Here is a 71,085-nt window from a genome sequence, read left to right as displayed (position 1 = left end):
AAAGTATTTATTAACTAGTATGGTTATATTAGTATTTACTCCAATAATTCAAGACAAAAATTCCATTTTTTTAATATGTACAATTTTGTGTAAATGGACAACTAAAGAAAACGAAGGGAGTATCTAAATGTAAAAAATTTACTTATCCTAAGTTAAAAATTATGAAAATAATTTTTTAAAATGACACTAAAATAAAAAAATAATAATATTTTTTATGTTTTCTTTTAGATATTTTTTAGTTTTTATATTAAAATAATTATCAATGTCAAATTTCATTCAAAAAAAAAACTTTTTTCCTCTCCCCTCTCTCTCAAATAGAAAACCCTAGCCGTCAAGCATTTCTCCTTTGTTTTTCGCTTCGGCTGCCGTCAATGGTTTATTTTTGCCGTTGGCGGTAGCCATTTCTTTTTTATTGCTTTAGAATAAAATAAATGACCGACTCCTTTTCATTTTTTTCATTTTGCTTGGTAAATCTATCGACGAAGCGCATCAATTTCAATAGATATACAAATAAAAATCACAGATGGATCAAGCCCTTTTAAGATTGAAGATGAAATCGTTATAGGTTATATTAGGATTTTATTTATAATTATTTTACAGCGATTGTCTTTTTTTTTTTGAAAGTTTTGCTGTTCTTTCTATATGAAAGATTTGTTGTTTTTTATGAAGAGTTTGTGAGTCTTCTGTTAGACAGAAAAATATTGAATCTTATTGTGTTAGAGCAGTTATGTAATTTTAATTTTGTTTTGTAAGGCGATATGCGAATCAAGGTTTATATTTTGTTCCATGTCAGGTCATTGAAAACGGTTATACCTTTTCTGAATTCTTACACCCGCAACTGCTCTTTATTATTAATAAAAGATTATTCGATCGCCAAGACATATCAACACACTCTCGAAAGCTAGGCTCTATGAAGTCAAGGCGAGCCAGATTCTGAGGAGGAAGCAGCCGATGAAGCAGTCACACCTCCTATTTTTTATGAACAGAATGAATTTTTTTATCAAAGGATCAGAAAAAAAATGGATCCGGATGTCAAAAAAAAAAACTTTGTTTAAAAAAAATTATTTTATCTTTAACTCTAACTAGTGGAATAGTTATTGTATTAATAACAAATATTTATGAATATATGCTTTTAATATAAATATAAAGTTATTTTTAATATTTAAATGGATTTTGTAAGAGAGTAAATATATGAAGTGTTTACGTTCAAAAGAAAAAAAAAATGGAATACCGAGAGGCATTGATGCCTACGCTCATGGATGACAATTGACAGGGAAATAAGCTTTGTCTACTGTTTCGTAAGATGACATCATTCATCAGGTCCCACAACAAAAAAAAGATTACTATAAACGTGTCATGCTCCTAGCCGCAGGATGGATCGGATAATCAAAGAGACCCTAAAGATCAATGAAATTAATGAGCTGACGTGTATACAAAAATAGGTCCACAGTGGGACCTCCTCCGAATCTAAAAATCTATTGCAAAATGATTCTCTACCAATGTCTTTGTAATGACGAAATTGACCTCATCTCGTTCTTCACAAAAAGAGGATGTTGTGCTATGCTAAGACCATCTCCAAGGGGAGTCATCAAAATGGGAATTGATGACTCCCCATCTCCAAGGGAGTCACCAAAATGCATTTTGGTGACTCCCTCACACTCTCTTTCATCAAAAATGGTGAAGGAATTTTTCCTTCACCATTTCACTTTTTGAATAAAATAATATGGTTAATTTACACTTTAGTACATATAATTTATAGTTGTATTTAATTAATTACTTGCTTATTAAATAATTTAACGACACAATGATATAAAAATATTACATGAATAATTTTATAAAACAATAACATAAAAATCTTACATTAATAATTTTACGAGACAATTAAAAAAATATTAAATAATTAATTTTATGAGACAATAATATAAAACATTACATGGATAATTTTACAATATAATAACCTAAAAACAAACATATTACGACATTACATAATAAATAAAATAGAACACATATTCTATCAATAATCTGGTAGATCGGATCCACCAATATTAGTAAAATAGTCACCAAAAGTATTTGAAGTAGAGGATGGTCATATTCGATTCCAACAATTTCTCTCGAGACATCGACAAATTAAAGATAAAAATGCTCATCTTGAACTTCGCGATGCTTTAATAGAGCATTTGTGGATGAACCATAGTCATTATGAGGATTGATTTATGTTTTTGTTAATTTTAGTTTTTTATGTTGTGTTAATTTAAATAAATTGATGTAATGTTTATGTTAGTTTTTTTATTGTGTTAATTTAAATAAATTAATGTAATGTTCATTTTAAATAATTTTAATATAAATTAAATTTTATAAGATATTCATAATTAAAAAAATTAATAGCAATTTATTTTTTAAAATATGAATAATACTATAATTCGGATGAATATGAGCATAAATAAGTTTGTGGGTGTAATTGGTAAAAAGTGTATAAAATGTTAAGAATTAAAAATGATTATTATATTAAAAAGTAAAAAAGTATGTTTTTTGGTGAAGAATTTGGTGATGACCATTGGAGTGAATTTGGTGAAAATTCACCAAATTGAAAAATGGTGAGGGAAAAATGGTGACTCCCCTTGGAGATGCCCTAAGACAACCCCTGTTGCCTATACCAATGTTATTAAAAGCGGACCGGACCGGACAGTCGGACCGGATTAACCGGGAACCGGTCAGTCGTCCGGTCCGGTTAGATGCTAAAATTTTAAAAGTCAGAAAATCGGAAAAAAGCGGTCAAACCGGTGAAATCCGGTTAATAATGGAAAACGGACAATTCCGGTTTTTGATTAAAAAAAGGGGAAAAGAGGAGATTTGACAACTTTAGCCGTTACTTTTGGAAAGGGACCCACTTTTATTGCTTTACTATGACAATTAAATGAAAGAAATGTCACTTAGTGGGTCCCTTATTCTCATGAAAAACCAGAAATAATAAAATAAAATAAAATTTACACTACCTGCAAATGTTTTGTTAAAATTAATAAACATAAAATTAAACATGTTCTAATAGTATGAAATCCAATAATATAAAATTAATCTGAATTAACATTATAAATTTGTAGGATTTCATTAATATAATAACTAATATACTATGAAATTAATGAAAATTTGACTTTATATTATTTTACTTTTAAAAAAATAGTAGTACTTGTACAAAATTAAAAATATATACATGGTAATTAAATAATAAACATATATATATTTCTTATTTGAAATTGTTATATTATAATTATTTTAATTTAAAAATCAGTAGTTATTAAATAAAATACAAATTAACCTCATAAATTTGTAAGATTTGATTAACAAATAAACTATTATATCATAAAATTAATTAAAAAATGATTTTCAATATTATATTACTTTAAAAAGATATAGTATTTGTACAAAATTAAAAATATATACATGAAATTATAATATAAAAATTAATTTTTCTATTTTCTATTTTTTTTTTATATATATATTAATATTATTATAATTTAAAAATTATTAATTATTAAGATTAAAAAATCCGATCGAACCCGGTTGAACCGGTCCAACCGTGAATCCTCAATGAAGCCGATTCGCTCTCCGGTCCGCTTTTAAAAACATTGGCCTATACAACTACTCCTATGTCTTTTACAGCTATATTACATTATTATTAAAATATTCTCAAAGTAATTACTCTCTCTCCCAGTAAAGTTGTTAACTTTAAAAAAAATTATCCCAAAACTCTTACTCCCTCCGTCCCAATAGAGTTGTCCACTTTGTGAAATTTTTTTATCCCAAAATACTTGTCCACTTTCAAAAAGTAACTAACTTTTACACTCAATTTTCCTATATCACCCCTATTTAAAATTCACTAATGAGTAAATTGAAAGTGGACCCTATATTAAATAGGGGTATGACAAGAAAAGTAAGGAAAATTTTGCAAAACCCATGAACAATAATTGCTTTTCTTAAACTGTGTGATAAAGGCAAAGTGGACAACTCTATTGGGACGGAGGGAGTATCTACTTTTAAAAAATACTCCCTCCGTCCAAAACAATATTTCCACTTTCTTCTTTTCACACAATTTAAGAAACACAATTAATACTAGGGGTGGGCAAAAAAACCGGTCAAACCGCAAAACCGAACCGAAACCGTAAAACCGAACCAGAAAATATGGTTAACCGGTCCAAGAGTTTAGGTTTAGGTTTTAATTTTTGATTTTTATGGTTAATGGTTTAGGTTTAGGTTTTGGAATTTTAAAAACCGCGGTTAATCGGTTAACCGGTTTATAAATAATATATATTTTTATAGATTATATATATACATACATATGTTTTTAATTATTCAAATAAAATATATTTTACATCTACACATATAAAAATTCTAAACAAAAAAAATATTTAAAAAATATTTTATTTATCAATATATTTTTATTTTAGGAGTATATATATATATATATATATATATATATATATATATATATAAAAATATATAAAGAACTTTATTTTTCTTAATAAAATATTTATATACCTAATTGAAATAGAAATAAATAAAATTTATATTTTAATAATTAAATAGAATGAAAATTAAAGTTTAATTATTAGACTATATTTAAAATTTTATCGATAAATTTTATCTTTTTTATATCTAATTTTTTTAATGGTTTCATGGTTAAAAACCGCAAAACCAAAAAACCGAACCGTTTTAAATGGTTAACCGATTTAATGGTTAACCGTTTAAAATTTTAGGTTTAGGTTTTTAATTTTAAAAACCGAACTACTATGGACCGGTTTACATATTACCCTCGTGGACCGGTTAACCGGTCCATGCCCACCCCTAATTAATACTCTAATTTTTTACAAATTTATCTTCATTTTTCCTATCATATTCTTATTTAATGTTATGACTATAGACTAATAGCAATAAATGATACACTTTAAATAAGAACAATATGGAAAATAAATACTCTAAATTGTGATTTATAAAAAAAGTTGACTATTGTTTTGGCACAAAAAAATAAGGAAAGTTGACTATTGTTTTGGGACGGAGGGAGTAACTAATTTTTATACTTAACTTTTCTATATTATCCCTATTTAAAATCCACTAATGAATAAATTAAAAATAAATTGTAAGTGAATCCTATATTTAATAGGGGTATGACAAGAAAAATAAAAAAAATCTACAAAATCTACAAAAATGTTAATTGCTTTTTTTAAACTGTGTGATAAAGCTAAGTGGACAACTCTATTAAAACAGAGGGAGTATTAGATAGTTACTCCTTCCGATGTATAATATTTGTCGCATTTGATTTTTTTTTTTGTCCATACTATTTGTCATATTTAAAATATCAAGAGAGCATTTATTGTTATTTTTCAAATTTGTCCCTAACAATAAATAACTTAGTAAGAATAAAAAAATTAGTCAAACATAAAAAAGTTGTAATTAATATGGACAATTTAGTAAAAGAGCATATAAATCAAAACACATTTATTACTGTTTTAATTTATATGAAATAGCCAAATGCGACAAATATTATGAACCGGATGAAGTATATTATTTTTTGTTTAAATGGACGGAAACTACTTGAAAAGAAAAAGAAAAATATTACTCCCTTTGGTCCATAATATTTGTCGCATTTGAGAAAATTTTTTGGTCCATAATATTTGTCATGTTATAATATCAAGAGAGCATTAATTGCTATTTTTCCATGTTTGCCCCCCATTAATTTATTGAAAGAATACAACAAACAAATGAAAATGGTAGTAATAAATGTAATCAAGTTTCAATGTAGGGTTAATTTAGTAAAAGTGTTTATAAATTAAGACATATTAATTGTTTTGTTAACTCTTGTGTCAAAGCTAAATCCGACAAATATTATGGACCGGAGGGAGTATATTTATAATGTTTTAGCAATTTTTTAAATATGAGAATGCAATTTTGATCGACTCCATTTCTTTGTTAGAGGAGTAGTATTGTTTGGTTTATGCAAGCATATAATAAAGTGTTTTACAAATTGTTTTAATAGTCGGTTTGTTTATTAAAATGATAAACATAAAATAATTATATTTTTATATTAATAAAAATAGAATTTAAAATTTAAATACTATATATATATAAAAATTCTAACTAATATATTGATTAAATAATAAATAAATGGATTACTTTCTAACAAATTTTCTCAGTTAAATGGATTCAATAATTTTTAGTCTTATAGTCTCTTTACGTGAGATTTTGATTTTTTTTTGTCTTTCTAAAAAGTTTATAATAGACTGATTTATGATTTCAGTTTTTTAAATACTAAATTTAATTATGAGTTATTTTATCATTAGAGATGAACAATGCTCATAAAAGAAATTTAATCTTAGGATTTTAGTAGAATGTCGTCCAAACATTTATGGTATAGTTTATTGGTGATAATTAAGAGTTGATATGATCATTAAAATGTGATTAAAGAAGGAGATTAGGATTAAGATTACAAATTAAAGAATAGAATTAGGAGAAAAGGAGAGAGTTGGTGATGAGGCAAACACAAGAATCTTGCTTTTAAGATTGGGGAAATCGTAGGTTTTTGAAGCTAAGATACACACAACACTCTACGTATCCACAAGTCAGATCTTCTTTTCTTCCATTTCTATCTCTTTTTTCTACTCGCATTATACTGCGCGTGTTTCTCCACTTCCTTTATTTTTTTTCTCAATTAATCATTAATTGTTTTTTTTTGATAATTAATCATTAATTGTTGGATTCTGCTTTTAGTGAGAGTTTTCGGCCTTGTGCATGTGTTTTTTTATGGGTAATTTACACAAATCCCTCAAAAGTGATCTACTCTAACATTTTTATCTCAGCTTTTTATTTTTTTGCAAAAATCACTCAAAAAAATAAAGAAGTTTCTATAAATCCCCCATAACCCAAAATAAGTTGGGCTTACCATAAAACATGACAAGCTTATCCTTATATATTTAACACGTCAACAATTACAACTGTCTACATGCATGCAGCATGCTTGTTAATGTAAGTAAATACATGCATGCGTGACATGGTTGTTAGTTTAACAAACTCAATAAAATTTCTAGTTATACTAAATAGGTTGAAAATAATTAAACAAATTAAAAAATTATGAGTATGCATTCAATTATATCAAAATAAAAAATATATTAAACGTGTAAATAAATACATACTCGTTAAATATTTCAATTTATTTTTTAGAGAGTAAAATTTTAATTAATTAATCTAATTAAAATAAATTACTTTTAAAACTATAATAAATTTATTACAATTTTATTTTATATTAATTTACTTTAAATTTACATTTAGTTAATATTAAATTTATATTGAGTTTAAGTTAATTTTACATTCATTTAATTTTAAATTTATATTTGATTTACATTCAACATATAAATTCAATGTCAACTTAATGTAATTTTTTTGGTCAATTACTATAAATTTAAAATTAACTTGGTGCAATTAAACAAATTTATTAATATTTTAAAAAATATAAAGTGACAAATAAACTAATAGTAAATTGAAGGTACACTATCTATTTTTCCCGTGGTGTTTAGTGTAAAACTTAATGTGAACTTAATGTGAACTTAATGTAAACTCAATGTGAACTCAATATGAACTCAATGTCAACTCAGTATAAATTTATTTATAAATATTATAAATTTAAAACTAACTTGGTGCAATCAAATTAATTCATTAATTATTTAAAAATAAATTTCTAAAGTGATAAATAAACTAATAATAAATTGAAATTAAACTATGTAAGTTTTCCGCGGTGGTCGGTGTAAATTTAATGTGAACTTGATGTGAACTTAATGTGAACTCAATGTAAACTTAATGTGAACTCAATATGAACTCAATGTAAACTCAATATAAATTTATTTATATTATAAATTTAAAATTAACTTGGTGCAATCAAATTAATATATTAATTATTTAAAAATAAATTTCTAAAGTGATAAATAAACTAATAATAAATTGAAAGTAAACTATGTAAGTTTTCTGCGGTGGTCGGTGTAAATTTAATGTAAATTTGATGTGAATTCAATGTCAACTCAATGTAAACTCAATATCAACTCAATGTCAACTCAATATGAACTCAAAGTAAATTAAACTGAATTAAATTCTTAGTAAAATAATTATAAAATTAAAATTAACTTATTTTAATCAAACTAATTTATTAATAATTTAAACTATCAAAAATAAATTTATTATAGCTTTAAAAGTCCGATAATAAATTTAAATTAAGTTATAAATTTAAAATTAAATTATTATAATTAAATTATTTATTTATGATTTATACTATTTAAAATAAACTTTTAAAATGACGAATAAACTAAATAGTTATCTAAAAGTAAATTATCTAAGGTTTTATTGAAATTAAATAAAAAATACTTTTAGAATAAACTTAAAATAAACATAATGTAATTTAATGTCAATTTAGTGTCAATTTAATATAAACTCAAAATTTACTATTATTTTTAATGATTGTTGGTATTTTTTTTTGTGAAAAAAAAAGATGAGCAGGTTTGACAAATATTTAATGAGCATGTGTGGGGAAACAAATAGCAGGTAGGGGACCATGAAAAACAATTGGTGTGCAGGTGTGAACAAAAAATAAAGGAGCCGGTTAAAATTAAATTAGCATGTAGGGATCATGTGTAATAATCATGTGGTAATAATTCATAAGCAAATAGAAAGAAAATAGTGGAAAAATAGACAATAGGGATAAGATAGGAATAACATTTATAAAAGGTAGTCATGAAAACTTTTTTGAAAAATTGAGGGATTTTTGCAAAAAAAAAAACTTGGGTGATTTATACAAAGTTTTGAATTTTTGGGTGATTTGGTGTAATTTTCTCTTTTTTTATTATTTCACGAATCATTAACTTTTAGTCTTTTCTCTTTTTTTTTGGCATTTGGTTACTATTATATGCATATAGTATAAAATTTTATTTGTATGAGGATAGATATGATAACCCAAATTTGGAAGAAAATCATTATTTTTTTCTCCGTAGTTTTATAGAATGGGTAAAATATCCACATTTATGGTATACATTTTAGGAGATTATTCGAATGAAAAAGATAGTAAATTTAATAATTCCATTTTAATATTATAAATCTAAATCTCATAGTCGTTTTTAGAAATAAATCTCATGATCTTACACGGATTCACAATAATTAACATCATACTTTTACTATTTTTGGGTTAATCAAGCAAATGATCAATGATAAATTAATGGTATAAATCTAATAAAATAAATGGACATTGATAGTTTAGCAAAAAAAAACCCTAGCCGCCTTCTCTTCTCTTTTCTCTCTAATAAACTCTAGCCGCCTAGAGCTTTTTTTCTTATTTTTCTTCGGCAGCCGTCAATGGCTTAATTTTTTTATTGACGGTAGCCACCCCTTTTATTTATGTCATTTTAATTTCATAGAACATAATAAATAGCCAATTCTTTTTCATTTTTCTGACAGATTAAAATTTATCACGAAGCGCAGTTCAATTATCAATTCAATTATCAAAAAACGACGATAGATTGAAGATCTTTCAGTAACAAAATGGATTCGTCTATGAGCTATACTAGTTTTATTTATTTTTTATTGTTTGTCTTTTTTATGAATGTTTTATTTTGTCCTTTCTTTATAAAATGTTTGTTGTCCTTTCTCTGTGAAAGGTTTGTTGTCTCCTTTTTAGAGGAGTTGTTGTCTCTTTTTTAGAAGGAGTTATGAATTGGATGTTGTGAGTTTGCGGGTGTTTGAAGAAGTTTGAACGAAGAGTGATTGAAGACTGCACTTAATTCACGAAACAGTTAGTAATTTATTTTTATTTTCGTAAGTAAGGTCTGCGAATCAGATTATGTTGTCTGTTCCATGTCAGGTCATCGGGTTTAGTTTTTAAATTATCCCGAATTTCTTACAAATGTAACTGTTTCATATTTAATTTAATGAGATCCGATGAATTCAAAAAAAAAAAAAAAATGGACATTGATTTTTTTTTCTTAAATACTATAAAATGATAATTTAGAGAGTAGGGAAGCGATTTTCGCACTCCACGATTTATTTCTTCACTCCACTATGTCTGCTTGCTGATCATATTGCCATTCTTCATCCATAAACATCTTTACTGTCCTCAAGTTAATCCACCACTGCATATGTATATATGGTCTTTTTTGTGTTATTCACATTAATTAAAATTGTAAATTAAATCTTAAATCCCTAAATAATTTCAATAAATCAATAAAAATAGCCATCTAACCAAAGAATGCACAGAAAATAAATACAAACAAATGCATTTGGACAGTTAGATTTTCTTAATTATAAAAATTACTTATTCTGTTTTATATTTTTCATATGAAATATTTTTATCTGTAAATTTTTTTATGTCTCGTCAAACATTTAAAATTTTCAGAAATTAAAATCACCATTAACAATTGTCACTCTATCTACATTTGAACTTTAAAAAAAAATTGAAAATAGAAATATAAAAATATAAATAAATGAGTTTTTGGATAAAATCATTTTAATTATTAAACTACACTTTCAAATTATAATATCAAATTATTTAACGATTAAAACGAATCATGAAACATACAGTCTCTTTTTGAGATTGTCATTCCCAATTCAAGAAAAATGTCACTAATGGTGATTAAAGACTTAAAGTTGCAATTGTAGTCCATATATGCATGATTAGTGATTTAAAAAAAACAGTTAAAAAGGAAGACACAAAGGACAATATAAGTAATTATAAAAATAATGGTGTGCAAAAATAAAATTATGGAGTGCTAAAATCCCTACTCTTGAAAATATTAAAGGCCGTAAAAAGGCCAAACCTTTTATAAAAATTCTGACCTTTCAATTTTGTCGATTTTGGCCAAAAACTGATTATTTGATTTCACAAAAGTCCTGACCTTTCAATTTTGTCGATTTTGGCCAAAAATGGATTATTTGGTTTCACAAAAATCCTGACCTTTCAATATTTGGCATGCCACATAGGCGTTACATAGGCGCCACATAGGCAAATTGAAATCAAATTGAGAGTTTGCCACAATTGAAACCAAATAATTTGTTTTTAGCCAAAATCGACAAAATTAAAAGGTCAGGACTTTTGTGAAATTTTTATGAAAGGTTTGACTTTTTTAAGACATTTGGCCAATATTAAAAGACAAAAATAAAATTGACTTTATTAAAGTCATTTAAACTTAAATATGGAGTCCAATTATAAGATGGCGGAGTGCAAAAATCCCCATCCTAGAGAGTAATGTGAGAGTATTTACAAATTGTTTCTCAATATTTATAGTAGACGTTATATTAATAAAAAATAGACTCTTAAGATGTCTATTGACTTTTTTTATATAAAGTATGTTAAAAGATATTATTATTTTATTCAAATTTTTAGTATAATAATATCAGTCCATTAATATGATATTTTTTAATATGTATATTAATTTTTAAATTAAATCGGTTGAATTAATTAATTTTTTAAAGTTTGTCAAAATATATAAATGTTTTATTTAAACTGGCGTGACACGATGATGTTTAAGCAAAATAGCATAAACTTATATACACGGACATATAAGATTAGATTTTATCAGATATAACGAGTCAAGAATAAATATTTAATAAAAAAGAATAGTAAACCAAAATAATACCACTCCTTAAATATTTAATATATTTGACAGCCAAATTATATATTTTTTGATAGATAAATTGATTTTACAAAAATGGAAAATGAAATGCAGACAAAGAGATAGAAGGTTGAACTGAAATGCCCAAGCCGTGAGATCGCGTGGTGAGAAAACAGTATTTATTTAAAGAAGAGTGCATTGGATTGGACAAAATAGTGTTAATAAATGCTGCTTATCGTCTTGTTTTAGACTACGTATTTTTTCTTTTTAATCTGTTACCTTAAGAGGAAATAAAAATAAAAATCAACCACCCTCTTTAAAATTCCATTCCTATTCCACCATTAAATTAAAGGATCCAAAATTCACTTAAAAACAAATTTCTTTTCTTCAAAAAAACTTTTTTAAAAAATAAAACTGTAGCTTTGAGAAGCAGAAAAAAAAATGTTTGCTGCAGAAAATGGACTGAAGGGTGATCGAAGGCTTCAGGGCATATCTGAAGCTATTAGGGTTGTGCCTCACTTCCCCAAACCAGGTTCTTCATTTGTTCTTTGTTAAGTTCTTGTCTTAATGTTTTTAAATTTTGATATTTGTGTGAATATATTGATTGAGAAATTCAGTTGTTGACAGGTATAATGTTTCAAGATATAACAACGTTGTTGCTGGATCACAAGGCTTTTAAGGATACAATTGACATATTTGTTGATCGTTACAAAAATATGGGTATTTCTGTTGTTGCAGGTACCATACTCAGCTTTTTCTCCTTTGATTTCCTTACTAAAATTCATTTCTGTTCTTTCTTTTATTTGCACAGTTTTGCATAATTTTAACCTACTCTTACGAGTCCACATTCTACAAGATGATGCATTTGCAATTATTAGGGTGACCAAAAAGGGGTAGATTAAACTGAATTAATCGGTTTAATTTCGGTTTAATTTTTTTTTTGTTTTTATTTATTTTAAATTATTATTTTTGATATAATTTTAGTTTAGCTAAATTAACTAAATAATTCGGTTGGTCCTGCTTTACAATTTACTAAGGTTTTAGTTAATTCCATTAATGTGATTTAAATTGATAATTTGATCGATTCGGTTAATTTGGTTTTAGTTAAATCGATCGGTTTTTAACCAAAACCGACCATTTGCTCCCCCCTGGCAATTATATTGCAATTCATTGTTTAACTAGATAAAGACTAGCAAGTTTTTTATTTTTATAATTATCATTTAATTTATGTGCAGGAGTTGAAGCTAGGGGATTCATGTTTGGGCCAGCAATCGCCTTAGCCATTGGAGCAAAGTTCGTTCCATTAAGAAAGCCTAAAAAACTGCCAGGTAATTTAACATGAACATTAATGTCTTGGGTGATACTATTTAATAATTGGCTATCACATTCAATATCGCCACCTATCACGTAATAAGTGGATAATATGGTGAATTAGGTTCATGTAAGAGTTTCTTGTAATACGGGTCGATAAATCCATTTGTAATTCAGGTGAAGTAATCTCAGAACAGTACGACCTGGAATACGGAACGGATTGCCTCGAAATGCATGTCGGTGCTGTTCATGCCGGAGAGCGAGCATTGATTATTGATGATTTGATAGCAACAGGAGGGACCCTTTCAGCAGCAATAAAACTACTCGGTAAATTAGCCTCTTTCCTGAACTTTTAACTGCTGTTACCTCGTTTCACTCTGTTTCGTTTTGCATCCTGACGAGTAAAAATGGGGTTCTCTTAGAGCGCATGGAAGCTGAAGTCATCGAATGTGCATGTGTTATTGGATTGCCTGAGCTCAAGGTAACTCTTTGTTTTCAATCCTTGTAAGATAAATCTTCCTCCAATTGTCGCTTTAGGCGTAAAAACCAGTTAAATATCAATTTATCCCCCTAAATTGAATAAAAGGAGAAATTATAACGAAAACTAACTTCTAATTAATTTGTCTCTTAACTGCATAATTTTTTTCTCAAAGAAACCATAATAAAAATAGTATATAAATTTCAGGGGAAGCGCAGACTTAGTAAACCGCTTTACATCCTTGTCGAGCCACGTGAAATCGATGATTGTTATCAAGGTACTAATGAATCTGATGAGCATATGTTTTCTGAATCCAGATAGAACTTCCATCTGCAATAATGATATCACTTTTTTGTTCTTACAATGCAGAAGTGTGCGTGTGAATATGCTTGAGCTGACTTGCAGAAAAATGAGATGATGCTTGAGCAAAATAGGCCATCATATATGTTGATAAATGTTTCAATCATTTGTTGTCCTGTAATTCAACGTCCCAGATTTTGGATGTCACTGCTCATCAGTTGGAAAGGTTGTTTATTTTTACCTTTGTCATGGTAAAAAAATCATTCCATTTCCGAATCGCCTTTGTTCCACTCAAATTCCGCCGCTGTCTAATTATTGAATTAATTGTTTTTAAGAAAATTATTGAATATTGCATATAATCAATCTGGAAAAGTGATTGAAAATGTAGGTAAATACAGTAAAAATTTCGTGTTGATGTCCAGTAAATAAATCATTTTCTTACAAAGAATAACCTCAAACTTGGTAAAACAGCACAGAAGTCTACTCTATTTTAATACAAGAAGAAAAAAAACTCTTTTGTGGGTGATCTGTATGTGTGGAACAACAAAATTACACGAGTTTATGTGCTGATTTGGTAAGATCAACCATTTAAGCAGGTGATTCATTTACCAGTAATGATCACAGTAAAATATCTCAAGAAGAAAACAAAATTAAAATATTTACTACTACTCATTACTCTCCTATCTACGTGATCCATTTACGAAGAAGCCTCATCACTATTCCTAGACATATTGCCGGTACATAGAGCATAACGCAGGACAGAATTCACCCGTTTTCTTAGCTTTATATTATCAGTGAATATATCCGCCAGCATCTTCTGCAGTTCCCGCATATCATCATCAGATGCAGCAGTATTCTCATCTTCAAATAGTCTTTGCGCCTAATTTCAGAAAAAATGCATATAGAACTTAATTTCAAGTTGTTATCCAAAATTTCAGTTCCAAGGAGATCTAAGTTCAAATGTCTTGATAAAATATAAACAATTAAGATGCAAGTGCTGATGCAGATGGCATAAATTAAGGTCAATAAACATGGAAGAAGATAGGCTTCATCAACCATTCGTGCCAAAAAGATTAAATTTCCATAGAAGTATATTCCGCACACAAAATTGTTGTGTCGAATGACGACGATATCAGTACAAGGGAAAAATGAGAAGTACCTCCGCAAATAGAAGGCTAACTTGATCGTCGGATGTAGATAATAAATCTACAGCATCTGCAAAGGAGGATTCCACAATAAATTCATCCTCCTCGTCATTAGACAGCTTAAGATTGCACTCCTTAAGCCGGTTGCAAAGATCCCAGCAATCATCTAGCAGCTTCTTTTGAGCACTTTTCTCTCGCATTCTTATTTCTCTTTCCTCTTGAAGAATTCTCTGAGACAACAGAACAGATTAATTGTATGACTAAAACAAAACCCTAGCATCAATCCATGACAAAAGTGGCTCAAAATATTTATTTTAACTTCGGGGCATGACTCAAACAAGAAAAAATAATATTATATTTCCAAAAGCAACAGGTGAAGGCAGCACATAACATGCTACCAACTCAAGAACATATTTTAATTCCCTTGTGCAATGTCAATCGAACATAGAGAATATTGTTTCCACCAATGTAGTCGAACAAAATACATGATTAGCAATGTCATAAACTACCTCAACTTCAGATTTCTCTCTTAGTGATAGACTAAGTTCCTCCTTCAGTACTGCCTGGGAACTTTTGAGGGTTTTGAACTCTTTAGCAAGAAATTTGATATCTGCTTTTGACTTTGCTTCTAGCTCTGTGTACTGTTTAGAAAAACTCTCAAGCTGGTTCTTGGTAGCTTCCAACTCCTTCAATGCCACGTCTTTCCCCAAATCGGTAGATTCCAATTTAATTTCTTTACTTGTATTGTCATCCTATAATGTTTAGAAATATTATAGTTCAAATCTCTGATCCAACAAAATTATACAGTGTAAAAGTTTTAAGAGAACTACCAAAGGGCAAAAGCAATCATAAAAAAAATGTAATGAATTTAAAAAAGCTCAAGGCAGACAGTTAACCTCTTTAGACTTCAATTTCAACTCCATTTCCAATGATTTACGCCTCAACTCCTCCATATCCCACTGCATTTGCGTAAGTCTTTCCCTCTCAATCAAAATAGCTTGCTGCATGTTTTCTTTATTTTTCTGTTTGGTAGTTTCAAGTTCTGCCTCCAAATCTTTAACCTGAAGAGACCCAACTAGTAAATACTGGTGTAGAAAAGGAGCCTCAAGTAGGAAAGGAAAACGATAAATGATGTCAAAAAATATGATTGTAGGATGTTCAATATGAAAATGTGATCTTCAAATTACATAAACCATAAGACCCTCATCATTAAATTGCAGAACTAGAAGCTTTCTTTATCTTTTATTTTGCTCTCAGTCGTTAGATCTATCCCAAAGGATGGTATAGTACATGTGAAAAGCAAATTTGATTTTCATTGCATACCTTTGTCGTAAGATAATCTTTAACGGCTATTTCTTGATCTAATCTTGCAATGAGGTCCTCCATATCTGTTTTTGCTGAGAGTAATCGCTGCTGCATTGTTGATAGGAACCTGTTCATTTTAGGACGCTGATCCAACGGGAGGAGTATTTGTGTATCACCTGTGAAATTCAACTCTGTATTTCTGGAAATTCTTGTCATACATGAAATGTCAGCACCGCCAGGAAGGTCAAGAGACCCATCACCAGATGAATTTGGAAAGCCAAAGTTTGATATTTCGCTGCCTCTTAGAGAACTTCCATCACTTCCAACACTATCACTAGATATTTTTCGAGCATGACCATAAACCTTGCCAGGCTCTGGCTCAGAGAAAAGTTCCATGCCATTGCTAGCAAGAAATGATAATCTGGAAGAATTTCCATTGTTTATATCCTTCCCTACAACATTATTCACATGTATGGCATGCGATTTGTGCCTTGGTAAGCCTTCAAGCTGCTCAAGAATAGTCTGTCCCATGAGCAGACCCTCATCAATGTTGGACATGCCATACTTCACAAGCTTTTCTATGGGATTTGTCATATCTCCATCCAACGTCGGATCATCTATTCCGATTTCAAAGGGTTCATTCCTTGGTGTACCCACTTCTGAAGTTTCATATGCAGTATCGCTGCCATAATCTGATGTGACTGTGGAACTACCAGCAACCAGAGAAGAAGTTGAATGTGAAGGCAACTTAAGTGAAGTTGTACTCTCAGCAGCAGGAGTTGCCTCTGATGACTGATGGTTTACATCCTGAAATGCTGAAAAGATAAAGTAAAGATATAAAAAACCCTTTTTTTTAACAGAAATGCTGAAAATTACAACACGAGAACAACATGTTAGTTGTAACTTCTAATTTAAGAACTGAAGACATAAAGATGTTTCAAGGTGGATATGGGGCAACATAATAACACTTACCAGACCTCGCAGAAGCTTCTAGTTCAAGAAAAGATGCCACCGCCATGCTTCGTGATAAGTCAATATCAGATAGCAGCTTTGTCATCCACTCCTCCAAAGAGAACCTTCTCTGCAACAAAACTAAGCCTTTTAAGAATATTAGTCACTTCTACATGAGTTAAAATATCAGTTCCATTAGAATGGACAACAACTTGAAGTAAAAGAGAAAGAGAGGGAGCTGATAAATAATAATAAACTTAATCATATCCACCGAGAAAAATGCAATACCCACTTGCAGGTCTAAAACAAGGTAATTAATAAATGCAACCACAAAGTACATTGCCTACCTCTTCCAAAAGAGCCCTGCTTTTCAGACGTAGTAGTCCCTTAGGCGGCGCCGGTGGAAGACTTTTCTTGGGATATGTTCTTTTAAGCTGTAAAGGCAGCAAGTAGCAATACAAGAAAACAGTTAAAATAATATCTAGTTCAATCCGGAACAAACTGCACAGGATGAATAACTCTTACATCAGCAAATAACTTCAAAAAATCATTAAATCTTCTCAACACTCCTCGTGTAGTTGTAATCCCTTGGGGTGATTGCAAACCAACCTGAACCCTGTAAAACTGCCCCTTAAGAAAGTTAACAATGAAAATATATGATAAAGATCCACTGAACTTCAAGCTGCCCATTGAACCACTAGACTTTATTTAATGTCAAATGCATGTTTTTGGACACAAATTTTTTTTAGCATTCAGATTTTCAAGAGCTAGAGATTTCAAATTAGATCTAAAGCCAAAGCTCAATTGGAATAGGAGTGTAGAAGGTTAAAAAGAAGATCATATTAATATTTACTAAATTGTGCATCCTGCAATTTGTATGTTGCACATGTATTCAAAGCAGGACATCCAGCAAGAAAGAAAGAAAAAAATGATTAAATAAGCAACTTGATATCAAACAACTACAAACATTTATAACACTGTTAAGTAAGTAATAAGCAAATCATTGTTTAAAAGAAAAGAGTAAACATGGAAACAAACGATTCTATGTATCATGCAAGCCAAGTTTTGTGGGTTTATATAGTGAGATTGTCAAATTGAGTTACCACGACAGGATCTGAATCTCTCGACTTAGGAAGAACAACCCAAGAAGGTATAGTAACACAATAACTCCATCCCGCCCTCGGATCATGAGGCCAAATGGTATCCCGTCCATTCTGCACCACCATTCAAATTATAAAACATCATCATTTTTATGCACTAAAAATATTAGATACAATGAATACTTGTGCAGACATACTTACTATAATAGGAAGGAAAGTAAAACTAAATGGAGAACTAATCAACTAATCACATGTTTAGTAACATGTTAATTGCATATATATCATAGTAATTACCAATCAACAATACGAGTTGAAGAAATGAGAACAAAATTCGGGCAAAACACAGCTAAATTCAATAACTAAGCAAAATCAGTAGTGAATTAGATCAGCATTTTACCCATTTTCGAGGCGGAGAGCTCCAATCCATGCCTAACGGCAACGGAGAAGTACCGTCGTGTCTATGCTTAGGTGGACTCCGTCTCTGCATCTTATACAAAACACTTTTACTTACTAATAAACGGAATTTCTTTTGCTTCGCCTAGAAATCGAGAGTGATCATATGAATTCTAATTTCCAATGATCACTCTCCCTCATTTATCGTCGATCGATCTCTTCAAATTCAATCGCAATTAAGCAAAGTGAGGCGGTGATTGTGAATTTGAGAAGCAATGTTTGAGTCTAGGGTTTTGATGACGATAGGATCGGAGCTGTAGCTAATAGATAACCGTCAAAATTGGAATCATCGTCGTCGGAGAAGCAGTTGCTGCATCGAACGGTGGAGATTCCGTAACGAGAAAACCGAAGAGAATATGAAAAACGTGTCGTCGAAGAGTGTAATTTTGTGTTAGTACTGTGACCTGCTTTGAATTTCCTGCTTCTATAAACAAAAGTTCGTAGATAACTAAAAATTCTATAATAAGTTTTTTTGATCTTTTTTTATCTGTTTGGTTGTTTTGGGTGGAGATGACAATAAACTTACAGGATTTTTATTTATTTTTACTGCAACTTATTCGGTAACGAATTTGAGGCTAATTGGGCTCTCATTTACTACATTCAAGCCCTTCACGTTTGCTTTGAACTTTGAAGTATTAGAATGAGCAGGCCCAACTTTTGAACATTTTTGTGTATTTGCCTAATAAAAAAATGGGCTAATAATCCCTCACGGTCTCCGACTTTTAGGTACCTTACAACAAACCCCTTGATATTTAAAACGATCAGTAAACCCCTGTATCTTTGTGGTGGTGCTCGCTAAACCCCCTAAATTCCAAGTATGACCAGAATACCTCAGGCGCTGTCTTTTCAGTCAATTGTCATTCTTTAAAAAAAAAAACTGACGGCGCCATGTCAGTTTAAAAACATAAAGTTAAAATTTTAAATGGTCAACCATTAAATCGGTTAATCATTTAAAACAGTTTGATTTTTTGGTTTTACGGTTTTTAACCATGTAACCATTAAAAAAATTAGATGTAAAAAATAAAAAATTTATAGATAAAATTTTAGAAATAGTCTAATAATTAAACTTTAATTTTCATTCTATTTGATTATTAAAATATAAATCTTATAAATTTTTACTTCAATTAGGTAAATATTTTATTAAGAAAAATAAAGTTCTTTTTAAAATATTTTACATATATATATATATATATATTCTCCTAAAATAAAAGTATATTCTTAAATAAAATATCTTTTAAATATCTTTTTATGTTTTGAATTTTTATGTGCGTAGATTATAAAATATATTTTATTTGAATCATAAAGAATGTATGTACCCTAAAAAAAAGAACGTATGTATGTATATATATATATAATTTATAAAAATATATTATTTATAAACCAGTTAACCGCGATTTTTAAAACTCCAAAACCTAAACCATTAATCATAAAAATTAAAAATCAAAACTTAAACCTAAACTCTTGAACCGGTTAACCATATTTTTATGTTCGGTTTTGCGGTTTCGGTTCGGTTAATTCGTTTGACCGTTTTTTTTCACCCCTAGTTTTAATACTTCATCCGTCCCATTTAGGAAGTCTCATTGGAATATTGCATTTAGGAAGTTCTATTTTCATTTTTAAAATATTTTTTCAATAAACATTCTATTTTAACCTTCATTTAATTAATCATCTTATAAAAAATTTCACTATCATTAATAGGGCTATAAATTCTACAAACAAAACATAAAAAAAATAAAAATATAAAGATAATAAGCGTTTTTTTAATCTGTGTGTAAAAGCAAATGAACTCTTAAAATGAGACGAAAAGAGTATAAATTAGTTCATATTTAAAGTTATTTTATAAAATATTATGTAACAGTAAAAAAATTAGTATTAATATACAAATTTTTATAGTATTGTGTAGATATTTTTTTAAGGCTTAATTACTTAAAAACCACCCACCTTATAACTTTTTTTCATTTATACCATGACCTAATTTTTTTTCAATTGTACCCTATTTTTAATTTTTATGTTTTATCTCTACCCTAATAAGTTGAATTGACCTATTTTTTTTTTTAAAAAAAGGTTTAAATTAATCCTTCATTTTTAACCTATATTTTAATAAAACGTTAATGTTAATCATTTATATATCTTGTTTTTAATATTTTCATCTTTAAATTAATTAAATTATTAAAAAATTACTCTTGGGGTACAAACGAAACATAAAAATTGAAAATAGGGTACAATTGAAAATTTTCTTAGGTCGTGGTATAAATGGAAAAAAATTACAAGGTGAGTGATTTTTAAATAATTAGGCCTTTTTTAATACTTTTATGATTATTTCTTCAATTATGGACTAATAAATCACAAAATAAATAAATAAAATTCAAATACTAAAATATAATTTGTTTTATAAATTTCATTTTCATTTTATATGATACACAATTTTTTATAAAGATAAATTATATATTAAAAAGGCCACAAGGTGTGATAATATCCACTAGCTATTTGAAAAGCTTATGCACACTATAGGCTACACTATGAGGAAGGGAAAAAAAGAATTAAAAAAAGTTAAAGTACGATTTGAAGTTCTAAAAAATCCAAACCTAAATGAAAATACTAACTACATTTTTAAAGTGAAAAACAACCTTCAAGAAACAATAGCAAATAATATCCCTTGCATTCGAGTCTTTCTACTAAAATATTCATTCGTTTCCAGCATCCCAAATTTTCTTAATAATTATAATTCATAGAATTAACAGGTGAGACTTTTGAAATTAATTTTAAAAATAGTTTATTAATATAGTAATATTTATAAATATAAAATAATTATTGCTAAGAAAAAAAAATGGAACAACCAATTTATGCACACAAAAATAAGAAAATAACTAAAACTAATTGATAAATGACAGTTAGAAACTGACATCTATCCATACATGTCATATTTAGTTTATAGAATGGAAAAGCATAAAATGAAATAGATATTTTATAAAAAATAAAACAACTATTTTTACTTTTTAAAAGGAGTATTTATTTCACAAAATCATATAATAATAATTCCATAGTATGCCTTCATAAGTAATAGTTCTACAAAGTGCTTATCATCATGCATACATGGACGGAAAAACAAAGGGACTTTGGTAATGTTTTAGCCTGAGTGTTGACTAAAAGTTTTCAGGAAAAATTATCGAGTTTGTACTTAAATCAAACTCAGGACGAGGTCAAATTCAGATTGTCGAAAAGTTAAATTGACTAGATAATCAAATATCATATTTAGTTCGGATTGGAAAAAAAGACCAATAAACTACAATTCAAACGGTATAAGCATTTGGTAGCATTCAATTAAGATCGTGAGTTTACTTTTTTCCGTAAAAACTCCCTCTCCTTTGATTAAAAGAAAAAAACACATCGTTTTGTCGCTGCATGCATATGTGTAGAAAGATTTTAAATTATGCAGAAATGTGTGCCTTTCGTTTACCCGCAAGTTGGTTTAGTCATTTAGAGAGTGATTTTGGAGTGAAGTGGATACGAAAAATAGTGTGCCACAAAACGGATCCTGTGCTCTATATTCACTCAATATTATTCAGCACACACTATGCCATGTGACGAACTGTGGGTAGGTGGTTAGAATATCAACATCATTCCCCTCGATATTTCAGTTTTGTCTCCGAACTGCTCGTGATTAAAAAAATAACTGTTCGGCCTTACTCATTTTACTTTAGTAATTTTTTTTAGATCTAGAATTTTTTGATGACTATATATATTGTAAACAGATTTAATGTCAAAAAAGTCAAACTATTTTGACATTTTTTTAATTGTTAATTAATCTAAATTTTATTAATTTACTGGAAATCTATTCATTTCTTGAGAAATTGATTTGATTATGCCGATATTACAATATGTAATGTTTATAAAATTTGGAAATCAATTGAAATGCCACGTGATTTTGATAATTTTTAAATTCATATTTATGCCAATTTGGCATGCCATGTGGATACAATTAAATCAATTTTGAAAAATTTGATAGGTTTTTAACGAATTTGTCAAATTGAGATGAATTTACGACATTTAAAAAGTTTGGATATATTTTTCAAAAGTCGAAAAGATTTGACCTTTTGACAATATTGAAATAAGCTTTCACCAGAGGTAGATCCATAATTTGGTATAAAGGTTGAAAAAATGAAAATTTTAAGATAATAAAGTTATATTATTTTAAAAATTAAATTTCTAAATTACCCATTATATAGAGGCCTAATGTCTTACAAAAACCCCAGCCTATTAGCCCCTTTTCAATCATACCCTGACGTTGAAAATTTGTCAATTTTACTCTATTTTACATTTTTGTGTTTCAATTGTACCCTGAAAAATTAAATTAACGTCTTTTGCGTTTGAAAATTTGTTTAAAACATTCTCCATGTCTCGCATATATTGATTGTATATTTTTAAAATTTATTTAAATTTAGTTAAATTAATTAAGAATTTAAATTAGTGTTAATTTGATTATGGTTTTTAGTTAGTTTTTAAAAATAAAGAACTTATTTGTATTTTTTTGAATAAAAAAGAATTTAATTTCATGTTTAGACTTAATTAATTGAATGATTTCATCATTTAAGTAAAAAAATTAACAAAAATTAAAATATTGGGGTACAATTGAAAACGGAAAATTTAAAAATGGGTAAAATTGACAAATTTTCAACGTCGGGGTGGAATTGAAAAAAAGTTTAAAGGTGAGGAGTTTTTGAGTGATTAGGCCTTATATAGATTCTTACCATTAGCACACACTGTACAGTGTTAACTGCTTGGATAGGTTAGATCCAAATCTTAGAGTTTGAGGATATAATATTTAAATTTGTTATAATAAAAAAAATCTTTCAATTATTTAATCTATACTTACTTTTACATATATTATTGTTTGCACCAAAATTAAAAATATGGTTTAAAGGCCATAAAGCCCCTATTCTTTTCAAAAGATAAAAGAGGTATTATTAATGATTGGCTTAAATTAATTTCTAGAGGTTGATTAATGTTGATTTCAGAAGTTGATTTCTAAAGGTTGGTTTCTAAAGGTTGATTTCTAGAGGTTGACTAATGTTGACAGAAGTTGATTTCTAAAGGTTGGTTTCTAAAGGTTGATTTCTAGAGGTTGACTACTTCAGAAGCTAATTCAAAAAGTCCAAGCCCAGTTGCAGAAGATTAAGCCCAAATTTGAGATGGCCATTAAATATTAATTTAAATGGCCCATAAGCCCAAGAAGTCCATTCCAGAAGAAAAGAAGTTAAAAAGCACGTGCAGCAGAAACAAAACACGATTGACAGTTTTTGAAAGTGGGGAAGAACGTGTGCAGTTGAAACATGAAGCAGTAGTTTTCAAAGGAAAAAGCTATAAATAAGAGAAGAGCAGCCAATTTGCAAGCCCCGATCAAATCCAACAAAAATCAGCCCAAAGGCAAAAACACTCAACACTTAGCATTCTCAATTTTCTTCATTCAGTAAAGAACTTTACGATTGAACTTCTGCAATTTCTATTCAAACACTTGTATTTTCATTTCATTCAATTAGTAAACATATTTACAGTTGAATTTCTTTGTTTTAGCATTACTTGATTGGAGTACTTGTTATAAGGTTAACCAAACCCCAATCGCTCGTTTAAGAAGTTAAGTTACATTTTGGAATCCGCTTCCTGGCACGCCCGCATTTCACACGCTTGTTGTTACAAACGCAAAACGCCAGTAACAATTTTTGGCACGCCCAGTGGGACACTAAGAGTTATGGCTAGAACTCGAAGTGAAAAAGGAAAAGATGTTATTGTATCCCAGGATACAGTGGATGATCCTACTACTGCAAATGTAGGACATGGAGACTATGTGGCTCACATGGTCAGAAGCATTGAAAAAGAAAATTTGCCTCTAGGAGAGGCGAGTGATGATGTGCCTCCTGGCTTTGGAGAGCAACAGACACCAACTCGGCGAAATTCTGAGCCAAGATTGGTAGAGGCTTTAGACATGCTGTCAAAAGCCATGTTAGACATGAAACAGACTCAGGCTAGCTTTAACCAAGCACAAGCCGAGTTGACCAAGAAACATGAGGTGATGGATAAGAAGCAGTTCGAAATGGAACGCTATTTGGCAGAATTGATAGTTGCTGTCAAAGTGTCATCTCATGGTGGTGATGTACCAGAGGCTGTTAATACGGCCAAACAAGATCCTAAGGGACACGGGGGGCAACCATCTGGAGGAATCCAGGAGATTGGGAGCACTAGTCATGTGCCAATCTTAAACCCGCCCTCTGAAGAAAGGTACGTTCCTCCTCACAAAAGAGATGAACCTGTGTATTTTAATTTTTTTAAAACTAATAATCAAACTGGCCGGAATTCCAGGCCGTTTAATGCAGGTGCTAATTGTCCGATTTCGGACGACCTAGAGGTTAATCAAAATTACACTCAACCTCCGGGCACGGGGGGCAATTACATGCCCCAAGAGAGAAATCAGCCTCAGGTGCCACCCCAACCTTTGGGAAGGCAACTAGACATGGAGGCTGTAAGAGAAGCAATTCAGGAGTTGTATGGTCCAGGTCTAAGGCAGATTGACCGACCGCAATTTCACAAGCCTTATCCAGATGTCATTGACAGGGAGAATCCTTACCCTAGAGGCTATAAAATTCCTAACTTCTCTTTATTCTCTGGAGAGGATGGCCACTCCACCATTGAGCATGTGGCGAAATTCACAATTCAATGTGGGGTCTTGGCCAACCTAGATAACATTGCGAATTTCAAGCTGAGATTATTTCCAAATTCTTTAACAGGTACTGCCTTTACTTGGTATGCTACTTTGCCCAGGAACTCAGTGCTCACATGGCAGGAGATGGAGAGGCTTTTCCATACTCAATTTTACCGTGCAGAGCCAGAGGTTTGCATAGCAGAATTGTCAAGAGTTTCTCAAAGGTCGGGAGAGGATGCCGACATGTATATACACCGCTTCAAAAGAATGAGGAGCAGGTGTAAAATTGTTCTACCAGAAACTGAGTATGTAAAAATGGCTCAGAGGGGCTTGGACATTGAGCTCCGAAAAAAGTTCCAGGGGATGGAATTCAGGGACTTCTATGAGTTAGCTGCTAAAGTCTCTGAATATGAAGAACTCCTGAGAGAAGAAAGCCACAAGAAGAAGGTGGCAATGGGCACTTACTATCAGGAGGTGGGAGCATATGAAACCGCGGTAGCCGACCTCACGGCCACCGGTTCATGTACCTGCCCTATGTTGATTAAAAAAGCACCTGATGGGTGGAAGAAACAAAATTCCAATGCCCAACCTCTGTATACTTTTGAGGTTTCAAAAACAGAAGAAATTTTTGATTTTCTGTTGAAAGAGAAGTTCATTACTTTGCCTCCGGATCATAAAATGCCTTCAAAAGATGAGTTGAAAGGCAGAGAGTATTGCAAGTTCCACAACTCCTGGAACCACTCAACCAATTCATGTTGGGGGTTCAAAAATATTATACAGGATAGGATTGCCAAGGGAGTTTTAAAATTCCCAGAAAAAAGGAGGCACTGGTAATAGATGAAGATCCTTTTCCGGCTGTGGCGTCTGTGAATGCCAGTGATCTCTCGGAACTTGACTTGAGGTTGTTATTAGATATAAAAAGAAAGCTCAGAATCAGGGAGCAAAATGACCAAAGAGTCAGGGGAGAGCAATTCGAACGGGAAAGGAGAGCAGAGGTAAAGCGGGATTACAGAGGAGAAAGAAGGCAGGTATCTAGAAACTCTAATAATTTTGTTTCTACTAACCGCCCTCTTTTGAAAAAACAAAACAGGGCCTCTTACTATCAAAGGAGGCCAGAAAGGCATGTCTTCCCGGAGAGGCGATCCTTCGTGTGGAAGAGGGAGGAACAGCCAAAAGCTCCTTTGGCACCTAGGGAGGAAAAGCCAAAAGCTCCTTTGGCACTTAAAGAAAAACAGTCAGAGGTTCCTTCTACCTTTGAAAACCGAAGAAAAGAACAAAGATTCGTGGTACCACCATTGGTCTCTCCTAGTCCAAGGTGGCATACCAATTATCACAAGAAGTTTCCGCCTCCACTAACAAGAACTCAAAAGAGGAGGCGCCAGAGGTTGAGGGCTGCTGCAAGAAACGAGTGGCAGTCCAGGCACTTGGAAGATCCTAGAAAAGTTGTTGAGGAAAAGGGGTCAAAGAAGATCTTAATTAAGAAGGAGCAATCTGGAAGCCAAAAATCTTCAGAGGCAGTGGAAGTGAAAAATAAAACTTCCCACGTGCCTTCGAAGAAGGAAATTTCGGATATGGAGTTGGAAGCTTTTCTTGAAGGAGAATTTGCAGGAGATGGCATGAACTTAGATGATCTCCTAGAAGACGACATGGAGTTGGATGATCTCGTGGATGAGGAAATCCTAAAGGAGGGCATGAGACTAAACGACCTCTTGAAAGAGGATACTGATGATACTCCACCTGTTAAGGAAAGCGGCAAATTTCAGAGGAGGTCTCTAGAGAATGGCGACTCAGAATCAGACACAGAAGGTGATAAGAATAGATCCATCAGAGTGGGTGAAATTGAGATTCCCCTCACTTGTAATGCTTTCTCCTTGATTCTTCCAAGTGATTTCAAAGGTCCTGACAACTCTGAGGAAGTAGAAGAAATTCAGAGAGAGGAGGTATCCAAACCTCCAAAAGATGAGTGTCGCAGCCAGGTCACCATACAAGAAGCTGCAAATGGTGGACCAAAGAGGGTGATTTTTGACAAACCTGCAGAGGCAATGACCAAGCATATTAAGCCTTTGTACATAAAGGCTCACTTCAATGGCAGACCAACCTCCAGAGTCTTGATTGATAATGGTTCTGCTGTGAATATTATGCCATTCAACATGCTACAACCTCTAGGAAAAACTACAGAAGATCTCATCTCTACAGAGGTTAGTGTGTCTGCCTTTACTGGAGAGCTCACAAAAACTATTGGTGTTCTCCCAGTAGAGGTAACTGTAGGGAGCAAAACTTCCCTATCGGCGTTCTTTGTTGTAAATTCATCAGCCAGCTACCAAGCTCTTTTGGGACGAGATTGGATTCATGCCAATTGGTGCGTTCCTTCATCCTTACACCAGTTTCTGCTCTTTTGGAAGGGAAATGAGGTGGAGGTGGTATGGGCAGACACAAAGCCATTTACCACTGCCACCAACATGGTAGAAGCCCGTTATTATGACTCATGTGTTGGCCCCATCCAATTTACTGGGAAAAGTAAAAAAGGGCAGAAGAAAGAGAAATCCGACAAACCTCTGAATGTGCATGAAGAGGTCAAAAGAAAAGCAACTGAGATACTTGGATCAGCGGCTATTATTCCATACAACAAGCCGTGTTCCTCCATCACCATTGAAGAAATTAATGATTAAGCTCACCTCTAGTGAGTTTGCAGCAGCTGCATCTGCTATCTTAAAAGAACGTATGCAGTACATTATGGAAGGAATTATGGAGGAAAACAACTTGGCAGAGGTTCTAGATGCTGAAGTGGTTTATGAAGAAGAAGAAGTTTCTGAAGATCATGAGATTGGCTTGGAGGAGCTAGAACAAGCACCTCATTGGATAGATGATGAAGCCATCCATGTTAGAGAGGAGTTAGAAGAAGTGAATCTTGGAACCTCTGAGGAACCTCAGGAATACAAAGATTGCTTTGCATGGCAATATTCTGATATGTCGGGGTTAAGCAGAACATTGGTAGAACATCGGCTTCCTATTAAGCCCGAGTTTCAGCCATACCGCCAACCTCCAAGAAGAGTGTCAAAAGAAGTTGAATTAAAGATTATGGTGGCTAAAGAAGACATCTCCAAAACGGCATTTAGATGTCCAGGATCTATTGGGACATTTGAATGGGTGGTCATGCCGTTTGGTTTACGTAATGCTGGTGCAACATATCAGAGGGCTATGAATGCCATCTTCCACGACCTCTTAGGTAAAACTATGGAGGTTTATATTGATGATGTTGTTGTAAAATCAAAACTAATGAAAGATCATTTGAAAAATCTAGAGGAGGCATTTAGGAGGATGAGAGTTCACTGTTTAAAACTCAATCCTCTGAAATGCGCCTTTGGTGTAAAAGCTGGAAATTTTTTGGGGTTTTTGGTCCATGAAAGAGGCATTGAAGTGGACCAAAACAAAACCAAAGCTATTCGAGAAGCTAAACCGCCTAGAAATAAAACAGAACTTCAGAGGTTTCTTGGGCAGGTTAATTACTTAAGGAGATTTATATCTAATCTTGCAGGAAAAACAAAAGTGTTCTCAGAACTGTTGAAATTAAAAAAGGAGGATGTCTTCAGATGGGAAACCATCCATCAAGAGGCTTTTGATGAAATTAAAGATTATCTAATGAAGCCTCCTGTATTGATGCCTCCCAAAAAGGGTATACCTCTGAGGTTGTACATTTCAGCAGCCGAAGGTTCAATTGGGTGTCTGCTAGCCCAGAGCAACCAAGATGGACATGAACAGACTATTTATTATTTGAGCCGTTCGATGACATCTACAGAGGTTAGATACACTCCTATCATGAAATTGTGTCTGGCTTTGTTTTTTGCCTGCACTAAGTTAAGACACTATCTGCTTAGTAATAGAGTCTATGTGGTGTCTCAAACCGACTTGATGAAATATATGCTAAACAAACCTGTTTTATCAGGAAATATTGGAAAGTGGTTATTAAGTTTGGCAGACTTTCATTTGATTTATCATCCCCAGAAGTCGGTCAAAGGTCAGACTCTAGCAGATTTCCTAGCCGACCACCCATGTATAAACCTAGGCGATGAAAGTAAATTTGACTTACCGGTTTTTATGAATGAACATAGACCTTGGATGCTTAAATTTGATGGGTCTAGTACAGATAGGTCTGCGGGTGCTGGAATCATAATAGTATCACCTTCTGGAGCTAAGACCTCCTTGTCTTTTAATCTTGACTTTGAATGTACAAATAATCAATCTGAGTATGAGGCTTTGATTATTGGATTAGAAATCCTCCTAGATCTAGGTGCTAAAAAGGTCAAAATAATTGGAGATTCTCAATTGGTTATTAGACAAGTGTCTGGCGAATATAAATGTATGAGTTACTCTTTAACTTCTTATTATGCTATTGCTATACAGTTAATAGAGAGTTTTGAAGAGGTTGAATTAGTACATGTTCCTAGAGAGGAAAATTGGGAGGCCGATGAATTATCACAGCTAGCATCTGGCCTACGTCTGTCGGAGGAGTTAACTCACCGACTAGTAATGGTACAAAGAAAAACTCACCCTTCAATTTTTAAAAGAGGAGTACAACTAGATATTTTCAATATTGATGATAACTTAGTACAGGATTGGAGGAGAGACATTAAAAAGTACCTGGAGAATCCTAGCAAGAAGATGATGTATAAAGTAAGAGTGAGAGCTGTTAACTACGTGCTCATAGAAGATGTTTTATACAGAAGAGGATTCGACAACCTATTGCTAAGATGCCTTGGAACTACAGAGGCACTAGAGGTCATGAAACAAACTCATGAAGGAGTTTGTGGAGCACATCAATCCGGAGTGAAAATGAGATGGCTGATCCGAAGACATGGTTACTTCTGGCCATCTATCCTAAAAGATTGCATGACTTTTGCAAAGGGTTGTCAATCGTGCCAAAGGTATGGAAACATACAAAGACTTCCAGCTGCTGAGTTGAAGTCTGTCATCAAACCATGGCCATTCAGAGGTTGGGCCATAGATTTGATAGGTAAAATATACCCTCCATCTTCTAAAAATCACAGTTTCATAATTGTAGCTACTGATTACTTTACCAAATGGGTAGTGGCTAAGCCATTGGTAAAGACAGAGCAAAAAGATGTTATTAAATTTATTAAAGAGGAAATTATTCATCAATTTGGAATTCCACAATCAGTAACTACTGACCAGGGCACAATGTTCACTGGTAAGGAGATGCAAGAATTTGCCACTGATTATGGAATAAAATTATTGACCTCTACACCTTATTATGCTCAGGCCAATGGCCAAGCTGAATCTTCTAATAAAATTATCATCAACATAGTTCAAAAAATGTTGGAAGAAAATCCAAAGGATTGGCATCGGATTTTATCAGAAGCACTCTGGGCATATCGCACCTCTAGGCGAAATGCTACAGGAGTAAGTCCATTTATGCTAACCTATGGTCATGATGCAGTGTTACCCATGGAGGTGGTGGTGAGGTCATTGAGAGTAGCTAAGCAGAATCATTTGACTCCAGAAGATTACAATGAAACCATGATGATGGAGTTAGAAAATCTAGAAGAAGGGAGACTTCAGGCTTTAAACAATATGATAATACAGAAGAAGAAAGTCTCCAGAAGCTACAACAAGAAAGTTAGACCTAAGACATTTCAAGAAGATGAGCTAGTATGGAAGTTGATCTTACCCCCTGGTACTAAAGATAGAGAATATGGGAAATGGTCTACTAATTGGGAAGGGCCATTCTTAGTCCACAAGGTGATGAAGGGGAATGCGTACTGGCTATCAAGTCTAGAGGGTGAGCCTCATAGAAAATTTATTAATGGAAAGTACTTGAAGAAATACACTCCCACCATCTGGGAGAAATACAACTTAGAAATGACTTAATGGCTTTTAGCCATACATGTACTGCAGATTATGTAACTTGTTTTAGCAATATCAGTACATGAGTCGTAACATTGTGGCTTTTTAGCCGAGTGTATTATCAGATTTTTAGTAGTTTGGCTATTTTGGCTAAACCTGTACTTTTTCATTAACTTATGGATTTTGGCACAAGATGTAATGTAATGGCTTTTAGCCATTTTTGATAATTAAAATTCTAAATTTGGCTACTTTAGCTAAATTGGTGAGGCTATAATTAATCGACTATAGAAAATTAATTCCAGAAGTTGGTTCTAGAAGTCGACTCCTAAAAGTTGATTCCTAGAAGTTCTAGAAGCTGACTTCTAAAAGTGGACTCCTAAAAATTAATTCCAGAAGTTTGTTCTAGGAGTTGATTTCTAAAAGTTGATTCCTAGAAGTTCAAGTTGACTGGTCAGTTGATCCTCTAGAAGTTGATGTCAAGAGTTGACTGTCAAAGGTGGAAAGTCAAACTACTACTATGTTTATAAGGTCTCTATTCTACTAAGACTTCTTAAACTTTGGCTAACTAAGCTAAAGGGATCAAAAGAAAATTCAACAACATTCAACAACAAACAAAAACGGCCCTGTAATGCAATGCATGGCTGTAAGTGACATATGTGATTTGTTCGTGAAACAAGTCCTGGTATGGACATCACATCACTACACAAGTATATGGCAAAAGCCATCTTCATACCAGGAACATAAACACATAGTGAAAATGCAATGCATGGCTGTACCTGTAAGTGAATCTTGGTGTGGAACACAACAAGCAAACAAATGGCTGGAGAGCCATCTTCACACCAAGACATTTGAAGTTTAGAAAGTACCTGAATGGCGTCTCTGTGATGCAATGCATGTACAAGTGTATAGGTGCAGGTGTACGTGTCACCAAGCAAGTACTGGCCAAAAGGCCGTGTAAGCAAAAGTGTCCTGTTATATAAAAAGAAAATTCAAAAGCCAAAAGAAAAGTCTTTTGGTTCAACAAAGTCACCAATTCTAAGCTAAACTACATAACACAGTTCATATACAAAATAAAATAAAAAATCATCAAGGAGCTGTGGTGTTGGTGGAGGTAGAGGAAGCCAACATTGGAATAGGTGAAGAATATGAGAAAAGGCCTTGCAACTTGCTCCACTTCGATTGGCAAACAACTTTATCTTGACGAGCCTTAGCACAATTTTGTACCCATGAGACCATGTCATTTTTCTTTTCTTGAATGGTAGTATGAAGAGGCTGGAGTTGGGAGTTGATTCCTTGATATTCCTCGGCTAGAAGCTTGCCTTCCACCACAAGATCAAGTTGCTTACTCTTTAAAGCTAGAATAGCAGTTTCCAGTTGTTCAATCTCCTTTTCAAAGGCCTCACCACTAGCTTCTAGGTCTCGTAGTTTTTGTGCCACTTCTTGCCTTTTAGATCCCAAAGATAAATACCTGGCGTTATCTGCTTTTGAAGATTTCAACTTGGGGAGGTCATTTGACTCGATCTCAACACAAGACCTCCACAAGTTGAGCGAAGCCATAATATCTTTCTCTACTTCATCAGTGACAACGGAGTCATGAACAAGGCGTAGAATATGGAGAGAGGAAATGAGATCTTCTTTCTGGGAATCTGTAACAATAGAAATGTGCTGGCCGAGGACATGCTTGACTAAAGAAACAGCTCTCTCGACGTCAGCCGGCAAAGGGACAAAAGAAACACTAGCTTCCGGGGTGCTCATCTCGTCCAAGAAGCTTAAATCTACTAGGTCTTGGTCTTCTGCTATTATCGAAGAAAGTTTCTTAATTTGCGATAAAGGTTCCTGAAGAAGAATTTGAAGGAAGGTTAATATCCAACCAAAAGTATAATAAAAACTTATCTTAACAAAGTTAGAGATTTACCTCGGATTCAGTGGAGGTAGCCGAATCTTTTTCAGAGGCTGACTTGGAGCCTTTGGAGACAGACTCAGAAGCTGACTTGGAGCCTTTAGAAGTTGGCTCAGAGGCTGACCTAGAACCTTTAGAAGCAGACTCTGACTTGGAGCCTTTAGAAGTTGGCTCAGAGGCTGACTTGGAGCCTTTAGAAGTTGACTCGGAGGCTGACTTGGAGCATTGCTCCCCTGAATGCTCCATACCTGAGAAGATTTCAATGAAATGAGCTAGGTGATTATGATAGATAATAAAGACCAAGAAAGATGGTTACCTTGTGTGTCAAGGACTCCATCATCCTCTCTATCCATGGCCGCCTCAGAATCAACATCTAGCGTTGTTTCTTCTGTATGAGCGGCTTCTGTAAAAAAAAATGCATTTGTTAAATGGATGAAACATATTAAGCATAAGAAGCAAAGTGAAAGAGATTTACCGTGAAGTAGGTCCGGAAGTTGATCATCCTCTGAATCATCTTCCAAGACCACAGTCTCAGGAGGTCCAGCATGTCGTTTTTTGGCTACTTTGAGGAGTCTCCCTGACTGCCTAGTCTTAGGCAATTCTGTCCTCTCAAAAGACGAATCCGAAGAAGTGTCACGACTCTTCCTTTTAGTTTGTGTCTTAGGCAATTCCGTCTTCTCAAAAGATGACTCTGAAGAGGTGTTGCGATTCTTTTTCTTAGCCTGTTTCTTAGGCTTGCTCACTGGAGTAGGCCTTTGAGGAGGTTGAACTAGCAGCCTTGCTTCTTTCCCTACAAAGGTGAAAGAATTAGAGGCAGAAAACAAATAGAAGACAAGTTAAAAAGATGAAGTTGTTACCTGCGTTTTTGGACAGAATGAGTTGAAACCGCTCGTCCCACCAAGAGGCAAAGTCATATGGAATCAAATTCTCTACCACAGGACAACGATAATAACCATATACCTTGACAAGCTGCTCTACAGTAGATCTTGTCCACTCACCATCATGTTGTTCAAGGTAAGGATGAATTTGAGAAAGGTTAAGCCCAAACTGCCTACCCCAAAGGCTACTCATGTACAACTTCGACACACAATGTTGGCTAGAAGCACGAGTAGAGAAGGCTTGAGACCCTCCCAAAAATAACATCCTAGAGGTAGTAAAGGCACAAAAGAGCTTTCTTTTGATAAGGAGGAGTGTACCTGGCTTCCCTGAGAAAATGTCCATCCACTGAGGAATATATGAGTGATGATCAAAAACGGACAAAGCCGAGGTTTCCCTAGCTGTGCGTTCAAAAAGAAAATCAAAGACGGCGGTCTCCTCAAAACAACACTTGACTGCCAAAAGATCCACAATAGGAGTGCACAAGGTACCTACCCCTACACCCATTAGCTCTGGGAAGTAGGTAAAAATCCACAACTGTAACAACCACACATGACCATCTAACTTGGCCAAGAGGTGAGTAGTAACAGACTGCTCAAAAGCATAGTAGAGGGCGCCTAACAACACAGGCCCCAAAGCCACAAAGGTCCCGTTGGCTAAATTACTTGCAAGTTTCCAATATTCCTTGGTAGGAGTGCCAGAGGAGGGGCACATGATGAACTTGCATATTAGGACCCATAGAAATTCGGTATTTTCTTCTAAAGAAGGAGGTGTTGTTAAGACACTCCACTTGGAAACACACGCCGGGTAACTCGGACAAATTGGGTAGGAATAGAGGTCTTTCGTCTCTACCTCAAATAGACAAGGGGCATCAAATCCAATAACCGGAAGGCCGGTGAGCATGAAGACATCTTTTAAAGTAACTGACATCGGGCCGAAAGGAAAAATAAAAGAATTGGCTGAACTACTCCAATAGCGAAGAAAAGATCTGCACATACCCGCATTCAGCTCAATATGTCTGTCACTTATCTCTATCAACTGGAGTAACCCCAATCTCCGCCAATCCCTCTGGAAGTAAGGACGTAGACGAGCCACCCAATCCGTCCATCTAGGAGGCTGACGAGGCCATGACTTAATGGCGGAAGTAATATCGGAAGCCCCTGTCACTTCACAATTCCATACTAATACGTCGCTCGCATGCATAGGGTAGGGAGGAGCTTCTGGAATAGTTTTATTGCCAATGCCTTGGATGATGAGACCCTTTTTCAAAAAGGGAGTTAAAGAGGTGTCCCTGCAGAGAGAACAATAGTTTTGAATAAACAAGACTAAGACGGAAATTGGTTAAACAATCTCTAGTACAAAAATTACTGGAAGGTGACATAAGGTGGAAAAGGAGCAATGGCTGATGGATCCAGAATTTGTCTATAGAACTCCTGAAAGAAAGAAGTATTTGCTCACAACATGAAACCCAATCTCAAAAAGAAAAGGGGAGTTCATCATAACATACCTTTTCAATAGCATCCTTTCGGCCAGGAATCCCCACTAGGAGAGGAGAAATTGGGACACCCACACTCCTACTGACGGGTGCCGTAGGAGGTATCACGAAACCTGTAAGTGCAAATTTGAATTTTCATATACATTTTCAAAATTGGCTACAACAGAAGAAAAAGAAATTGGTTTTTGCAAATTCTCAAAATAAAATAAACATAAACCAATCACTTAGCCAATTTGAGTTTTTAAATGGTTGAAGTAAAGCCAAAACAGACATGGTTCAAGTAGAATATCGAAAATTTAGGCATAAAAAGTCGTAGGGCTTTAAATGTTCATTAAACTTGACCACCTAGAAATTTGACTTCTAAAGGCTTAGAATATTCTATCTAATGGCCTGAAGAATTTGCAAGTTCCTAGTAGTATTATTGGTATCCTAAACCATTAAAATAAAATCTGCATTAAAATTCACACTAACCAATCCAATCACAAAAGTTAATACAGTGGTTTACCTTTGCCTGGAGGAGGAGAGGTGGATGGTATAGCAAAGGGGTTGGAGGCCGGCTTTTGAGCCGCGAAGTCAGAAAAAGTGGTAGCTACCAACTTAGGAGAACCTGCAAATATCAAGATACAGATGTATTCAACCATTCAGAAGACAAAATGCATCTAAAGTCCTAAAGATCAATCCTTACCCGTTGATAGGGCTACAGTTTGTTGTAAAGTTTTGGTCACTACATTGGGTTGGAAGGGTGGTGTAAATAAAGTACCATCAGCTAGATAAAGGACCAACGGCTCTTTAGAAGCCGAAGCAAGGTCTGAAATTGATGCCAAACACTATTAGGCAGTTGATCTAAATGGTTCTCGGCAATAAGTTAAAATTTTGAATAACTGAATTTAGTTGTTTTAGCATTAAATTCAATGTTAAGCAATTAAATTCAAATTGTTTAAGTTTGAAGTGCACAAGCAAAAATCATAGGTAAACCAAAAGGGATCAAGCATCACATCACAGTATCTAAATCCTAAGAGTTTGATTTCAAAAGAAATTTACCTGAGGTATTGGTTGGCGGAAAACCAGAAGTTGTTGCCTTTGAACTCGCCAAGCCAGAAGTTGGTGTCTCAGAGCTAAAAGCAGGCGTAGTAGCTACAATTTCCGCCACCAAATTGGTTGGCAAGCCGCTAGCTGTAAAGGGTGATTTCAATTGATAAAAAAATCAAAGCTAACAACATGCTAAAATTCAAGAATTTGTTCTATGTTAGGTGAGATTTTACCTGACACGGCCAATGATGGAGAAACACGAGACAAAGATGCAGGATCCGCCACCAAGCTGGTTGGCAAACCGCCATCTACAAAAATAGCAAAGGAGGTCAAAATCACAACATGCTAAAATCATTAGCATTTAAAATTCAGATGTTGACATTGAATGAAGTCCAGACAATTGAAAATTCAATGTCGACACTGAATCAAATTCCAACAAATGAATTTTGACAAAGTTAGTATTGACACAAATCAAAATTTCAAGAGGGGTTCATAAATTTTACCTAATGAATTCTAAATTTTTTCTATTTTTCCTTTAGTAGATTAATTAATTCTAAGCAATTAATTAAATCTGAAATAATTAATTGAAAAGAGAAAAAAGAGACTTACTTGCTGCCGGAGCATGACCGCCGATCTGCTGCTGGTCCGTGGAAAGCGCCTGCTGACCGGACTCCTGGCCGCGGTTGAGTTGCTGTCGATGGACATTGGGGGAAGCAGCTGCCGAGCTGCTAGGAATTGATAGAGAGGAACTCCCCGCTGTTTTATCCACCGCCACGAAGGAGCCGTCTGCTGGAATACTGCTGCTGGGCGAAGAAAACGCCGCTGCTGCCAAGGAGGACGCTGCCGCTGGCGAGAAGCTGGACGGCGGAGACTCTACAACTACTGCTGGCGAGGAGCTGGATGGCGGGAGAGCAGCTGCTGGCGAGGAGCTGGACGGTGGAAGAGCAGCTGCGGGCGAGAAGCTGGACGGCGGGAGAGAAGCTGCTGCCGTGACGCCAAAGCTGCTGGGCGTGGACAATGAGCTGATCGCCGGAGGTGCGGTGGGGATGACCGGTTGTTCTCCTTCTACCTCAATTTGTGACATTGTTTGAGGCTTGGTAATTTTTGGGGAAAAATTGGGTTTAATTTTTGAATTAGGGTTTTGTTTTAAACTTTTTGGAGAAGATGAATTTGGAATTTTTTGATCTTCTAAAACCTTTTCACACACTTTTGAAACATTTGAGACCATGTTTTCTAGATAATTTTCACCTTTCCATAAATTTTTATCAATTTCAGAAAATAAAACCTTAGGCCTAACCATTGTGAAAGCTAAAATTTTAAATTTTGGTTAAAAGAAATACATATAAATGGCTTTATTTCTAAAAAGCCAATTATATAGGGGGCATTGTTTGCACCAAAATTAAAAATATGGCTTAAAGGCCATAAAGCCCCTATTCTTTTCAAAAGATAAAAGAGGTATTATTAATGATTGGCTTAAATTAATTTCTAGAGGTTGACTAATGTTGATTTCAGAAGTTGATTTCTAAAGGTTGGTTTCTAAAGGTTGATTTCTAGAGGTTGACTAATGTTGACAGAAGTTGATTTCTAAAGGTTGGTTTCTAAAGGTTGATTTCTAGAGGTTGACTACTTCAGAAGCTAATTCAAAAAGTCCAAGCCCAGTTGCAGAAGATTAAGCCCAAATTTGAGATGGCCATTAAATATTAATTTAAATGGCCCATAAGCCCAAGAAGTCCATTCCAGAAGAAAAGAAGTTAAAAAGCACGTGCAGCAGAAACAAAACACGATTGACAGTTTTTGAAAGTGGGGAAGAACGTGTGCAGTTGAAACATGAAGCAGTAGTTTTCAAAGGAAAAAGCTATAAATAAGAGAAGAGCAACCAATTTGCAAGCCCCGATCAAATCCAACAAAAATCAGCCCAAAGGCAAAAACACTCAACACTTAGCATTCTCAATTTTCTTCATTCAGTAAAGAACTTTACGATTGAACTTCTGCAATTTCTATTCAAACACTTGTATTTTCATTTCATTCAATTAGTAAACATATTTACAGTTGAATTTCTTTGTTTTAGCATTACTTGATTGGAGTACTTGTTATAAGGTTAACCAAACCCCAATCGCTCGTTTAAGAAGTTAAGTTACATTTTGGAATCCGCTTCCTGGCACGCCCGCATTTCACACGCTTGTTGTTACAAACGCAAAACGCCAGTAACAATTTTTACAAACGCAAAACGCCAGTAACAATTATATATATGGAAATTTATTTTATAATTTTATATGTTAGTTTTTGATTCCGTATTGAACTATTTGCTTGCAAAAAAATTCTTTAATTTATCTTTTCTAGTTGTAAGACGATTTGCGAATCATGTTGTGCACTTGTTAGCATATAATGTTTGTTTTTTTATCAGATCATCGAAATTGGTTTTCGAACTTTTCTGAATTTTTACTTATGTAACTGTTTTCGCTTTTAATGAAGTTACTATTTCTCAAAAAATAAAAAAGTGACTAAGCCATAACAACACAATGTAATTTAAAAAATGATTAGAAAATCAAAATGCAAATTAAGTAACCAATCATGATTAACAACTTACATTAATCATGAAAATAATACACAAATTAAAAACTAACAAAGGCAAACAAATCTTGCCAAGTTATTTAAACATATCACACATCTGAATTTAATTAGCAACAAGAGTTACAAAACGCAAAAAAACACAAACTTCTAAAGCAAGAAAACCCAATACAAACCCACCAATTGACCCGAATCCATTAATTAGCTACAACAAACACCAAGAAACATTTTTGCTTTTGACACAGAGAAACACAAAGAAAATGACAGATCTGTCCCCCAATGTACTTAAGAAGGACATGTAAAACCAGGGGGAAGGGTCTTTTCACATGCACTAACAAGCAAGCCAAGTGAAACAGGCACATTCAAGTTAATTCCAAGAACATTAGCTTTAATGGCAGTACACAGACACAAACCAACTTCAGCATCAGCCAACCCTTGAATAAGAGCACAGCATTTGCTTCCGGACGGCGGACTTCCGACAACAACGTTAACAAGTCCCAGAACATCTGCGCAAACACCGAGTTTGAGCGTATCGATAGGGCAGGTTTCTTTCGAAGGCTTCGGCTTCGGTTTTGTAGGTTTTTTAGGCTCGCAAACGCCACAAGCGTCGGAGAGAGTTGACAGAATGAGGATTGAGAGAATGAAAATGGAGGCTGAGAGATTCTTGGTGGAAGCCATAGCTAGCTAGGGTTAAGTAATTTGGTTGATGAGTGAGTTTGAAGGAGGAGGAGTGTGCTGTTATTTAAAGGGAATTGTGAGGTGGGCATTATGAGACTGATTGAGTGGAAGAGATGATAGTGTAGTGGCTGTATTTTTGTATTCATGTGCAGCAAAAATTGTTTGTCTGGTTTTTAATTTTTTAGTCTGATTTTACGTATTAACGACAAACAGAAACCGCCATTTAAAATATCTCTGGACCAATCATTCACGAGAACATTATACTGAGTCACTCCATAGTTGTAAAAGAAATAGGCTCAACTTGGGAAATTTCCATTACAATTTCTGAAAGAGTTTCTATTCTAGCTAGAACAGTACTGTACGTAGCTAGGGCAGCCAAGTATATACTTTGTTGAATTTGTTTACTTACTATATATTGATGGTGAAACCAGAAATTAGAAGAACTTTAATGACCGAAATAGAAAGCAAATAAAACTATTAAAAAAAAGATTAAGAGAGAATCAGGCGATTTACTGCTCAGTCTGATCCTTACTCTCTGACTATGTGAGATTTTAATTGGAATTTGGAACCTCATGATTAGTTTAAGGGATAATTATTAAAATAAATCATATATTAAGGTCAAAATAATGAACCTTCATGTAAAATATTATAGAATTTACCTTAACAATTTGATTAGATTTGCTGATATCTCTTTTGTTGGATAATGCCTAAAATATTATCTATATCCATATTTACACAATAAAATTTTAGAATTTGGGATTCCCTCAAGTTCAAAATCATGTTCATGACCGTTCATTATAAAATGAATAGTGTAGATCAAAAAGTATAATTTTAATCAAATTAATATACACCATTCATTTTAAAATGAACGGTGTAGATCGTGAATATAACCCTCTCAAGTTTAAATAAACTTAAAAGAATTCCAATCAAAAACTTTATTGTCATTGAAAAAATATTATCCAATTGTGATTAGGTACTCCTAATACTATAAGGATAATGATGCTATAGAAATATTCATCTTTTAAAATTGAATTGGCCACAAAATGTAGATCAAACATTAACGTGAAGAGTGTGTTTTTTATAAAGGTATATTTATTAGAGATGTTCTCTCTATTTAATGATTCTCTGTTAATTTTATATTTCTTTTGGTGACTAGTGGTTGACTCATTTTTTTTCATCCGTGAATGCAAGCATAATTGTCAAATTATGTAAATCTCTTGTATTATTTGTTTATTTTGCTATATTATCTTTTGTCCATCAAATTCATAATTAAATATCTACCAATTGGTTTCGATTCCACTGCGCAAACAAATACACTCACGACCGGTCGTAACAATTGGTACTAAATCTTCAATGCTATCATTGTTACAATAATTGACATCAGAGCCAATTTATTTTTTTGGATTTAATTTTGGATTATGATTGTTTTAGAAACATTATTATTTGGAGAATATCGTAATTTGAAGGCATAATTACTTGACACAAAAAGTTGATTTGGAGATAGAGAAGCCACCAGTTTGAAGTGTCAAGAGTCGTTGATCGAATTGAAGATAGAATTGGGTATAAAATTATTAAAGATAATTTTGTGATGGAGATGAATGTGTCACTTTAAATTATAAAATAAGATATGCCTTTTATAAACACATTATTTAAAAAAATTATTGAGTTAATAATTTTATACTTTTTTTCAATGATTTATTAGTGATTTAAATTTAATAATTTCTTTTAAGAGTTTGTTTGTACATAGTCAGATTTTAACAAAATCATGACAATGAAAAAGAGAGTTTATATTGATTAATTATAGCGAATTTAGATAAAAGTTGCATTACACTGTTTATAATTTGGAACAGTTTCACTATTGTATTGCACATAAGTCAATTTGTTTAGAGATAATCAGATAAGGACGTGCTAGCAATTACAAACGAAGTTTGGATTTTTTTGGCGTTTTTTAGGGTGAACCGGACCTATAGGGAGAACCGGCCATATATCAATACTAGGTATCACGAGTTTACCAATAGACTTTAGCGACAAATTTTGAATCTGTCGCTAGAATTTTTACCGGCGAATTTAGCGTTTGATGGCTAATCTGTCACTAAATCCGTCAAATAATTTGGGGGAGTTATCCCGCCAAATTTCGCGACGGAAAATTCGTTGCTAAAATTGACGGGATAACTCCCGCCAACAAAATCCGTGAAATTAATGACGGATTTAAAAATCCGTTACTAAAAGTAATTGATTAAAAGAAAATTATAAAATAAATTTATTTTAAACCATATTTAAAAAAATTATTATTAATTTTTTTAAATAGTATCATTTATTTATTTAAATAAAAAAATTTATTTTAAATAATTTTTATTTTAGAATGCGAGAGTAAATTGCGGGAATAAATATATGTTCTTTTTAGTAAATATTATGTTAAGTGTTTTGTTAGCCATCTGTTAATGGCTTCTCCTTGTACCTTTATATCTATAGATAAAAAAAAATCTGATAAAAAAGAAACTAAATCAAACAGGAATGTAGTTGGAGGTAAAGGTTCACATGCAATTAGATTATACAAAGGATGAGGAAAGCTTTACGAAAGAATAATAACCTAAGGGAAAGAAGATAAGACACAGCAGGTGAGAAGGAAGAATAAGGAAGATTATCAACAGAAGATAATTGGAAAATAAGATGGAAAAATATAAAAATTCGAGATTTACCTCCCTTTTATAAGTATCGAGAAACGGGAATATGAGTGCGTGACAGCGTGGCGTAAGTTCCCAGAAGAAAGCAATCATTACAGAAAATAAAAAGACGCGACTCCTTATATTTTAGTAACCGTCAAAACGTCTGGAATTCTTATATATTCAAATTTCAAAATTCAAAATTTGAAACGACGAAATAACCGTCTAAAGCCTTTGATTTTGCTAACCTCGGGGGGGGGGGGGGGGGGGGGGGGGGCATCTGATACCGATCTAGAAATGACAGGACTTCAGACATCGCCTAGATAAACTAGACTCGCCCATAGCATGTCGGGAATGCCCCGATCATAGATCGCCAGCACGAGTATTTAGGATCGCCCCACGGTATCTTGAGATCGCCCTGATTAGAGTGATCCACCATCGTTTTGAAGGAGTCGCCAGAAGCGCGAACACTCTAGCAACATCGCTCCCCCCTCCACTATCCCACTACCCGGGATAGTCGGAGAACGTGGCCTGAGAACAATCAGAAAACATGGCTCATACCCACGATTTTTTAGTCAGCAACTGGCCACAACCGCCCTATAATATAAGACAACTGAGGCCTAAGAAGGTAATCATACACAACAGACTCAAACACTTATTCACTCATTTACTTACCAAAAAATCCTTCTGATTAAGCATCAGAGTGGCTTTCAAACAATACCAGCCTGAGGTTCTTTAATCTTATATTATTACTTGTGCAGGAAATACTGATCAAGCGACCTCGGAATTTTGAGCAGTATGAGGAATAAAAATAAAAAAACTATATCAATGTAATTGGGAGGTAAAGTTTTTGAGTAAGGTGGTAAAAAGTAAGTAAACCGATATGAATGTAATTGGAGGTAAAGTTGCACATGCAATTAGATTATAGGATAATATAATTAAAAATAATGATTTACAGGTTGTGAATGAAGCCAAGGCCTATGATGCCTGCCTATGGTGTCATATTCATGAATAATTGAAAGCAACGACAGCGGAGGACGCGTTTTGGGTCCTAGTGGCAGCGAGTCTTTATTGTCTGAAAAGGAAAGTATATTAGATGGATTCATTGTTATGTCCTTAACGACGTTGATCTAACGTCTTTTCATTTTGCCCGGGGACCTCTGCAATCTTCGCCGTTATGGATGATGGATCATTTTGGTGATAAAACTGTTTAGCTACCTATTCTACACTTCTTAACAGTATATTAGCGGTGACTCGTGACCAAAACGGTCTATCAACCGACATATTTAACCCAAAAAAAGAAATAATTAATTGAATTATTTAATTTAATAATTGAAATCCAAACCAGCCGGTTAATCAACGACAAGCATAAACAAGCTAAAAGAAAAATGGAAAAGACATCAACAATTATCCCAAAGACAACTCAAACACAGTAAATTTTTGGATAATTGATCTTGTAAATATTTACCAATTTTATTTTATTTTCATGACTAAATTTTAATTTTTTTTTAAATTAATAAAATATTTTCAATTAAAATATAGTTGATTTTATCACACGACAATTAAATTTTGCTAGCCAACTCAACACTTCACGAATCCCAATTGCTTAAACTATTCTAGGAGAATAATATACCAATCAACCGAACTTGCTGAGCATGAACAACTCTACCTTTGTCCTTAACTACCATACTGATACCCACACCCCCTGAGTTTAAGAACATAGCTGCATCTACGTTTGCCTTTAGCTAGCCACTCTCAACTTTCATCGGATTTTAGCATATACCCGCAAATCGAGTTCAGCTCTTAGATTCTTATAGATGTACAAAGGAGTATTCAAGTTCCAAATTCTGTTCCACAAAAAATTCAATTGCCCCATAAACTCCCCACAAGCAGCCTTGTATACACTACAAACTGAGAATTTATCTTTCAAATTCAAAATCCACTTTCATCCATCTTTTACATTCCTATTACTCAAAGGAATGTTAGAGGATTCTTTCCGCATTTTTACCCTCGAACGCGTCTCTTAGAAGACCCACATCCCATATTCTACCATCCATCTCAACAAAACTACTTACCCTAGCATTTCTCAAGTTATCCAGTCTTGAGTAGAAATCATTTCGCCAATCTCCTTATCTAACCACAGGCTACCCCATTCCCTCTACGAATGCTAGCACCTTTAGCCATGACCGATTGTGTTTCAAAAATACTTTTCCAGACATAGCCAGGATTAACTCCTAATTTAGCCTCTAAAAAAGTCGATGATGGAAAATATTTTGCCTTAAACACTCTCACCATCAAGTTATCTTCCACATTAATAAGCCTGCAAACTTGTCTAGCTAACATTGCCAAATTAAACTCTTTAATTATCTTAAGAGTTAATATCAAAAAAAATCATGAACTTTACACGTTTTCTCATTTTAATCACGCAGTTTAAAATTTCTCATTTTCATGCACGAATTATCACTTTTTCTCAAATTCATGCACGGTGCTGAGGTGGCACTCATTCGTTGGTATAAAATGATCTCCCCCTAAACGAATTACACCAATGGAACCGTGACACCTCAGCACCGTGCATGAATTTGAGAAAAAGTGATAGTTCGTGCATGAAAATGAAAAAATTTAAATTGCTTGATTAAAATAAAAAAATGTAAAGTTCGTGATTCTTTTGACATTAACCCTTATCTTAAACCCCATACCACCAAACTTCTTTAGCTTTTCCCACCTAGTCCAACATGTTCTTTTTCCTTTCTTGCTCTCTACCCATCAAAAAGTATTGAACATTCTTTCTACTTCTAATTAGTCTCATTGTTCTATTTCAATTCTCAATCAATGCAAATTTCCTTTAAGCTCATGTCTTCAATTTTAGTTAACAAAATCAATTTTTTTGTTGAAATATTGTATTTTGAGCACTTTCGCAAAAATTAAAAAAATTAAATTGTTTAAAACTAAAATCAATTATAAATCTATTAGGATCAATTTTTTGATACGCCGGTAATTTTATAATTTTATCAAAATTATGCGAATTCTAAAAAGACATAATTATGATTTCAACTAATCAATAAGGGAGTAGTAAAATGGCTTTCTAATGACATCAAAGAGGTGCATGGTTTGTTTCGTATCAGAGGAGGATATGTTCTTTTTTAATAATTAGAGAGAGGGAGCGTTTGTGGGAGAAATCGAACCCACGACCTAGCAGTTTGCTGTCTAGCGCTTATACCATTTGAGTTACAGCTTATTGGTCAAAGGAGGATATGTTATTCGGTCCATCCAAATTGAAGCGTTAATTAAATTATAATTTCATCTAATCAGGCGCACTAGTAAGGGCGGAATGAACAATGAGTCGCCGACTACTATTTTTTCCATCGTTTCTGTAAAATAACTAATTCACCGAATAACTGAAGTCATGGTCGTGCAAATATTAAAACGTAGAGGTGGCCATGGGCCGGGTCAGCCCGTGAACCATCCCGGCGAAACCTAGCCCGGAATCGGTTCAATTTCAGATTTGGATCAAAACCGGCCCGAAACCGTAAAAAGACCGATTCCGAGCCGGTTCTATATTTTTTGAACTGTGAACCGGCAATTCTGGGTCGGAACCGACGGTTTAAAGATCGAACCCGTCGATAAAAAACTAATTAATTTTAATATATATATATATATATAAGGTATATATTATATTTGTTTTAGTTAATTTTTTTTGTTAAGATAATATTTATAGTTTATTTCATTTCATTACTTTCTTGCAATATTATTTTCATGTGTTATTTTATTTTTAGATTATACTTTTTAAAAATTAAATTTTAATTTCAATTTCAATTTTTTGAACCGCCTATAACCGGAACCGGAATTTTTTTGAACGGCCTAGATTTTATCTTTAACTTTCTATCATGCTCTCTTTTATGATAGTTAAACAAAAACAGCAAAGCTATATACTTCTTGGCTGATCTACACAGTAACACAGTACACAGTACCACTGTTCCTAGTCTAGAAACTCTTTCAGGAATTGTACAAGAAATTTCACAAGTTAAGCCTCTTTCTTTGACAATATATGGAGTTTCAGGATATTTTTTTTCACAACTTGCTATTTCTATTTGTCTTTTTACCTGAAAATTGAAGCCAGACAATTTTGGTACACATGAATACATATTACAAACAGCTACAGTTTTATTTTTTCTGCTCACAATTCCCCCTATAAATACAGCACACGAATCCTCATTCAAATCACTCAACAACCAAACCTATGGCTTCCTCCAAAAATCTCTCTGCTTCCATCTTCATTCTCTCAGTCCTCATTCTGTCAACTATTTCCAATGCTTGCGTGCCCTGCAAGCCAACTAACCCTACTAAGCCAACTAAGCCTACGAAGCCTACTAAGCCAAATAAGCCTAATAATCCCACTCCGATGCCTCCGACTTCGAAACAAACTTGCCCGATCGATGCACTGAAACTCGGTGTTTGCGCCGATCTTCTCGGAGTTGTTAACGTTGTTGTCGGCGGTTCTTCATCAGGAAGCAAATGCTGTGCTCTTATTCAAGGATTGGCTGATCTTGATGTTGGTTTGTGTCTATGCACTGCAATTAAAGCTAATGTTCTTGGAATTAACTTGAATGTGCCTGTTTCACTTGGTTTGCTGGTTAATGCTTGTGACAAATCACTTCCTTCTGGTTTTAAATGTCCATCTTAAACACATAAGAGGACTAATCTGGACATTTTATTATATGTTTGTGTGTCAAAGTTAAAATAATGTAGTTGCTTTTGAAGTTTATTGTTATAGATCAAAATGTATTTTGTTGCTTTCTGTTCAAATAACTTGGCAAGACTTGTTTGCCTTTATTAGTTTTAAATTTCTGTATTATTATCATGATTAATGTAAGTTGCTATCATGAATTCATCAAAAAAAAAGTTGCTGTCATGAGTTAATTTGCATTTTGAATTTCTGAAACATAAAGTTGTTTGCGTTTTGTGAATTAAATTCATTCTACATTCTCCAGTAAGTTCAGTACCGAATTAAAAACTAACATTTATAAAATATTTTTTTTAAAAAGTTGACAACAAGTCTATTTAAATTTATATATTTTATAATAAGTAAACGAAGTGAAAATTTAAAAGTTAAATATCTTATTTTTGGGATAACAACAATAAATAGTGAGACAATACCAAAAAAATTAATTTTAAAAATTGTAATTTATTAGATAGTTACAGGTATCTGAGACAATAAAAAAAGAAAAATTCACTGAGTTGACAGTGATAAGGCGGACGTGTTGGTAAAAAATTGATTCGATTTAAAAAATGGCTACAAAAAATACCAAATATACTAAAATGAGCTAAATGAGCCAATTTTTATAGGTTTGACTAAAACCGACAAAACTCGCAAATGTTTGATATTTTTTTAGTAAGCAGGCCTACTTTCAAGTATTAATTACGAATAACTTTTTTCTCTGGTTCTCGTAAAGGATATGTATAGTTATTCTCAGACAACTTTCAATTAGTGTTCTCTGGTTCTCGTAAAGGATATGTATAGTTATTCTCAGACAGCTTTCAATTAGTGTGCATTGATGAGTGATCCTCTCAAATATATTAATTTTTGTATTTATTTATAATCACTGCATGGATGTATTACACTTACATCCACACTCAAAATTTTAAAAAAAAAAATTTATTATTTTTTATCTATCTTTATATTTCTCTTTAAAATATATTTATTTGATATTCTTTACTCTTTTTTTATATATAATTTAGGGAGGGGGAGCGCTTGTGGGAGAAATCGAACCCACGACCTAGCAGTTTGCTGCTTAGCGCTTATACCATTTGAGCTATAGCTCATTGGTGATATTCTTTGCTCTTGCGTATTTTATTTTAAGTAAAATTGATACTCATACATTTTTCAAAAATATATGTAAAGAAAAAGATTTAGTGGTAGAATGAAAAATTTCAAATTTCTCCATATTTGAACAATATGTTTGTAACACCAACATTTATTATCAGATTTTAACAGTTTTTTTAAAAAATTAAAATTAAATTTTACATCTAGAACTAATTTTTAAGTACATGCAAAATATTATTATAATTTTATGTTAGCCAACAGAGTTAAAAGACTTAGGGATAAACTAACTTTCAAACATGAATGATGAATCGTGAAAAAAATAAAAGTGGCGGATCATATAATTTCATTGACTCGGTTAATTGACACGCATACACTGAAAGACGACTGAATTGACAGAAACAAAAATTATGGACCATACCGTTTGATTTTTAAACATGAGGCATAAAAATGTGAATTATAAAAAATATGAGGGGCTTCATAGTAATTTACTTTAGTTTTTAAGCACTACTTTTTAATATATGCAACTAAATTTTATGGTTTTATTTTTATTTTATTATAGTATATATGGTGTTTATATTTTTTAAATACTATTTATTCATATTTTAAACATTTAAATAATACATAATGTAAAATTTATTTTTGAAATAGTAAACGTCCAAAAATTTAAACTTTAGATTCAATAATTTTTATAATTTTTAGTAATTGCAATTATTAAACAGTTTTATTTAATTTACCATTTAAAAATCATCAATAATTATTTTCAGCACATAAATTTAAAATTTATACATGAAACACCACTAAAATAAATTATATACTCATACTCGGTGGCTAGTCCAAAATCCAGTAGGGAGCCTCATATTGTTTCATCTTCTAGGTTCAGTTGATGGCACTTTTTGTTCGAGTAGGTCGTCTGCTTCAGCCTTCAAGTCTCCTCACTAGCCGAGTCGCCCACGTAACCGTGGACTCCATTCGGATACGACGTCTCATGGTTCCACCCATGCATATTATAAGTACTTGGCTAAGCTACTCTGAACTGTTCCTATAGCCTAGAAACTCTTTCAATTTCACAAGTTGAGCCTACTTCTTTGACATTTATAGATTCTCAGCATATTTTCACAACTTGCTTCTATTTCTATTTGTCGTTTTACCTGAAAAATTCTAAATTACACAATTTTGGTACACATGAAACCAGAATTACCAACAGCTACAGTTTCATTTTTTACGCTCATAATTCCCCTATAAATACAACACACCACTCCTCATTCAAATCACTCAATATACAACCAAACCTATGGCTTCCACCAACAATCTCTCTGCTTCCATCTTCATTCTCTCAGTCCTCATTCTATCAACTATTTCCAATGCTTGCGTGCCCTGCAAGCCAACCCACCCTACTAAGCCTACTAAGCCAAGTAACCCTACTAAACCTACTAAGCCAAATAAGCCTAATAATCCCACTCCAATGCCGCCGACACCTTCGAAACAAACTTGCCCGATCGATGCACTGAAACTCGGTGTATGCGCCGATCTTCTCGGAGTTGTTAACGTTGTTATTGGAGGTTCTCCGTCAGGAAGCAAATGCTGCGCTCTTATTCAAGGATTGGCTGATCTTGATGTTGGTTTGTGTCTATGCACTGCAATTAAAGCTAATGTTCTTGGAATTAACTTGAATGTGCCTGTTTCACTTGGTTTGCTGGTTAATGCTTGTGACAAATCACTTCCTTCTGGTTTTAAATGTCCATCTTAAATACATAAGAGGACTAATCTGGACATTTTATTATATGTTTGTGTGTGTCGAAAGTTAAAATAATGTAGTTGCTTTTGAAGTTTATTATTATAGATCAAGTATGTATTCTGTTGCTTTTTGTTCAAATAACTTGGCAAGACTTGTTTGCCTTTGTTAGTTTTTAATTTGTGTATTGTTATCATGATTAATGTAAGTTACTATCATGAGTTACTTAATTTGATGCATTTTGATTTTCTGAAACATCAAGTTGTTTGCGTTTTATGAATTAAACTCATAATACATAGTACTCCAGTTCAATACCGAATTGAAAACTAACATTTATAATTAGAAAATAAATTTTCTAAAGTTGACAACAAGTCTATTTAAATTTATATATTTTACAATAACTAAATGAAGTGAAAATTTAAAAGTTAGATATCTTATTTTCTAGTTTATTATAAAAAAAAGTATAAAAAATTCAATTTAAATTGAAAAATTATTGAAATTGGCTAAAATTACAGGTAATTTTTACAATTGGATCAAAATTATTGAGATAAACTTTTTTTATTAAATTTTAAAGATGAAAACAGTTACATTTTTTAAACCAGTAGGCCATTCTTTTAACTTATATAAAAAATCTAGATTTTAATTTATGTAGGCCTTGAATATTCTTTCGACTCCTCCAAACTCTATTCCACCTTAAATTCGATCTTAATTAATATTAAAATTTTGAAAATGATATGTCTGAATTCTAATATTAAACCAAGGCCTTTGTTTTTATTATGTGTATATTTAAATCCTTATTGAAATATAAATTTGCATAATTATGTCCGATGTGAATACGTACAGATCTAGCTATTTGATTGAGTTTGGGAGATAAAAGTTCATTTTGAATTAAAATGATTTTTGATTTATTTAAATTTTAATTCAAGTAAATTTGGATCAAAACCACGTTCGACATGTGAAATTTACCATATAGTAAAGTAAATTTCATAATAAGATATTACTCCATTAATCTGTATAAAGAATAACATGGTTATTTGTATAGAAAATTCATGCTTTTCGCGTTTCTTGTGATTTAATTATATTGGCATCGCACATACCAATATCCAATGTCATTTTAGACCTATTTTTTGCAAAAAATTATAATATTATTTTGGCCGTTTTGAATGACTAAACCAACATTATATAAACATTAATTAGGACTGTAAAATGCCACAAAAAAAATGATAGATTGAGTTTTTTATGCCAAAAAATTAAATTCTGTATGCTAAATTCTAAATAATGTACTTAAATTATATAAAATCCAAAAGCTGAAAACTATATATATAAATATCTCCTATGAATATAACTTCATGATGAAAATTATGAAAATCTCACATAGCCAAGGAAAAAAAAGGCTTACATAATTGCCTATAAGAACAAGACAGTAGACACTTAAAATGGTACGTTAAATGGTTGGATTTTTAATTAATAATTAGTAAGAACAACATAACGATATTTTTTTGGACCGTAAGCGCCCGTTCCTGTTGCAAACTGTATAAAAAATATATAATTAAATTATCTACTATATATCTACATATAATTCAATGTTAACATAACTAATTTATCAATACATCAAATTTAACTTTAATTTTAATTCTAGTTTTAATTCTATTTTTAACTTAATTGTTTAAAAAATTAATATATGCTTTCAATTTTTCGAATTGACCGGTTCCGTAACATCCCTGAATCATACAAGAGGAGGTTTATGGCCGGTTAAGTGTTTATTTCTCAAATTGTGAACCGGCGATTTCAGACAGAACTGACGAGTTGTAAACTGTGACCATCTCTACTTATAAGTGATTGCTAATGGTTAAAATATTTTCTATAACAATTAGATTGAAAAGATCGTGACTCTGGTTGTTTAATTCTTGAATTAGAATTTTCAGCAGTTTTTAAAGTCACTAGATAAATATCTTTATTGAAAATTTGTATTTTATACATGCTATGTTTAATAAAATTTCTAAATTGAAAAATATTACAACAAAACGTAAAACTCTATATTTCGATTTCTATAAAATAATTTTTCAAAAAAATAAAGATATTTTTTGCACAACTAAAGAGTACGTAGAATTTCGTATTGTTTTAGTTTGAGTATGACTTCTCGTTGTAGTCTCCTCACTAGCCGGGTCGCGCACGACGTCTCCTGGTTTCAGCCATGGCCATGCATATAATAAGTAAACAAAAACAGCAAATGTACTTGGCTGAGCTACACTGTACTGTTCCATTAGTCTAGAAACTCTTTCCAGAATTGTACATGAAATTTCACAAGTTGGCCCTCTTTCTTTGACAAATATATACATTTTCAGGAATTTTCGCAACTTGCTTCTATTTCCATTTGTCGTTTTACCTGAAACTTCAGAACCACACAATTTTGGTATACATAAATCAACCGTGGCGGATCCAGAAATTTTTTATAAGGTAGACAAATGTTGAATATTAAGTGTGATGAAAATCCCACATTGAAAAGATATGAGTAGAATGTGGAATATATAAGTGGGATGGACTATCTAATTCATTACATTAGGGTTTTGGGTTTAATGTGGTGTCCGGCCCACGGTTATATGGTTCACACTCTGCGCCTCATGAATGTATTCTCCCATACATTGCGCTCAACTTGGACTAACAAGTGGTATCGGAGCCTAGATTTCAAATCTGAGATTCTAGGTATTTTGTTGATTGAAGATGTCGCTTCATAAATTTGATATTGAGAAATTCAATGGTTCGAATGACTTTACTTTGTGGAAAGTCAAGATGAAGGCTGTTTTGGTTCAACAAGGATGCGTAGCGGCGTTAGGAGGAGAAAGCAATTTACCGGAAGGTTTGTCTGTGGGAGAGAAGGCAGATATTATGTCAAAGGCACATAGTACGATTCTATTGAGTCTTTCTGATGAGGTGTTGAGAGAGGTTATCGGTGAAAGAACTGCTGATGCTTTATGGGGAGCGTTGGAGAGCAAGTTTCAGAAGAAATCTCTTACAAACCGGTTGTATCAGAAACAACGTTTGTATACATTGAGGATGACGGAAAATACTCAGGTAAGAGATCATGTTAATAACTTCAATCGAATTGTTATAGATTTACAAGGTGTTGGTGTTTCGATTGAAGAAGAGGATCAAGCCCTCATTCTTTTATGTTCTTTGCCCAATTCATATGAAAACTTTGTTGATACAATGTTATATGGTAGAGATTCGATTTCTGTTAGTGATGTAAAGGATGCTTTGCAATCCAAAGAACTAAAGAAAAAGGTATCTAACTCTAATGAGGAGGAATCGGTTTCTGGTCTTGTGGTGAGTCGGGGCAGGAGTCATGAGAGAGATAGTGGGAAAGGAAACAGGTCGCGTTCCAAATCGAAGTCTAATGGACGACGATGCTATCACTGCAAGGAGAAGGGGCACTTTAGAAGAGATTGTCCGAAGCTGAAAAAGGGTGGCGAAAACAAGGAATCAAGCGGTAATGCTAATGCAGCTGTGGTACAGGAGAGTTCTGATGAGGAAGAAAGTGGTGATGTTTTGACTGTGAGTACATCAAGTTCTGATAGTACCTGGGTCCTAGATACTGGCGCATCTCATCATATGTCTTCTAGAAAGGAATTGTTTAATTCTTTCAAGGAGTGGAATGGCACTATAAAGGTGGCGAATGATAAGGAGCTTGCTGTCAAGGGTAGTGGTTCTGTTCAGATCAAGATGTATGATGGTATGGTTAGAACATTTGATGCTTGGTATATTCCTGAACTGCGGAAGAACTTGATTTCTGTGGGTACACTTGACAAGCAAGGGTACAACCACTCAGGCGGAGATGGACAGATCAGAATTTCTAAAGGTGCATTGACTGTGATGAAGGTGATAGGAGTATTTTTACTCCTATCTTTAGCGTCGTTTCCGCATGCTTTATTAACGTTTTATCACGGTTTTATGGTATTTCGTATGCCTTATTACGTGTTTTAGTATTTCAGGTACTTAGGAGCATTGCGGAAGCATTTTGGTGCAAAAGTTGGAAAAGACGACAAAAGTGATGCGGAAGCTCATTTGCAAATCTGAAAAGCTGACCCCGGGGCACTAATTGACCAATTTGGACTAGCTCGAAGCCTCAAATGAACTCGTGATCTTCATGAAAGTTAAAGTAGACGTCCTGAGCTTTCCAACGGTTCAAGAATCGACTGAATCGGACATTTCTACACCGAGTTACGAAGGTTTGAAGATCGAGATTTGGAGCAGAAAATGGCAGCTCGAATCGGGCTTCTCATTTAGCCCAAGGAGCTCTATTCGAACTTGGGCTTGCTGGAATGGGGAAATCTTAATTCAAGATGCATTAAGGCTTTATTAATTTGCTATTTTGGGCCCAACACATGTGTAATTGAATGTTTGTCTTTTTCCTTCTTTTGTAAGTACTATATATATGGGGCCTTATCTTTATTTTAGGTATAGAAGATTTTGCTAGACATTATTCTATTTTGTACTTTTGAATCTTCTCCTAATTTTAGAAATCCCCAAGTGTAGTCCTTACCTTCTTCAATAGAATTTCCAGATTTTCATATTTTCCTCCATTGTTGAATACTTAAGCTTTTTCTATTGAAGATTTATTCTCATTTTATTATTGAAGTATTATCTTATTGAATGTTATTGGCTTGGGTTTCTACAAAGGTAATTAGCTCTATCTCTCAATGATTTATTATTCTATTTGCTTGATGTTTGTTGTTTTAGCCATGGTTGGCTAAACCCCTTTGTTTGGGGGTTAATTTGAATCTTAGTTGTGTATGATTGGGTTAGGGTTTTGGGGTTGTGTTGATTGTTCTAATTAAGGAACCTAAAGCTTGCTTAGATTAGCTACCTAAGTATTGTTCTTAAATTAATTCTCACCTTGAGAGAGGGTTTATTAGTTGGATTTGATTAATTAGAGACTTAATTAGTAACACCATGAGAATAAACCCAACTTGTTGAGAATAAACTTCTTAATCGGTGATACCCCATTTCTTAAGCTTCTCGTAGCGTTCACCCTCACTAACCGAGCGGATTTCGAAGGGTGCCTTGTATTTCCGTGAAAGAGCCCCGAAATTGGTTGTCTTTCTTGAAGAACGGATAGGTTGTGGTGGTAGCTCCTCTTGAAATTCTTGCTCACTAGGAAGTATGGATTTTTTCTTTGAGGCTCGGCTTGCTCTTGTATTCCGAGACATTGTAGAGGAGGGAAAAGGGTGTTTGAAAGTGTATTTAGTTTTGAGTTTGGCTTAAAAATGGTGGAGATAGAGCTTGAAGAATTTTGTTAGAGGAAAGAGAATGGAGGTCTTGGCTATGGAGTTTGTGATAAATGGGGAAAAGAATTTGGAGAAGATGAAGTGTTGGAGTTCTTTTTGGGGTAAGATTTGAAAAATAGGAGAAGAGGGGTGGAGATCTTGCCATGTCATGAATCTTTGTGAAGTGTTTTTCTAATTTAAAGGCCAAGATAAAAACACCTCATCAATCCAACTCCCCTCATCTCCAACCAATAGGAACATTTCAAAAATTTAACCAATAGGAGCAAGTAAAAAAAAAAAAAATTTCAACCCCCCCCTTTAAAAGAAGGGAGCTCGAATCGAGCTACCCTTGTGAAATGGGTAGCTCGATTCGAGCTCAACAAATCTGTTTCCAGATTTGTTGAGCTCGATTCGAGCTCACCATTTCACAATGGTAGCTCGATTCGAGCTCAACAAATCTGGGAACAGATTTGTTGAGCTCGATTCGAGCTCATCCAATTGGATGGTAGCTCGAATCGAGCTACCTTATAGGGGGGGGGGGATTTTTTCCATTTTTTTTTTTTTTTTTTTGAAAATCTTACCCCAAATTTCTTCTTTCAAATTCTCGCTCTTTTTCGCCACACCTACGCACCAAAACCAAACACACCGGACGTTATCTTGAACAAAAAGACATAAAACTAACAAAAAAACAATATCTAAACAATCTAAAGAAGGTAAAACAACAACAAAAACATTAAATCGAACCTCTTGGGAATGCCTCCCAAGTGCGCTTGTTTAAAGTCGAAAGCTCGACCGTCTCATGGTGGACTCATGTAGGATTTGTGAAGGATATCTCATCCTCCACCCGATTCGTCAAGGGTCCAAGATATGGTTTGCACCGGTGGCCATTAACCTTGAAAGTTTCACCCTTGGAATTCTCCAATTCCACCGCACCATGATTCGCCACATTCCGGATTTTGAATGGGCCACTCCAACGAGATTTCAATTTTCCCGGAAACAACCGCAAGCGTGAATTGTAAAGAAGTACAAACGAACCAACCTCTAAGACCTTTGGGGAGATGTGAGCATCATGCCATTGCTTCGTTTTCTCTTTATAGAGCTTGGCATTCTCATATGCCATGAATCGGAATTCATCTAACTCATTCAATTGAAGCAATCTCTTTTCCCCCGCCTTCTTGAAGTCAAAGTTCAACTTCTTAATAGCCCAATACGCTCTATGCTCAAGCTCTAGAGGAAGATGACACGCCTTCCCATAAACAATACGGAATGGTGACATACCAAGTGGAGTTTTGTAGGCCGTCCTATACGCCCACAATGCATCATCCAATTTCAAAGACCAATCTTTCCGGGATCCATTCACCGTCTTCTCGAGAATTCTTTTCAATTCACGGTTCGAAACCTCAACTTGGCCACTCGTTTGGGGGTGATAAGGTGTGGCGACCCGGTGATGCACATTATACTTCCTCATAAGAGCTTGAAATTGCCGATTGCAAAAATGCGAACCGCCATCACTAATAACCACTCTAGGAGTCCCAAACCGATTCACTAGCCGCTTAAGAAAACTCAACACCACTTTAGCATCATTAGTGGGCAAAGCCTCCGCTTCTACCCATTTCGAAACATAATCCACACATACCAAAATGTATTGGTTTTTGAATGAAACCGGGAAAGGCCCCATGAAATCTATACCCCATACATCAAATATTTCCACTTCTTGAACCGAAGTCAAAGGCATCTCATCTCTTTTCGAGATGTTGCCTACACGTTGGCACCGATCACAATGGCCAACAAACTCTTTGGCATCACGAAACAAAGTTGGCCAAAAGAACCCGCTCTCAAGCACTCTAGCGGCGGTTCTAGCCGAACCATAATGTCCGGTCTCATGACATGAACTCAAAATGGGCATCATTTCTCCCAAGGACACACATCGTCTCAACATTCCATCACCACATATTTTAAACAAGAAAGGTTCGTCCCACAAGTACCTTTTAACATCGGATAAGAACTTCTTCCTTTTGTGGGATGTCAAGTCCGGAGGCATGACTCCCGATGAGAGGTAATTTGCAAAATCGGCATACCATGGTGTCTCCACTTCCCGAATCATCATAAGCGTTTCGTCCGGAAACCGCTCATTAATCTCCTCACCAATAGGAATTGGTTCCGGATTCTCAAATCTCGAAAGGTGATCCGCCACCACATTCTCCGTACCCTTCTTATCTCGGATTTCTACATCGAACTCTTGCATGAGAAGAATCCACCGAATAAGCCTAGGCTTTGCATCTTGCTTAGTGAATAGATACCGTAAAGCGGCATGATCGGTGTATATGATGCATTTCGACCCAAGCAAGTAGTGTCTAAACTTATCGAGAGCAAAGACAACCGCCAACATCTCCTTTTCGGTAGTGGTATAGTTGAGTTGTGCTCCCGCCATAGTTCTACTAGCGTAATAGATCACATGCACCCGCTTGTCCTTTCTTTGCCCCAACACGCAACCCAATGCTTGGTCACTAGCATCACACATTAGCTCAAAAGGCAAACTCCAATCCGGAGATGAAATAATGGGAGCGGTCACAAGTGCCGACTTTAGCTTCTCAAAAGCATCTTGACAATCCCTTGTGAAGTCAAACGACGCATCTTTTACTAGCAAACTTGTCAAAGGTCGAGCAATCGACGAAAAATCTTTAATGAAGCGCCGGTAAAAACCCGCGTGGCCCAAAAATGCCCGAACTCCTTTGACCGTAGTTGGAGCGACTAATTTTTCAATAACCGCCGTTTTTGCCCTATCCACTTCAATTCCCGCCTCCGATATCCTATGCCCGAGTACAATGCCTTCATCCACCATGAAGTGGCACTTTTCCCAATTTAGCACTAAATTTGTCTCCACACATCGTGCTAAAACCCGCCTTAGATTCGCTAAACAACCATCGAACGAATCGCCAAACACGGAGAAGTCATCCATGAACACCTCCATAATATCTTCAATCATATCGTTGAAGATTGAGGTCATACACCTTTGAAATGTGGCGGGTGCGTTGCATAGTCCGAAGGGCATTCGCCGGTATGCAAAGGTACCGTAGGGGCATGTGAAGGTCGTCTTCTCTTGATCTTCCGGGAGGATTAAGATTTGATTGTAACCCGAGTACCCATCAAGGAAACAATAAAACTTGTGTCCCGCTACCCTTTCTAACATTTGATCGATAAATGGTAGCGGAAAGTGATCTTTTCGGGTTACCTCATTGAGCTTCCGATAATCGATGCATACACGCCAACCGGTTACCGTCCTCGTGGAGATTTGCTCTCCTTTTTCACTCTCCACCATCGTCATACCGCCCTTTTTAGGAACACATTGAATGGGACTAACCCACTCACTATCCGAAATCGGGTAGATTATTCCGGCGTCGAGGAGCTTGACGATCTCTTTGTGCACTACCTCCTTCATATTCGGATTCAATCTTCGTTGCCTTTGAGCCGACTTCTTTGACTCGTCTTCGAGATTAATCTTATGCATCACAATTTGAGGACTTATTCCTCGAATGTCTGAGATTTGCCAACCCATTGCTAACATGTGCTCTTTCACCACTTGCACAACCTTCCTTTCTTGATCCTTAGAGAGCTTGTTCGAGATGATTATCGGCAAGGTTTCATTCTCCCCAACAAAAGTATACCGAAGGTGTGGCGGAAGCGGCTTCATTTCAACTTTCGGGGGCAACTCCGAAGATGGTGGAGTCACACCATTGCTCTTATCTAAACTTTCCGGCTTCGGTTCATCCTCTCTAGTATACTCATCATCCCCCGACTCGGAATGAAACGAAACTTGAGAGATTTGTTGAGGACAAATTTCTACCCTCTTTGCTTCATTCAACAATTGCACATTCTCCCGGAGTTGCTCTTCCACAATCTCATCAATCACATCAATTCTCATGCAATCCTCCTCCTCGATGGCATTCCGCATCACTCTCTTCATATCAAATTCCACACTTTCCTCATCAATTCTCAAGGTGAGCTTGCCGGCATGAACATCAATGAGAGCACGCCCGGTGTTCATAAAAGGGCGACCAAGAATCATAGGACATTCTTTATCTACCGCATAGTCTAGGATCACAAAATCCACCGGAAAGATGAATTTATCCACTTTAACGAGCACGTCTTCCACTATCCCATATGGCTTTTTGAGAGAGTGATCGGCAAGTTGCAATACCATCGAGGTGCGCTTTACCGGTTGATCGCCAAACAAAGACCTAAAAAGAAACAATGGCATCAAGTTAATACTTGCCCCAAGATCGCACAAGCAATTTATAGCATTCATATTTCCTATAGTGCAAGGTATAGAAAAACTCCCTGGATCCTTAAGCTTTATCGGTAGGTTGCTTTGGATTATGGAACTACAATGCTCCGTGAGCGGTATTGTCCCATCTTGCTCCCAACTACGCTTGTTCATAATTATGTCTTTCAAGAACTTTGCATATTGGGGCATCTCCCGAAGTGCATCCGCCAAGCTTAGATTGATTTGCAATTTCTTGAAAATCTCAAGGAACTTGTGAAATTTTTCGTTCCCTTGAGCTTTCCTTAACCGGCTTGGGAATGGAACCGGTGGCACAAACGGTGGCGGTGGTGGTGGCCTCACATAGGGCTCTTCAACCTCGATAACCACTTCCTCACATTCCTTTGGTAGTTCTTGGCTTGAGCTTGCTACATCAACAACCACTTGAGGCTCATCCTCCTCAACAACATGCTTCTTCCCATTGGCTTTCTCAAGGTTTCTCCCGCTTCGGAGCTCTACCGCCTTAACTTGCTCTCTAGGGTTGTTTTCCGTAGTGGATGGCAACCCTCCTTGAGGTCTTCCTTGAAGCGAAATTGCCATTTGAGAAATTTGAGTTTCCAAATGATGGATAGTAGAAGCTTGATTCTTCTCCCTTTGCTCCATTTTTTCTAACTTCTCTAGCACTTTGGAAAGCACATTTCTCTCATCCGTATTCTTTTGTGGTTGGAATCCCGGAGGGTGTTGAGGTCTACCACCATAGTTGTTTCCTTGCCCTTGATGGTTATGATAAGGGCCTTGATAAGGACCTTGTTGTTGGGGCCTATTTCCTCCTTGGAAACTAGGACCCGCTTGTTGATTTGCTTGCACATTGCCTTGACCCTCTTGATTCCTCCATCCGAAGTTAGGGTGGTTTCTCCACCCCGGATTATAGGTATTCGAGTAAGGATCATTCCCTTGGCGTTGACCTCCCACATAATTCACTTGTTCGTTCCAAGTTTGACCCATGGCATAGCACTCATTACTTCCATGATTGAAATCTCCGCAATGCTCACAACCTACTTGGACATATGCAACCGGAGCATTCCGTGGACCCACTTGTTTCTTCAAGGCATCAACTTGACTTTGTAAAGAGGCATTCATGGCTTTCATCGCTTCAAACTCCTTGGATTGGTCAAGTGTCATTAATGCCTTTTGAGCCGGTGGTCTTCTCCTTTCCGAGGACCAAGTGCTACTCACCATAGCCAATTTTTCAATCAACTCATTAGCCTCATCAAGCGTCTTTTGCATCAAAGAACCTCCCGCGGCCGAATCAATGGTAGATCTAGTGATCTCACCCAAACCATTATAGAATATTTGAAGCACATGTTCCCTTACAAGCCGATGATGAGGTACGTGCCTTTGGAGATCCTTGAACCTCTCCCAAGTTTCATAGAGAGATTCCCCCTCATATTGGTAATAATCAATGATGTCCTTTGTCAACTTCGCGGTTCTCCCCATTGGAAAGTACTTGTGAAAGAAAGCTTGAGCAAGATCCCGCCAATTGTGGATTGATGCATTAGGTAGTGATCGAAGCCACAAGCTAGCCTTGTCTCTTAGTGAGAACGGAAACATCCGAAGCTTGATTTGATCGGAGGTGACATTATGGAGCTTGAATGTGTCCAACACTCCCAAGAACTTGGCTATGTGTTCATTCGGATCCTCACTTGGTAACCCAAAGAATTGGCACCGATTCTCTAGGAGTTGAATCGTGCTAGGCTTGATCTCAAAAGTAGCCGCGGTGACCGGTCTTGCAAAGCATCCATAGGTAGCATTATCCACATCCGGGAGGAAGAAATCCCCCAAAGTTTGTCTTTGTGCTTGATGGCCTTGAACTTGAGGGTGATTGTCCCCTTGTTGCTCTTGCCGATTCCTCTCAACGAGTGGAGGAGGCGGATGTTGCCTCACTCCATCGTTTTGAGGGTGATAATGCTCCTCCTCATAGTTATCATCCCCATGTTCCATGATAACGGGTATACGATTCTCCCTTCTCACACTTCTTTCAAATCTCCCGAGGTTGTCTTGAAACGGTTCTAGTGGAAGATTGGCCCTTCGTGTATTGTGCATACACTATAGTTGATCTCCTACACAAACAACAACAAGCAAACCACGCGTAAATCCGGAAAGAAGCAAAAACAACAAAAGTGATAAAAAACAGAAAATAAAGCTAACTCGACCGAACAATAACTAATTTCAATCAATCAATAAACACTCGTCACTCCCCGGCAACGGCGCCAAAAACTTGTTGAGAATAAACCCCAACTTGTAATAGAGTGGACCTAAGTCCGAGTTATCGATCCCACAAGGAGTGAATTCAAGAGTGATTATCGATGAGAATGAACTTAGTTGCGATTCAATTCGTTTAGCAAGAGAATAAGTGTTTTTCTTAATGAACCAATCAACCAACTACTAAAAACTTATGCTATCTAGGAATTAACAAATTACTAATTTAAAGAAACGAGTAAACACTATAATAATTAACGAAATTCAAGTGATAAAGAGGTTTGGGAGCTAATAATCCTCCTAGGTCATGCAATCAAGGGTATCGGGTTTAGGGTTCTAAACGAGGACCGAGTGTTCTAGACCGCAACTCCCGCTCTCTCGAGCCTCAAGGAGCTACAAAACCGCAACTAATCGAGCTTAACCTACTCTCGTAGCACCAGAAGGGTGTGCTACAACACGGCATTTATATTCTCACAGGAAGTGCAGTAGTGGGAACTGTGGCGGTTGCTCGGTCCTTGGAGGTACATGATGGTAAAACCGAGTTGTGGCATCAGAGGTTAGGTCATATGAGTGAGAGGGGGCTATCCATATTAAGTAAACAAGGGTTGTTAGAAGGAGCGGAAACGGGGAAGCTGAAGTTCTGTGAAACTTGTATTCTTGGCAAGCAACGCAGGGTGAAATTCACTTCTGGAAGGCACACTTCGAAAGGCATCCTGGATTATATTCACTCGGATTTATGGGGTCCTGCTCGGGTTGAATCCCACAGGGGACTCAAATATTTTGTGACCTTTATTGATGACTACTCGAGAAAGGTGTGGTTGTATTTTCTGAAATCGAAGGATGAAGTGTTTGGGCGGTTCAAGGAGTGGAAGACCATGGTTGAAAAACATACTGATAGACAGGTCAAGACACTCAGGACGGACAACGGGTTAGAGTTTTGCAATGCACCATTCGATGACTTCTGTAGAAAGGAAGGTATAGTGAGGCATCACACTGTACGGTACACACCACAGCAGAATGGGGTTGCAGAGCGGATGAACCAAACACTACTACAGCGTGCTCGGTGCATGCGGTTAAACGCGGGTCTTCCAAAGCGTTTCTGGGCTGAAGCAGTTAACACTGCTTGTTATCTGGTGAATAGATCGCCATCTACTGCAATTGATTTGAAGACACCTCAAGAGGTATGGTATGGTAAACCCTCTGATTATTCTGGCTTGCGTGTTTTCGGTTGTGTTGCCTATGCTCATGTTAATGATGGTAAACTTGAGGCGAGGGCAATGAAATGCATATTTCTAGGGTATGCGACTGGAGTTAAAGGGTACAGACTGTGGTGCACAGAGATGGATAGAACTCCAAAACTGATTATTAGTAGAGACGTATCCTTTGATGAATCTACTATGTTTGGCCAGAAAGAGGAACTTGGTGATCTTGCAGGAAAAACTGATCTGGGTGCTAGCCAGAAGGTGGAGTTTGTAGCTCCAAATAGGATTACTACTGATCCTATAAACGAGCCTAATGAAGAAGTGGTAGAAGAGAGTATAGCAACAAGGAGAGAAAGAAGGCAAATCAGAACACCAATGAGATATGTGGATTGTGTTGATACAGTTGATACTAATCCTATGGCTTATGCTTTGGCAATAAGTGAGATCATTGATTCTGATGAGCCGCAGTCGTATAAAGAGGCAGTGCAGAGTAAAGAAGCATCTGACTTGGTCAATGTACGCAGCGCATGAGGCCCTTAAGGGGCATGGATGGCAGAGAGAGAGTTGGTCTTGGTTAACTTTGACTTTGGAGTAATTTTAAATCAAGGTGGAGAGTTTATTATGTGATGCAATTTGGTGTCCTTGTGATTTGCTGAAGAAGGTTTCAGGATTAATCTTGTTGGGTGTATTCGCCAAGGTGGAGATTGTTGAGTTATGGCTCATATTGTTCCTATTTGGATTAGGATATATTGTTCCTATTTAGATTATGATACTTAATCCTTTGTTTAGCATTGTTTTCCTTTTAGGATTTATAGTCTAGTTCCTTATTGGATTAGGACTAAAATTGTGTCTTAAGGGTTCACTATAAATAGAGGTGATGACCCTATTGTAAACTCACAACAAACATATAGAATAAATTCTCTCTCTGCCGTGGAGTAGATCGCATTTATCGAACCACGTAAAAAATCTTGTGTGATTCTTTTCTCTTCTCTTATTTATAGTCTAGTTCTGAGGTAAGTTGAGCGGTCCAATGTGGAAGGATATCACACTTAAGGGGGAGATTGTTGAATATTAAGTGTGATGGAAATCCCACATTGGAAAGATATGAGTAGAATATGGAATATATAAGTGGGATGGACTACCTAACCCATTACCTTAGGGTTTTGGGTTTAATGTGGTGTCCGGCCCACGGTTATATGCTTCACATTCTGGGCCTCATGAATGTATTCTCCCATACATTGCGCTCAACTTGGACCAACAATTGGTATCAGAGCCCGGTTCGGCTGGGTGGAACTTGGTGACTCCGGGTCTTCTATCCCGAAAGGGTTGGAGTCTAGTTCCGAGGTAAGTTGAGCGATCCAATGTGGAAGGGTATCACACTTAAGGGGGAGATTGTTGAATATTAAGTGTGATGAAAATCCCACATTGAAAAGATATGAGTAGAATGTGGAATATATAAGTGGGATGGACTATCTAATTCATTACCTTAGGGTTTTGGGTTTAATGTGGTGTCCGGCCCACGGTTATATGGTTCACACTCTGCGCCTCATGAATGTATTCTCCCATACATTGCGCTCAATTTGGACCAACAGCAAAATTGTAGTGAAAATTTATAATATAAGCAAAATTGACGAAACATAAATTTTAAGATGGACCGTGCTAATTATTTTAAGGAGAAAAATTATAATATTAGATTATAAATTCTTTAAAAAAAATATTAAAATGGTCAACTGGCTACCATAAACTTTTTCTAGTTCCGCCTCTGCGAATCAAGAAATATCAACAGCTAAAGTTTCATATTGTATGCTCGCAGTTCCCCTATAAATACAACACACGACTACTCATTCAATATCACTCAATAACCAAACCTATGGCTTCCACCAATAATCTCTCTGCTTCTATTTTCATTCTTTCAGTCCTCATTCTATCAACTATTTCCAATGCTTGCGTGCCCTGCGAGCCAACCCACCCTACTAAGCCTACTAAGCCAAGTAACCCTACTAAGCCTACCAAGCCTAGTAATCCCACTCCAATGCCGCCGACACCTTCCAAACAAACTTGCCCGATCGATGCACTGAAACTCGGTGTTTGCGCCGATCTTCTCGGAGTTGTTAACGTTGTTATCGGAGGTTCTCCGTCAGGAAGCAAATGCTGCGCTCTTATTCAAGGATTGGCTGATCTTGATGTTGGTTTGTGTCTATGCACTGCAATTAAAGCCAATGTCCTTGGAATTAACTTGAATGTGCCTGTTTCACTTGGTTTGCTTGTTAATGCTTGTGACAAGTCACTTCCTTCTGGTTTTAAATGTCCATCTTAAAAATATAAAGGACTGATCTGGACATTTTATTTATATTTCTGTGTGTCAAAAAGTAAAAATAATGTTGTACCTTTTGGGGTTTCTTGTTATAGAAGTTTGTATCTGTTGCTTTTTGTTTAAAATAACTTGGCAAGGCTTGTTTGCCTTTATTTTAGTTTTTAATGTGTGTATTACATTCATGATTAATGTAAGTTAATAATCGTGAGTTACTTAATTTGCATTTTTATCTCTTATAAGCATTTTTGAAACATCAAGTTGTTTGCGTTTTATTAATTAAATTCCTATACTCTATACTGAAAAGTAATATTTGTATAATTATAAATACATTCATTTAAGTTGACAACAATTATGAACTGAATTTTAATTTATCTTAAAGAAAATGTGATTATATATCACCTAAATTCGACCTATGAACTTATCTATTTTGTATAAAAGTAAATTCTCATACTCGCTAGCTGGAGAAATTCTTATGTAAACAGAGTCTACCACGTTATCCGTAAATTTAAACAATCATATTATTATAACAGTTCATTAAAATAATGCCAATATCGTCATAATTATATAAGGATTAATTTCAAAAAAAATCACGAACTTTACACGAATTTTCATTTTAATCATGAACTTTAAAAGTTGTCATTTAAAGGCACGAACTTTCATTTTGTTTCAAATCTATCGCCAAAGTAAAATCCGGTGTATTTTATCGAACCAAAAATTCCTAATCCTATATACTCTAACTAAAAGATAATAAGATTTAATGTCAATTTATAATTTGGTCTTTCATTAATGGTTTAGTGAAGAATTTAGTCAACAAAAATACATTGAAATGATAGATTTGAGACAAAATGAAAGTTCGTGCCTTTAAATTGCAACTTTTAAAGGTCATGATTAAAATGAAACTTCGTTTAAAGTTCGTGATTTTTTTAGGAATTAACCCATTATATAATAGATGTGTTCGGATTTTAATGCTGATATTACGATATTGACATTATTTTAACAAGTTGTTATAATGTGATTGGTTTAGTTTACGGATAATGTGGTGGACTCAGTTTACCTAAAAAATTCTCCGTTGACTAATCTAAAATAAAAAATTAGATAGATTTAGTTTATCACGTCATCCGTAGACTAAGTCAATACGTTATAGGGGTGGGCAAAAAAACCGGTCAAACCGCAAAACCGAACCGAAACCGTAAAACCGAACCGGAAAATATGGTTAACCGGTCCAAAAGTTTAGGTTTAGGTTTTAATTTTTGATTTTTATGGTTAATGGTTTAGGTTTAGGTTTTGGAATTTTAAAAACCGCGGTTAATCGGTTAACCGGTTTATAAATAATACTCCCTCCGTCCCGTAAAGATAGAAAAAGTGACCACTTTTTTTGTCCCATAAAAATAGAAAAAGTAGCCATATTTATTGTTAATTTACAATAAAATTATCAAATTACCCTCATAATTTAATTCTATGAGCATTTAATGTAGTGACTTTATAATGATTCACTCTTAGATTTGTTAAAGGGTATTGTAGGAATACTTTAATAAAATAAGCACAATTAATGAGTTTCTTAATTCTTGTGAAAACACTACTTTTTCTATCTTTACGGGACGGAGGGAGTATATATTTTTATAGATTATATATATATATACATACATATGTTTTAATTATTCAAATAAAATATATTTTACATCTACACATATAAAAATTCTAAACAAAAAAATATTTAAAAAATATTTTATTTATCAATATATTTTTATTTTAGGAGTGTATATATATATATATATATATAAAGAACTTTATTTTTCTTAATAAAATATTTATATACCTAATTGAAATAGGAATAAATAAAATTTATATTTTAATAATTAAATAGAATGAAAATTAAAGTTTAATTATTAGACTATATTTAAAATTTTATCAATAAATTTTATCTTTTTTATATCTAATTTTTTAATGGTTTCATGGTTAAAAACCGCAAAACCGAAAAACCGAACCGTTTTAAATGGTTAACCGATCTAATGGTTAACCGTTTAAAATTTTAGGTTTAGGTTTTTAATTTTAAAAACCGAACTACTATGGACCGGTTTACATATTACCCTCGTGGACCGGTTAACCGGTCCATGCCCACCACTAATACGTTATAATGCATCATTAAAATGATGGTAATATTATAATATCACTATCTAAATCTATACACATTTATTATAAATATTGCTATAATTTTAATATGTTATAACGTGATTGACTTAATATATAGATGACGTGATAAACTGAATCCACTTAAAAAATTCCTTTAAAATAAATTAGTAAGAAAACTGAGAATTTCATATTAACATTATTAGCATTGTTTTATATTTTAGCTTTAGTTGGAGTACGACATCTTTATTAGTCTCCTCATTAGTCGTCTCACGCACGGAATAGTAGACTAATATATAGTGCTAATTTTTCTAAATACATGTTTCGCCAAAATAATTACAACTTTACATTGCAAGTTTTGAGTTTTATTTTTTGACTTTTTACCCTAATTTTATTTACCTGTTTTGTTTTTTTATTTACCAAAATACCTTTTTCGGTTTTTCAATTTCGGTTTTTGGTTTTTCGGTTCGGTCAATTAAACCGACCGAACCGACCGGCGGTTTTTTTATATAGTGTAAGATTAGTGCATATATAGTGTTAATTTTTATTTTTTATAGATTTTTTTCCTGGAATTTTTTATTTTATTTTTTATAGTGTAACAGTAGTGTATATATAGTGTTTTTATGGTGTTTATATAGCGTAAAATTAATGTATATATAGTGTATAAGTAGTGAATAAGTGGTGTACAAGTAGTGTATAAGTAATGTATTTATACCATTTTGTAGTGTTTTTTTGTGGTTTAACCATGAAACACTGCAAATACACTATAAACACTGCAAATACATCATAAACACTGTAAATGCACCATAAATATACTAAAAACGGCAGCAATACACCATTAATACACCAAAAATACACTAAAACGTAAAGATATTATAAAATTATTATAAATGCACCATAAATCAATATTTTTTTTACAAAATCAGTAGCAATAAACAAATCTATGAATAAGAGAAGCCAAAATAAATAATTATATGAACAATAGAACAATTTTATAAACAAAAATTATAGATCTACAATAATTTATTTACAAAATATTTAAATCATTAAAAAAACCTAAAAAATTAAAAAAAATCTAAAAACGAGTTGAGAAATCCATAGCGCGAACGGAAAAGACGAACGGAAAAACGACCGGAAACGACGAGAAATTCATCGGAAGTAGACGAACGGAAGCGCAACCGGAAAGACGAACGGAAAAGACGAACTGAAAAGTAATCGGAGTAGATAAACTGAAAATCAAATGAAAAAGAAGAAGAAAAGAAGAAGAGAGAGAAAAAAAAGGTGGCTATGTAAAAGTTTAACCTAAAATGAAATAAGACTTCTTTATATAATGTATATTTTTAGTAAATAAGTTAGTTTATTAGGTAATGTAGGATAAGAGGAAAAGATGGGTTAAAATTGTGTAAATACTTTACTCAAAACAGGTATTTAGAAAATAATTCCTAATAAATATAATGAATTAAAAAATTATTAATTATTAAAATTATTAATTCATTAAATATTATATAAAATTTAATATTGAAACTAGTTCGATTAATTATTATACTAATTATTAATTTATTATAGTACTATTAATTATCAGAGGGTCTATTATATATATATCTCGAATCAATTCAGCTTAATTTTATGCCAAATTTATACCAACTTAATCAGTGGTCACTGATCAAAAACTATGTTATATTCTTAAACAAAGATAATGATTTAAACCCCTCAAAAGAAAAGACTAACAATTTATTTATTTAATGTTTAATAAATAAACATCATTGATATAATATTTTCAATTATGAAGTGGATACTGGCTCTTTTTCGCTTTCTTTCTTTATTTGTCTAGTTTTACTAAAATAAGTGTGACATGATTGATTTAAAAGAGGAAATTTCCTTGAACTTCGGGCAAAATGCCAAGTTGTTGGATTAGGACAATTGTTTCTATACAAATTGATAGTATTTGCTTTCAATGAATGTATTTATGGTATGTTTGCTAAATGCTATTGAAACATGAGTATACAAATGAAAGTATAATTTAGATGTTTTATTCTTTGAGATTTTGATGCATAAATTATTATAAAATACACGTTTAGTGTTTTTTTTTTTCATTTAAGATCTTACTTGATTGGAGTTACGTAAGCTAGTGAATTCAGAAAGTAATAATTATTTTTTTACTTTGGTTCAAATTTTATTTTTCATTTTCTAAAAAAATTTAGAATTTGACTTTCTTTCAACTAGTAAAATAACTTTTATAGTGAAATTTATATTGGTTGGACTTTTTGAGTATTTTAAACCATTTTTCTAATATATCTATCAAATTCCTTTAAAAAAATACTTTTATTTATAAATATATTTATTTGAATTTATAGTTATAGTTTATAACAAGACTGCTATATTTTTTTTATTAATATGATACCGATAATATTTGTAATCACGCATAATCAAACTATCATGAATTAATATTTTTAATTTTAAATATTTAGACAACAATTTAAATAGTGCTTGAATCACTAATTAACAAATTGTTAGACGGTAATTTAATTTCTTTATTAAGTTTATGTAAAAAAAAAGGTCATATTTATGTTCTACCATTATAAAATATTGAAAATATATTTATGTTTTTTAATTTTAAAATTAATTATATATTTTTTGAGAAATAAAAATAAAATAAATAATTTATACTCCTGATAAGATATTTTTTGAGAAGAAAACTTTTTGGGCATTACTTTAAAATGATCCAGGCATAAAGTGAGGTTTAATATTTTAATGGATATGAGGAAATACAAGAAAACTGAGATGGGCCTTCTTCAGAGTTAGGAAGTTCAAGATTCAATAAACAAGTATGGCCTAGTGACTTTTGGGCCTAATGTTTTGATGAATTGTGACTTTTAGGGCTAGTGTCGCGATCCTCTATTCAGCCATTGTTAAATTTTGACTTGATGATCTGATGAATTCTGAATTCGGGCAATCTATAGAAATCTCTTAAAAATGGTGCTATCTAATAGTTTTTACCTCAATTTTTTATTTTAGCAGTAATTTGTCAATAAAATAAAAAACTTTTCATTATGCCCTCATAACTCAATATTAATTGTTACTATTATAATAAAATTAGACAATTATGCCCCCTTCTTTCTATTGTACCAGGGAAAAAGAAAGGCTTTTCTTTCTGTTTCATACAGCCGTCTTAGAGACATGTTGTGAGCCTGCGACGACGATCGGAAAGAAAAATCTCGATCTATGGCGGTGATTCATTGGATGGTAACTTTAAATTTAAGGACTTTGATGGTTATTATCTTATTTTTCAGTCTCAATTTCACATCTTTAATAGAGGTATGTGTTCATTTTTAGAGTTTGTTGTGTTTAATTTTACCACGATAATTTTATGTATTAAGGTTTAAATTTTGGATCTTTGTTAGGGATTGAAATGGATTATCAATTTTTCAAACATTTTGATACATTAATTTGGTGCTAGAAATGGGAAATTTGAAAAGAACAAAATAGCTTGAAAGCAGGGTTTTAGTTGAGAAGCTTGGAAATTTAACAAGAGTAAGGTAACCTGTTTTCAAGTTGCTTTGAGTTAGATAAATTATACATATGTCTAACTATTTTCAAAATCAATTCTAACTTTTATATAGTCTATTGCTTGGTATAGAGAAAAATAATTGTATCATATTCTTTG

General features: G+C 33.8%; 8 protein-coding genes and 1 non-coding gene across 10 annotated transcripts; 6 read left to right on the top strand and 3 right to left on the bottom strand.

Annotated features, from left to right (window-relative positions):
* Window positions 1-11,906: 11,906 nt before the first annotated feature.
* On the top strand, window positions 11,907-13,998 carry LOC126668043 (adenine phosphoribosyltransferase 5-like). The gene is made up of 7 exons (XM_050361248.2): window positions 11,907-12,165; window positions 12,261-12,371; window positions 12,869-12,961; window positions 13,122-13,271; window positions 13,367-13,425; window positions 13,630-13,699; window positions 13,792-13,998. Exons 1-7 carry the CDS (start codon window positions 12,075-12,077, stop codon window positions 13,803-13,805), a joined length of 588 nt encoding a protein of 195 aa, XP_050217205.1. The 5' UTR covers window positions 11,907-12,074; the 3' UTR covers window positions 13,806-13,998.
* A 183-nt stretch (window positions 13,999-14,181) lies between these two features.
* Window positions 14,182-19,174, bottom strand: LOC126668042 (PX domain-containing protein EREL1). Of its 2 annotated transcripts, none has more exons than XM_050361246.2 (10): window positions 18,621-19,174; window positions 18,227-18,337; window positions 17,649-17,747; window positions 17,471-17,557; window positions 17,145-17,253; window positions 16,191-16,987; window positions 15,764-15,928; window positions 15,377-15,619; window positions 14,882-15,097; window positions 14,182-14,602 (listed from the first exon to the last, which is right to left on the bottom strand). In XM_050361246.2, exons 1-10 carry the CDS (start codon window positions 18,708-18,710, stop codon window positions 14,420-14,422), a joined length of 2,100 nt encoding a protein of 699 aa, XP_050217203.1. In that variant the 5' UTR covers window positions 18,711-19,174; the 3' UTR covers window positions 14,182-14,419. The 2 variants fall into 2 exon arrangements, with proteins under 2 accessions (XP_050217203.1, XP_050217204.1); XM_050361247.2 differs by having other exon boundaries at window positions 17,649-17,739.
* Window positions 19,175-28,091: 8,917 nt separating this feature from the next.
* Window positions 28,092-32,165, top strand: LOC126666698 (uncharacterized). The gene is made up of 2 exons (XM_050359544.2): window positions 28,092-30,381; window positions 30,826-32,165. The coding sequence occupies exons 1-2, from the start codon at window positions 28,092-28,094 to the stop codon at window positions 31,254-31,256; spliced, it is 2,721 nt and encodes a 906-aa protein (XP_050215501.2). The 3' UTR covers window positions 31,257-32,165.
* LOC126668685 (uncharacterized) lies at window positions 31,754-37,616 on the bottom strand. Its single transcript, XM_056104703.1, has 12 exons — window positions 37,142-37,616; window positions 36,766-36,840; window positions 36,545-36,676; window positions 36,009-36,110; window positions 35,516-35,616; window positions 35,377-35,441; window positions 33,990-35,299; window positions 33,608-33,922; window positions 33,449-33,535; window positions 33,148-33,380; window positions 32,359-33,068; window positions 31,754-32,201 (listed from the first exon to the last, which is right to left on the bottom strand). The coding sequence occupies exons 1-12, from the start codon at window positions 37,614-37,616 to the stop codon at window positions 31,754-31,756; spliced, it is 4,053 nt and encodes a 1,350-aa protein (XP_055960678.1).
* A 1,478-nt stretch (window positions 37,617-39,094) lies between these two features.
* Window positions 39,095-39,867, bottom strand: LOC126670155 (14 kDa proline-rich protein DC2.15-like). The gene has a single exon (XM_050363826.1). It carries the CDS (start codon window positions 39,776-39,778, stop codon window positions 39,386-39,388), a length of 393 nt encoding a protein of 130 aa, XP_050219783.1. The 5' UTR covers window positions 39,779-39,867; the 3' UTR covers window positions 39,095-39,385.
* Window positions 39,868-46,564: 6,697 nt separating this feature from the next.
* Window positions 46,565-47,358, top strand: LOC126668665 (pEARLI1-like lipid transfer protein 1). The gene has a single exon (XM_050361852.2). The coding sequence runs from the start codon at window positions 46,679-46,681 to the stop codon at window positions 47,120-47,122; it is 444 nt and encodes a 147-aa protein (XP_050217809.1). The 5' UTR covers window positions 46,565-46,678; the 3' UTR covers window positions 47,123-47,358.
* A 2,157-nt stretch (window positions 47,359-49,515) lies between these two features.
* On the top strand, window positions 49,516-50,224 carry LOC126668663 (pEARLI1-like lipid transfer protein 1). The gene has a single exon (XM_050361850.2). The coding sequence runs from the start codon at window positions 49,554-49,556 to the stop codon at window positions 50,007-50,009; it is 456 nt and encodes a 151-aa protein (XP_050217807.1). The 5' UTR covers window positions 49,516-49,553; the 3' UTR covers window positions 50,010-50,224.
* A 10,670-nt stretch (window positions 50,225-60,894) lies between these two features.
* On the top strand, window positions 60,895-61,001 carry LOC126670813 (small nucleolar RNA R71). Its single transcript, XR_007638809.1, has one exon. It is a non-coding gene; the product is annotated as a small nucleolar RNA R71 (small nucleolar RNA).
* A 3,819-nt stretch (window positions 61,002-64,820) lies between these two features.
* LOC126668664 (pEARLI1-like lipid transfer protein 1) lies at window positions 64,821-65,511 on the top strand. Its single transcript, XM_050361851.2, has one exon. The coding sequence runs from the start codon at window positions 64,851-64,853 to the stop codon at window positions 65,295-65,297; it is 447 nt and encodes a 148-aa protein (XP_050217808.1). The 5' UTR covers window positions 64,821-64,850; the 3' UTR covers window positions 65,298-65,511.
* The last annotated feature ends 5,574 nt before the right edge of the window (window positions 65,512-71,085 follow it).

Source organism: Mercurialis annua, linkage group LG2, assembly GCF_937616625.2.
Source record: "Mercurialis annua linkage group LG2, ddMerAnnu1.2, whole genome shotgun sequence".
NCBI lineage: Eukaryota > Viridiplantae > Streptophyta > Magnoliopsida > Malpighiales > Euphorbiaceae > Mercurialis > Mercurialis annua.
Note: the sequence above shows the minus strand (reverse complement) of the source record. Positions and strands in the feature narration are given on the sequence as shown.

Bases quoted from the DNA above. Each gene is read 5' to 3' on its own strand.
- LOC126670155 (XM_050363826.1), bottom strand. From the start codon at position 39,778: ATGGCTTCCACCAAGAATCTCTCAGCCTCCATTTTCATTCTCTCAATC.
- LOC126668685 (XM_056104703.1), bottom strand. From the start codon at position 37,616: ATGTCACAAATTGAGGTAGAAGGAGAACAACCGGTCATCCCCACCGCA. The intron at 33,381-33,448 runs GTAACCATCTTT...AAATCTTCTCAG, and splicing joins TGGAGTCCTTGACACACAAG to GTATGGAGCATTCAGGGGAG. The intron at 32,202-32,358 runs GTTGGCTTCCTC...TTTATATAACAG, and splicing joins TATTCTTCACCTATTCCAAT to GACACTTTTGCTTACACGGC.
- LOC126668042 (XM_050361246.2), bottom strand. From the start codon at position 18,710: ATGCAGAGACGGAGTCCACCTAAGCATAGACACGACGGTACTTCTCCG. The intron at 18,338-18,620 runs GTAAAATGCTGA...ATGGTGGTGCAG, and splicing joins GCTCTCCGCCTCGAAAATGG to AATGGACGGGATACCATTTG. The intron at 17,748-18,226 runs GTAACTCAATTT...CTTAAGGGGCAG, and splicing joins GAGATTCAGATCCTGTCGTG to TTTTACAGGGTTCAGGTTGG.
- LOC126668665 (XM_050361852.2), top strand. From the start codon at position 46,679: ATGGCTTCCTCCAAAAATCTCTCTGCTTCCATCTTCATTCTCTCAGTC.
- LOC126668043 (XM_050361248.2), top strand. From the start codon at position 12,075: ATGTTTGCTGCAGAAAATGGACTGAAGGGTGATCGAAGGCTTCAGGGC. The intron at 12,166-12,260 runs GTTCTTCATTTG...AGTTGTTGACAG, and splicing joins GCCTCACTTCCCCAAACCAG to GTATAATGTTTCAAGATATA. The intron at 12,372-12,868 runs GTACCATACTCA...ATTTATGTGCAG, and splicing joins GGGTATTTCTGTTGTTGCAG to GAGTTGAAGCTAGGGGATTC.
- LOC126666698 (XM_050359544.2), top strand. From the start codon at position 28,092: ATGCAGTACATTATGGAAGGAATTATGGAGGAAAACAACTTGGCAGAG. The intron at 30,382-30,825 runs GTAAAATATACC...GTCATGATGCAG, and splicing joins TTGGGCCATAGATTTGATAG to TGTTACCCATGGAGGTGGTG.
- LOC126668663 (XM_050361850.2), top strand. From the start codon at position 49,554: ATGGCTTCCACCAACAATCTCTCTGCTTCCATCTTCATTCTCTCAGTC.
- LOC126668664 (XM_050361851.2), top strand. From the start codon at position 64,851: ATGGCTTCCACCAATAATCTCTCTGCTTCTATTTTCATTCTTTCAGTC.